This window comes from Pogoniulus pusillus, chromosome 23, assembly GCF_015220805.1.
Source record: "Pogoniulus pusillus isolate bPogPus1 chromosome 23, bPogPus1.pri, whole genome shotgun sequence".
Lineage (NCBI taxonomy): Eukaryota > Metazoa > Chordata > Aves > Piciformes > Lybiidae > Pogoniulus > Pogoniulus pusillus.
In genome coordinates, this window is record NC_087286.1 from 22,081,960 (window position 1) to 22,152,234 (window position 70,275).

The 70,275-nt window shown below is 44.5% G+C and overlaps 3 protein-coding genes across 5 annotated transcripts in view; 1 reads left to right on the plus strand and 2 right to left on the minus strand.

Moving 5' to 3' along the window:
* Positions 1 to 7,621: 7,621 nt before the first annotated feature.
* On the plus strand, positions 7,622 to 30,898 carry WDR48 (WD repeat domain 48). Of its 2 annotated transcripts, none has more exons than XM_064162888.1 (19): positions 7,622 to 7,692; positions 14,448 to 14,588; positions 14,916 to 14,994; positions 15,256 to 15,350; positions 15,457 to 15,586; positions 18,725 to 18,813; positions 19,807 to 19,908; positions 20,263 to 20,487; positions 21,762 to 21,836; positions 22,157 to 22,259; positions 22,522 to 22,619; positions 23,181 to 23,288; positions 23,686 to 23,782; positions 24,294 to 24,389; positions 25,732 to 25,837; positions 26,249 to 26,336; positions 26,883 to 26,959; positions 27,784 to 27,976; positions 28,961 to 30,898. In XM_064162888.1, the coding sequence occupies exons 1-19, from the start codon at positions 7,645 to 7,647 to the stop codon at positions 29,054 to 29,056; spliced, it is 2,046 nt and encodes a 681-aa protein (XP_064018958.1). In that variant the 5' UTR covers positions 7,622 to 7,644; the 3' UTR covers positions 29,057 to 30,898. The 2 variants fall into 2 exon arrangements, with proteins under 2 accessions (XP_064018958.1, XP_064018959.1); XM_064162889.1 differs by having other exon boundaries at positions 15,256 to 15,338.
* A 3,336-nt stretch (positions 30,899 to 34,234) lies between these two features.
* GORASP1 (golgi reassembly stacking protein 1) lies at positions 34,235 to 40,690 on the minus strand. Its single transcript, XM_064162890.1, has 9 exons — positions 40,513 to 40,690; positions 38,687 to 38,767; positions 37,803 to 38,006; positions 37,400 to 37,486; positions 36,805 to 36,935; positions 36,160 to 36,301; positions 35,718 to 35,862; positions 35,235 to 35,390; positions 34,235 to 34,666 (listed from the first exon to the last, which is right to left on the minus strand). The coding sequence occupies exons 1-9, from the start codon at positions 40,573 to 40,575 to the stop codon at positions 34,383 to 34,385; spliced, it is 1,293 nt and encodes a 430-aa protein (XP_064018960.1). The 5' UTR covers positions 40,576 to 40,690; the 3' UTR covers positions 34,235 to 34,382.
* A 20,128-nt stretch (positions 40,691 to 60,818) lies between these two features.
* CSRNP1 (cysteine and serine rich nuclear protein 1) overlaps positions 60,819 to 70,275 on the minus strand; it is a 15,835-nt gene continuing 6,378 nt past the window's right edge. For both annotated transcript variants that reach the window (XM_064162884.1, XM_064162885.1), the window contains 4 exons: positions 69,498 to 69,693; positions 66,922 to 67,181; positions 66,318 to 66,614; positions 60,819 to 64,640 (listed from right to left, as the gene is read on the minus strand). In XM_064162884.1, coding sequence (XP_064018954.1) covers positions 63,657 to 64,640; positions 66,318 to 66,614; positions 66,922 to 67,181; positions 69,498 to 69,669 — 1,713 coding nt within the window. In that variant the 5' untranslated portion in view covers positions 69,670 to 69,693 and the 3' untranslated portion in view covers positions 60,819 to 63,656. The remainder of the gene's footprint in view (positions 64,641 to 66,317; positions 66,615 to 66,921; positions 67,182 to 69,497; positions 69,694 to 70,275) is intronic.

Below are 70,275 nucleotides of genomic sequence, written 5' to 3' on the forward strand. Positions count from 1 at the left end.
GAAATTCATTACATAGCACTTGTTTTCATTCCTTAATTTCTACTTTTCCTATTTCCAGGCTATGATGTATGTTCATGATGCCTTAAAAAGGGAATTTCTCAAAGTCAAACATAGTATCCTTCAGATGCGAGGTCAGGGACCAATATATAGTCAGCATCACATTGTGCTTTAACTTCTGTTAAAATATGCAAACCTTGTTTGAGCAAATAAAAAATACAACATCTATCCTTGTACCTGAATCTTATATTTATTTATATGCAACAGCTACTAAGTTAATATTGTATTGTTAAATATAGTGCTAAATATATTATTCTATTTAAATTAAGATAGATACAAGATGTCTGGTGCCTTATATTTAAATGAAAGTTATGTAAAGTGCCTAGTAGCTACAGGTACTGGATAACAACAAGCACACGCTAATGCTAAGCCAAGTACACCTATTTCTCTTAGATACATTAAGAGAACACATTACTGTGCTTTTTGTTTTACTTTTCATTGAGTACATTCTAAACCCTTCCTATTGTTTTTCTGGGGCTGTGAGAGTTACTATGGGTTTTGCTGGAAGAATTCTCCTAGAGGGGCATGACGTGGTCCTTAAAAGCCAGGCAGGCCTAATGCAAGCAAAGAGAAAAACAATTGTGACCCAACACTTTGCATGATAGGTATAATCAGCAAAGGAAACACAACTAAAGATGGTTTTAAAGAAATAAAATGCTAAGTGTTCCATGCTGCAGGCAACAATCAGCCACTTTAAGCTCCAGTGTAAGTTATTTTGCCAGAAAGCAATAGCATATTCTTGAGGTAAGTACAATTAAGAGAGCAGAACTGTAAACAGCAGTAAAGTATCATTCTGTAATGGCACCGTATCTGCTACCGTCAAAAGCAGGCACACTTTCACAATGCTATACCAGAGAGTATTACTGCATGCAAAAAAGATCCTTACCTGGATGCATTTTTTTCCCTTCTATACCTACTTCATCAATCCAGCTCTGAAAAATGGGGCACAAGGAATAAATAGAGAGAAGAGTGAAAGGAGTTGCACTCCTCCATCCTTTTGTCACACTGTAAATCTATAATCAAAAAAGAGGGAAATGTAGAGCACAACACTTTTGTCTGTAACTGCTGAAAAAAATACAAAGCCTTAGAGCTTGCAGCAAAACATTCAAAGAAGTAGCTTTGCTTGTGTTATTATGTAAGATTTACTTTCTCCCATTAGAAAGAGAGTCTCTTAAAGGTGAGGTCAGAGGCAGAAAACTAGCTTCAGCATCAGGACATTGTTTCATTCAGAGTTTCATTCACTATTCTCCAGTATAACAAAAAACACAACAAAAGAAAATAAAGCCCCAAACAAAACAATAAAAAGGCCAAAGTTGAATGGCAGAAAGATAATGTTCATCATAGAAACAAGTGACTCTTAATTAGTCACCATGTTCCTGGATCTGTCATGGACCCGTCTCTTCCATTAACGGTGAAGTTCAGCACTCTTCCTTTTTACTGACAGAGTATAAAAAACAGTTTTTCTTGGTAGCATTAGCACATCACCATTAGCCTAATGACTAAGAGTCTGCAGATGTCAAGAGCTGAAACCCCAGATTTTTGCGTAATTAAATGTATCTTGTGGCTGTGGCATAATTCTAAATAGTAGATGCTGCTTTAAATTGCTATTCAGGTAAACACATACATTAGAGGCAGCAAGGCACCTGACAGGTCATGTGCACTGCATGACCCTGTTATCCTCCACTCCTATGCCCCCCTGTTGTCTACTAGTGTCTAACTACTGAGAAACACTCTGGGCTATAATCCTGGAAACCTGTGTCTCCTATGTTTAGCAGGGCAACAGACACACAATGTGTGCCCCTGTCTTAGAGGGAGCAAAAAAAGGTTTCTCTTCATAAAAGGTTCCTCTTCCTAATTATTCATTTAATTTTTTAGGAATGCTATTTCCCGAAAATTCAGCACCATTTCCCTCCTTTTCCTATCTGATTGGGAACTTTCCTCAACAGCTCACTGGTGAGGAACCCCTTAGTACCTGTAAGAAGTCTGAAATCCAGATCACTGATAACCTAATCCTTCTCACTACATCCCCCTTTAAGATACACCTGCATCCTTCTCTATAATTGGGCAGAATTATAAGACGGACGCAAGACGTGGGAAGGAGCAGGCTTTTATAACACGTCTGGAGCAGTATCACAGTTATGAACTCTGATGCTTCCAGTTCACTAATGATGCTTCTTACTAGTCTATGTAATGAAGGCAGTTCATGGCATTTCATGTTCCTTGCTAATTCCAGCATCAGATACACTTGCAATGAAAATTATTTGGGGAAAAAAAAATCTGTTTTCTATAGCTGTAACTTCACAGAATCTGTAACCTGATCTGGCAGACAGGGAGAGAGGCATGAAACCCCATAACCCCTGACAGGTCACGTTAGGGCCTGTCTCCAAATAATGCACAAAATATATTACAGTGTAAACTCAAATGTACCCTTCACAGGCTGAACAAATCCAGCTGCTGGCCAGAAGCTTCAGGATTCTCCTTGATTTCAAGAACTAGATGAGATTCCAGGAATGTCTCCATATAAAGCACCATATCCCTGGACCTAGAGTAGTATGAGTGAGCATGCACAAACAAATGTATTGGGGAAATACATCTTCTTTCTTATACCTGGAATGAAGAATAACTAAATATTACACATAGAATAGAACCAACGTGCACACACAGAGAAACTACTATGTTATACAAAATATCTGAAGGTATGCATTTGTCATAGAAAGAAAATGAGAGGTCTGGCTAATAAGTGTCTCGGAGAAAAATGAAAGGTATGCCCCAATCCCTCACAGAAAAGAGTCTTACAGTTTAAAGTACATGAGGTATTTATCAAGATAATCATTTATATGACTGCCATTTCCACTTTTTTTCATGCTGCCCAATGAAATAAGAACATGAAATTTGGTATTTGGTAAATAGCTAATTGGCATTACAGAATAGCAGGAAATAGCTTTTATGGTAAGTACACATTAAATGCACTGTTACACAAAGTAGCTTTCTGCCTAATGATCTAATGTACACCGAGCAAGTCTGAAAATTAGCTCAGTGTCTGAAGTTCAAGTTGCTCCATCTGTTTCTTCTTAGTCTCTGAAAAACAGCCTTAGTATTTTTAAAGCACTTTGTATTTCTCTAAAGCAGGATGCTAAAAGCACACAAAGTGTTGCTACTACAATCTCTGGAAGGTGTCCAGCACTTCTGATGCAATCTTGCTAACACAGTTTATTCCTGAAGTCTCACCTTTTATGGCATGGCTCTAAACACAGCCATGAAATGCTGGATGCAGAAGAACTAGCAACATCTAAACTTCACATGTCAAGAGTGGAACTCATATAAACACTGTAGTATCAAACAGTGCAGTATTTAGTAGATTCGTGCAAGAAAGTGAATTTAAAACAAGAATAATGCTGGATAGAAACTTATCTCCTTTCTCCAAAGCCTCCTGGACTTCAGGTCTGTCTGTCTCTTCTTTCTTGCTAGCTGGACTACCTGATTTACCAAATTGGCTTGCAGTTTGTTTTTTTTCCCGTTGCTTCCAATCCCATCCACAATAATTGGCAGTCATTAGGAATCACAGAATTGTTTTTGTTGAAAAAGGCCTTTAAGTTCATCAAGTCCAACCATTACCTAACTCTATGAAGTCTGATGCTAAACCACCACATCTCTGCTTTTTCTAAACACCTTAGGATGGCAATTCAAACACATCCCTAGGAAGCCTGTTCCAACGTTTGAGAACCATTTCAGTGAAGAAGTTTCCTCCTTCCCTGCTGCAACTCGAGGCCATTTCCTTTCCCCCTAACACTTGTTGCTAGGGAGAAAAGCCTGACACCCACCTCACTGCAACCTCCTCTCAGGAAGCTGAATGTCTGTGCAGTCACCGTGCTGCTATCATACCTGCAGAGCCCTTTGCTCATACACAGCCCAGCCATGTACACACTCGGACATGCCAACTGCCTTAGTGACTGCCCTGTGTCAGTGGAGAAACCAACGGCTCATCCACCAGTCAAAACCAGCGCAACTACAAACTCACCTGCAGTATTCCTCATTAGATTTCTACAAATACTCTCTCCCTGAAAATGGATAAACCAAACAGACAAACAAACAAAAACCTACCCAACCAAAAAACCCGGAAAGTCTGGGATTCTGTCTGTCATCTAAAATCACTGCTTTATTCCAAATGATATTATGTGACTTTCCCAGGCTTAACCCAGAAGCATAAGGCAGTTACAGAGAGTCCAGTTCCAGAGAGCCACAAGGAAGACTGCTCACTGTGCATTGTTCTGTGAATGTGTTTTTGTGGCTGTTACAGCAGATGTTGGACATGAAAGAGTCTAAAACAGCAGGCTCTATTACTTGAATGTCTCACTCATGCAGACATGTAGAATATGATATGCCAGGAGAATTTATCCACATAACAATATTTGATAGGATTTAAGAGCACCAAGTTTCACATCCCGTAAAATACAGACCAAATACAGTCATTTCAGGCAGTTGTGACTGAGTCATGTCCATAAATTATATATAAGCTGCAATACTTTTGGATTTGAGCTCTGTAGACCCTACCAAGTCCTTTGGGATCTTTTTAGAAATGCTTAACTGGTTTTAAAGTGCATGTCTTCTTCATATCTTGAATTTATATAGCTCTTATTCCAACTACAGAACCTATTACAGCTTTTCCTGGAAGACTAAAGAGGCCTTTGTTTATGAAAAAACATTTTCTGCTTGTAGTTGTACAACTTTTTTTCTTTTTAAATGGGGTTGGGAATAGTGTCCTAAAACTAACTAGTTCACACTTCAGCTCCAAGCAGCATCAACTCTACTGGTGTAATTTCTGGAGATAATTTGAGTAGTCTCTTGTTACAACAGATGGTGCTTCCAAAATCTTCATATGCAACATATTCTACTGCTTCACTATTCTCACTGCCAAGAAAAGGTTTTTCTTCTTCTGTGCTTCATCTCAGTTTCCTGAACTGCAAACACAGCTTGTTATTTATTTCATTTCATTTATCACATGATGAGATTAAGCCACGTTTCTTCTTATTTATTTGGAAACTGCTGTTGTGTTTCCTTTCATCTTCTCTTCTGTAGGAAAAATCCATCTGAATTTTATATTGTAATTCATACTTCTCAGGCTCCAAGTCATCCTTAACAGTTCTTTTTCTAAAATCTCTTAACATTGCCTCTGAAAGCTGTGACTGTAAAACAGGGAAGGGAGAAGCAGACAGAAGAACGTGGGAAATTCTCTAGCATTCTTGAGCCTACTATTATTAAGGAAGTATCTCACACTCTTTACACTCTTGCTTATTACAGTAACTATTCGCCTAACACTTACATTCTGGGCATTTCCATCCTCACTTCTCTCTCTCTAACATCCTGGTTTCACTCCTGAGACATGTTTGGTTCCCCAGCATTTCCTTTTTGGCTCAAGAGCAATTTGTTTACTCTAATGTTCTCAGAAATTCACACTCTGGCCAAAGATGATCAGATTTCATGGAAACCGAAAAAGAACCTCTAGACTCACATGCATGCCATAATTCTTCTCTTCCAAAACCAAAAGCAAACTGCTCACATCATAAACTAGATCATCTCAGCAGCTGTCCAAAAATGACAAATGTGATGAATAAGTTTTACCTAGCTTTTTTTTTTCTTGATAAGATTGTCTTTAATGCAGGTTTGATAAACATACACGGAAAGCCTAAAAAACTATTGCTGTTAGAATATCTCTATTTTGAGAGGCCCTCAGTGAATACGACCTTTGATAGACTAGGTGATCTCCAGAGATGTCTTTCAACCTCAATGTTTATGTGACACAAAGAGGCCGCTCTTCTTTATCTCTCCCTAATGAGTTCTTGATTTGCAAGGTTCAAGAAATACTGAATTGTATATGATAAATAGCAGTGACCATCCACAAAACTCTCTCTGATGCACAAAGGAGGAAAAGCGGCTTTTAAAATGTGTAATAATGTAAAAAGTGAAGGTTCTCTGTTCAGAAACAAACTCAGTTGTAAATTAAATGTCTAAAAGATGATGCCTGCCCTTGAAGACACAGTATTCACATTCACTAAATGAATAATCTATTGGTGATTATGGCTAATGAAACGATGATTAGGGTTTATGAATGACATTATTATTTCATGTTATCAAAGAGCGACACAAAAATAATGTAAGAATTTCAGGATCTTTAAGAGAAAACAAGTAATGACTTTAAAGTATGCACGAAAATGGTGGCATTAGGAGAAGAAATCCTCAACCTCTAATGAACTAATGCACTCTGAAATGTAGTAAGGCAATTTACTCGGTACTTACTTACAGAGAAAACTTCACTCTGCCTCATTTGTCACCAGTCCGGAATCCAACAAAATTGCATACTTTATGCGTGACAGCATCTGAAACACTTTGACAGCTGCCATTGGCCTGAAGCCATACACAACCAAACTGGACAAACACGGCTTTGACTTTGGAAACTTATCAACAATAGGCACATTTTACACTTGCCTCGGGAGATGCCTTAGATCATATGCTTCCCATTGCTGTAACAAGATAAACCAGTAGAAATACTGCAGGTAAGGAAGGACTTTGGTCAAGGCAGACCTCATGTAAGAATCCTACTTGCATGGTGAGGACACTATGCATTCAGCAATGCTAGAACATGTGTGCCAACCAAGCAAAGCTCCAAGCAGACATGTGGCCATGACGTCTTCTGCTTAGCACTGCAAATAGCACTGAACAAGAACGTGAATACCTCAGTCCTTTTTGTGTCTTTACACATTTTTTTTCCTCACACAGTATATTTTTCACTAGTTAGTATTGTTACCGTGCAGCACAGTTAAGTCACCAGTGGAACAAAAAGCTTTGCCCTGTGCACAGGGGATCCTCACCCAGAGCATGGTCACTGCTGCAGAACTCTGCATTAAGTGCCAGAGAGGCCTGGGAAGGAAGCACCTCTGGAAAACAGTTCGCCTTTTCACGCCACCGCACTACCGCCTTCAGGAATACTTTGGTCGAACAGCGTGCTAGAACGGAACGCAAGCTTCCCTGCTCCTCTGGGGAAGGGGGGTGAGGTTTTGCTGGTCCGCTCAGTGGGGCAGCCTCAAGTACTTCAAAGACACGATCTTTCTTTTAAACATTTGACTCCCACCACAGACCTTTAAAAAGAGGGTGGACGTGGGCACTAAAAGGGTACCTGAACAGCCACCAGCACGTCAAAAGCAGCGCCTGCTCAGGCTGTGAGCTGGGGCACCCAGCGCCAGCCTTGCCTTCAGACACAGAGCACAAACGAGCTTACTCCGCCGGCCTGGCCGCTGGCGGGAAACATGGTCCCCGGGACACCACAAGGACAGGGCCCAGCCCGCAGACAGAAGCACAGAGGCACGCTGAGAGGCGCCCCCGACGCGGAGCGCAGCCGCCGTACAGCAGCCGCCGCACAGCAGCCGCCGCACAGCGCCCGCCAGCAGCGCCCGCCCGACCAACGCCGCCGCACAGCGCCCGCCAGCAGCGCCCGCCCGACCAACGCCGCCATCGGGCGCGGGGAGCGAAGGGGGCGGGACTTCCGGGCGGCTAGGCCTCCTCGGAAATGACGTCAGAGTGTCAACATGCAAGATGGCGGCGCATCACCGGCAGAACACGGCCGGGCGGCGGAAAGTGCAGGTGAGGGCGAGGCAGGGCCCGGCGAGGGCTGTGGCGGGGCGCTTCCCTGGCACGGCCTGGCCGGGGAGAGGAGGACAGCTCCCTGTGGCGAGGCGGATTGCGTCCCGAGAGAGGGGCGGTGGCGGGGGTGGGGTCAGCGGGCTGGGGCGGCGGTGGGGGGCAGGTGGCGGGGAGCGGCGGAAGGGCACCGGACAGGGGAAAGTTGCCTTTGGAAATGCTGTCGCCTGGCCCTGAGGGGCTGCGGCAGCGGCTGGTCTCGGCTGGGGGGAGCAAGGGTTGGCGGTTTCTACGGCAACAAAGTCGCCTCCTTTTCCTGGCGATATCGAGTGGGAGACTGCAGCCAGAGCAGCCCCATGGATGTCAGCTTCCTCTGCTCGCCTGAGAGCCTCGTGGTGAGCTCACCTGTAGTTACGAGTACACAGCTGTAGTCTTGGACTGCAATTACTGAAATGTGTGTAAAAATCAAAACTCTTTAAGAGCAAAGGTCGTGAAGATGACTGTGTTATAGTCCTCAGCTTTTCTTGTTCGTGGTACTACCGGCATTTTAAACGCTCTTGCAGCTTTCACTATGGAAAAGATCTAATGCTTTATCAGTGTGCAAAGCTGCACACCTCTAGAGGCAAGTGCCAAGTTTCAGCTCTGCCCACTGTGATCCAAAGAAATATTGATTAAGACTGAAACAGCATTAGAATTCTTCCAGACAGAAATGGGGTTTGGGTTTGAACAGACCTTCTGTGTTCTATCACACAGAGGAAAGTGTTCATCTTGTGCTTAAAGTAAGCAATCAGTACTGCATAAAGAATTCCCTTACCCTACCAAAAACCAAAACCAACCAACCAAGAACCCCAACAAAACCCACGTCTGACTTTCTTTAAGAGAAATCCACATTATTGAATCCCTTTGTTGACTTCATCACCTGTTCCATGAACAAGTTTCTGCAGGTTTCTCTCCTAAGGAGGGGGATTTTATGATTATTTGGTATTACTTTGATCTAGTCCTGTTTCTTTGTAAAGTGTTCTTTCCCTGACAGCCATATGCATCAAAGAGTTCATTGTTTCCTTTTTTTACTACTACATTCCTTTTTGAGGCATTACTTGGCTCATAAGCTTGCATTTACAAGCAGGTTTGTGCTGGTTTGTGATGTCTTCTTTTCCCCTTTCACTGTTTAGTGGGGAGTTTTTTTTTTCAGTATGCTGATCTGTCACAGGCAGTAAGTACATTGTAAGTCTAGATCTGCAAAGAATAACTTTGGTTATATTACAAGCATAAAGCCTTGAGCAGAAGGTAGGCCTTTTCTTAAGCTCTTATTACTTCACCTAATTGGCTAGAGACAGGATTTTGTTCATGTAATGGAATTCTAAGTGGCTGTTGGATCCATCAGCTGCTGATGGAAAGTTAGAACCACTGATGATTTATTTGACTTCCTAATGGCAGGGAATTTAGGGTGCTGCTACCTCAAGCTTTAGACAGAGTCAGAAGAAGGAGTTTCTCCCAAACCTGTGAGGCACAAGGAAGAAGCTTTTGTAAAAAACTGCCTCTCAGGCACGGAGGAACTTGATTCCTCATGTGGCGGGAGAGATGGTTGAAGTTTCTGGCAGGTAGAACTATTTCTGAGTTGGACACGCCTGCTTTGCTCACAAGCAGAACTGTCCAAAATAACCACTTTAGGGTATTTTTGCATATAGTTATATGTTTCTAAGTGTTTAATCAGAATAGATGCTCTAGGCCTCAAAATAAATTCCATGCCTGAAAAAAGGTAAGCAGCTTAATTATTTAACTGCAAATCAGGCATTTGAAATGTCCAGTGGCAGTCTGTTGGTGTTTCATGTAACAGGTTCCATGAAGAAAACATGTCCTTGGTCCTGTAAGAAATTCACTTGGCTTTGTGTGCTGAAGTGATGACAGTGACTCTACCTTTGGGACGCTTAGACAGTCATTGGAGTAATCAGTCCTGGTCATTTTAGGGTACTGGATCCCATCAATTCTTTATAATGAGGGTACACCACCTTGGTGTGTTTGTGTATTGCTGCAGGGAAAGATTCATATTCATTATGAGAGTTTATAAGAGCTACGGCAATATAAAAGTAGAAGGCCTTGGTCATTATTGAAAGATGTCCTGTCCCACAACTCTGACCCCTTCCAGACCATCATGGCAATAAAATGACTCTGATTTCTGTCACAGTTGTTATTAGCTTTGTGGTTTGCAACTGACTCCAGACTGGGGCATCGAACAAAACAGTAACATGCTCTCAGGCTGCCCTGTTGGCAGTGAATGCAAACAATGGTGGTGGAGTCCTCACTCCCTGGTGAGCTTGGCAGACTGCAGTGCCTTGTCTGGAGTGGTGCAGATGTGCATGCCAAGGGGCCGAGTGCAGTTTTATCAGAGCAGTTTCTTCTCAGGCAAAAGCCTGCTGCCTTAACCTTGCTTAGGTGTATTTGTGTGCACACAAACAGAGTAACTTGTATGGTTACTCTGTTTACTAATAGTTCTAATATTTTAATAGTAACACAAAAAAAACCACTTTTTTTCCCCAAAATAAGAATATAGTGGAGAAACCTGGATTATTGGCGACCTCCCTTTGTTCATCTTAATGAACTTTGCTGAACTGTCCACCACCGTGACGCGAGTGTCAGTTCTTTTAAATCAACTTACTGTCCACAGAGTGGCTTAGGTTGGAAGGGACCTTAGAGATCATCTACTCCAGCCTCCCCGCCATGGGCATGGACACCTGTCAACTAGACTTACTGCTCAAGGCTTGTCCAGCCTGGCCTTAAATGCCCCCAGGGAGGAGGCATCCACAACTTCCCTGATCCATCTTTTCCAGAGTCTTACCACTCTCATACTTAGGAACTTCTTCCTGAGATCCAGTCTAAACCAGCTCTCCCTCAGCTTAAAATCATTCCCCTTTGACCTATTGCTAGACACCCTCATAAAAAGCAACCTCTCCAGCCTTCCTGTAGGATCCTTTCATGTGTTGGAAGGCAGCTGTAAGGTCCCTCTAGAGTCTTCTCTCTCTAGGCTGAACAACTCTGATTTGCTCAGCCTATCCTTGTAGCCCATGGACCATCTTTGGGGCTTCCTCTGGACTCACACCAGCAGTTCTGTGTCCTCCTTAGGATGGGGACACCAGAACTGGATGCAGTAGTCAAGGTAGGGTCTCACAAGAACAGAGTAAAGGGGCAGAGTCACCCCTCGACTTGCTGGCCACACTTCTCGTGATGCAGCCCAGGATATGATTTGCCTGCTGGGCTGCATGAGTGCACTGCCAGCTCACAGGGAGCTTCTCATATATTGATACAACCAAGTCTCTTTCTTCAGAGCTACTTTCAACCTGCTCTGCACTCAGCCTGGATTTGTGTCTGAGATCAGGCTGACCCAGGTGCAGGACCTTGCACTTTGACTTGTTGAACCTCATGCAGTTGACTGACCCACTTCTCAAACTGTTGCTTTTATTGATCCACTTCATGTTCCATGTGTTGAGTTGTTTCAACACCCTTTTAACAGATTTTGTGGAACCATTAATTTGTCCCTCTGTGTTAATATGTAATTAATGTATTTGAGCACAAGCCTGGATTCTTCTGGTGTTACACCTCTTTCTCTAAAGGGTTCCATGTGGTGTGCAGCAGATGTCTTGTGAGGTTATTTTTAGTTTGTTGGCATAATCTGTGTCTCTTGTTCTAGTTCATTTCAGTGTACAAGATAGTTATTTCATTCTGAATGGCTGGTTTGCAAGGGTGGACTATTTAACTTTTTGTTTTGAATTAAAAGACATTTATTAAGTATTTTCAGTGTAAGTAACTGGCAGTTACATGAATGTCTCTAGGCTTATCACGGGAATTGGCGCCTTCACTTTTGTGCCAGTTGTCATTTTCAATTAACATTCTCTCCATGAAAAGTGATTTGTCTTGGCCTTACCTAACTGCTCATTTGAAATGTTGATAAGGTGTCAAATAAACTGGATGACTGCAAAGTAATTTTCTTCTAGCTTTCTCCTTTTAGTACTAGAAATAAAAATAATTTAAGGAGTGCATTCTTGGTTTGGGTTAAAGTCACCTCTGCCCTTGAAGAATGGCAGTCACGAGTTCTCCCCATGACAGGCAGGAGGTGATTGCTGCCTGTTCTTTATACAATGGAGATTGCCTTCTTACCTGTGTACTGTAATGTTTTTAAGCAGTTTATCAGGAAGTGGTAGAATTTTAAGTCAGAGGAGAGATGAAAGTAACTGAATTCTGGGAGCAATAGCAGTCAAAGTGCTGTTGTTGATTTGCCATCTTTTTCTCCATCAAAGATGCTGCATATTTACACCACAAACTGGAACACTAAGAAACAAGATTATTTTTTTTAATTCTGTTGCTACAGCAGTTGCTTTGTCAAGTTTCTCACAGGAAGGAAGAGGGATGATGTTCCATTTAATGCTGATCTGGTACTGAGATTTAGTGTATGGTCTTAGAGCTACCACAGGCTTGTTAACCCTGAAATAAGATAATTTCTGTCTTTGTCTCAGTTGTCTTTAGGTGTGAACAATACATGCCAAGACATGTTTGAATTTGTGGAAGTTATTAAAAGGAATAAAGGTCACATTAAATAATTACACTTGACCTTCATTTGACTGTTTTAATACTGGTGGTACTATCATGTTAAACCTTGACTTTATGGCATTGTTTTGCTCAAGTAGTCACTGTTGGCCTTCTAGAAACGCAGGCACAATATGGTCAGAGCCAGGTGAAGAGTTGCACATAGGTGCACCACAGAAAGCCCTAACAAACTTCAATGGTTTGAAGTGTTCTAACACAACAGTATTACGCGTGGTCGATGGCGTCTTCTCTCAGTAACATCTCTGAAGCTGTGTAGGTGGAGACTTCAGCATGAATTGCAAAAACATTATGGATGAGTGGAGTAGATGAGAGGAACCAAGAATGCTGCAAAATGAGACAGTCTGAAACTGGGAGAAAGAGCAGTGACTCTACAAGGACTATGAGTGGCTAACAAAGACTGTGAGCCAATGTCTTAAGAGCATTGGGACATAACATAATAAATGTAGTAAAGCACTTGTGGAATGGTAATGCAGTGTGTTAAAGCAGAAGGATTCAGGAGGCTCATAATTTTGATTCTCCAGTGTTAGTCTATAGAGCTGTAGTTATAAAATGGAGAATGGGACTGGATGTGTGCATTCCAGAAGCATCAATTCTCTTACTGTACTGCACTGGGATGAAATAAAATCATAGAATGAGTTAGGTTGAAAGGACCTTAAAGAAGACCTCATTCCAACCCTCCTGCCATGGGCAGGGACATTGCCCACTAGACTGGGTTGCTAAAGAGCTCATCCAACCTGACTTTGAACACCTCCAATGAGGGGACATCCACAACCTCCCTAGGCAGCCTGTTCCAGTGTCTCATCATCCTCAGCATGATTAATTTCTTCCTAGTCTTCAGTCTGAATCTGCCCTCCTCAAGCTTCAATCAATTCCCTTTCAATCTAGCACTACAAGCCCTTGTAAGAATTCCTTACCCAGCTTTCTTGTACCCCCTTTCAGTAGTGGAGGGCTGCTCTAAGGTCTCCCTGGAGCCTTCTTCTCTCCAGTCTCTTCAGTTGAGGTGTTGCCCCATCCCCCTGTTCTTCAAATGGGCTTGCCAGTTCTTTTGCTATAAAAACTGAGATGATGTAAAACATCTCTTCAAAGATAAGGATCACTGTACATTTTGTTTAATGTGTTGGGGTTTTTTTTTGTGTGTGTAACTGAAATTTGCTCCGGAAAACACCTTCTTTATACCACTAGGATGCAGATATTGGAGTGAAAAATCGCTTTTAGATTTCTAGCCCCAAACTACTTCTTGAAAATGTTTTCAAAATACTGCTACTAATGTATCCAGGTGATTCCTGCTGTGGGCAGATTGGATTATGCCAAGCCTGAAATGTTCTTTTGTTGTCCTGATGATCTGGGAAGGGGACATAGCTGGCAACTTCTCCTTTTCTCTGAGCATAAGTAGTGCATAAGGCCTGTGTAAACCCTATGGTCAGGAAAAATGCAGCGCAGTGTGAATGGGGTGGCTCTGAAGAAACTGTAGTGACTTGAAATTGTTTTGTAGCCTTTGCAGTATGTCTCCTTAAGTCCTTTTGGTGTATCTGAACAAAACAGCAAAATAACCAATATGCAGGGTGCTGTCATATGCAAAAGGAAACAAACTAAAGCAATAATCTGGCTGGAAAAGCTGTAAATATTTGTTGTTGTTATCATATTAGAAAGTAGGTAGTTTTTTTAAAAACTGGCTTCAGAATAGTAATAGTGACTCCTGAAATAGCTAGAATTTGTATCTCTGGCTTTTCAAGGCTTTATTAGTGACCATGTCCTCTCCCTTGCGAGTCAGCAAATACTGTCAGCCCAGATACAGAAACTATGGACCCTCTTTAAGACTTGTAAACAAACTCAGTGTGTTGTCTGAGATCACCCAGAATATTTGTGCAGAGCAGGGAGTGGAACAAAGGACTCTCTGCATCTCAGTTTCATTTGTAACAATTAAAAAATCCTTTGGGCTCCAGTTCTCTCTCTGCTGCTCCCCTCTCTATGATTCTTCCCCGTTTTCAGCAGGAGGGGGAAAATGACTGAGGTGGTTTTGGTAACTCTCAAACTGGCAGACCTGCTTAATGCTCCTATCGTTTTCTACCCAAGAACCTCCCAAAGGTGAGATTAGATGTTAGGATTTTATGGCCAAGTCAATATCTTAATGCCATAATTGAATTCTTATTTTTCTTAAGGTCTCCTATGTGATTAGAGATGAAGTGGAGAAGTATAACCGAAATGGGGTAAATGCACTTCAGCTGGATCCAGCATTAAATAGGCTCTTCACAGCAGGGCGAGACTCTATTATAAGGATATGGAGCGTCAATCAGCACAAGGTAAGTCGTGAGAGGATTCCTATGTCTAAACCTACTTTTTTTCTAAGTTATGAAACTAGTAAGCTGCCTACAGGTGTATTTCTGATTCTCTTTCTTAACAGCTGCCAATTACTGTGATGGGAAAATCGTTCTGATACTGCTGCTCTGTGTTACATACCTGTGTGGTTCTTTCAGGAAAGCATTCTGGAATAGTGATTTCAGGTGACTGCATTGGGCAACCTTTGCTCTGTTGGAAGGCTGAGGAGAATATCACAAAAGGATCTGATAGTCACAAGCCTTTTCATTTGTCATAAGATCCTATAAACCCTTTTTTTCCTTAATTTGCAGCAAGACCCTTACATAGCATCTATGGAGCATCACACAGATTGGGTGAATGATATTGTGCTCTGCTGCAATGGCAAAACATGTAAGTACTTCAACTGCAATATTGAGAAATTGTGTCTGAAAATATTTCAGCTGCTGCTGCTTTAATTATTTTCTCTTAGCGTGTAAAACTAATTTGCACGTTGTGAATTTGATAAAGATATTGGGAGATTTTCAAATGCAAATGTGAATGGGTAATTAAATGAGTCTCGAGATATTTTTGACAACAAAATGAGTGTGGTGCAAAATGCTTTAAAGTGACACATATGCCATTAAAATTTACTCTTTATTCTTTCCAATGTAGTGATATCTGCTTCTTCAGATACAACTGTGAAAGTGTGGAATGCACATAAGGGATTTTGCATGTCAACACTGCGGACGCACAAGGTGAAGAACATTGTCAGTAAATCCTCTGTCATGTCACTGACAATCTCTTCAGTATTAAGGTGTGGGTTTAAAATAGATAATGGTGTGGATTCAGGCTGTTAAATTTGCTTTATTGCAGGATTATGTGAAAGCCTTGGCATACGCGAAAGATAAGGAACTGGTAGCATCTGCTGGGCTGGACAGACAGATATTCCTCTGGGATGTAAATACTCTAACAGCACTGACTGCCTCAAATAACACTGTAACAAGTAGGTACAAGGGGAGGGAAGGCAAATGCGATGTAGAGTCATCTGTGAGATCAGTTTAAAACTACAGGTGCTTGTTTCTGACTGCATAGATGCACAAGAAATTTTAAGGTGCGGTTAGTATGTACTCAGAGCATTTGTTTTGTTAAATAATAGCAGAAAATCTGGAGCAGCCAACAGTCACAGCATTTAGAATAGAGAACAGGTCTCTTTGAACATTTGCTCCTGAAATATGGTGTGCTGGTAGTCTCTGAAACTCAATAGAGCCTGAGCTTCAGCAGCTTTTTGCCCCTCAACTAACCGATTTTGTATGTTTTCCCTCAGGTTGTTTGTCAGTGCATTTTTGTTGGGCTTTGAGGATTGTATTGTTTATACAGATGCTGCAAAAGGTGCAGTACAGCTTCTAAAGCAGAATTTGATACATTTATCAACTCTTACCTGTACAGAAGTAGTAAGTTACTGGATAAATGTGGAGTAAAAGAGTGTGAAGTACTAGGCACTGATTAAATGTAAGCAGTCGCACACTAGTGAGATCTACCTCACTGCTTAGATATGAGAATGCAGGGGGTAACTGTCTGTACATTCTCAGAGTTAATCCTTAAAGCCATCACTGTCTTTTAAGAAGTAGTCTGTCCTGCTTATTTATCCCAATAAAGACATTATAGTAAATTATGGGATACTTCCCCATAGAACAATTCCTGCATAGCTTTCTAAGAATAGCTGGGATAGAGCTAGTTCAGTTTCTCTTCTGGGAAGTATGAGACCAGTCTTCAAATTCAGTTAGATTTGATTGCTGCAGGGAATAACACAGATCAGGATCATCAACATCTTGGTTTGTATTGGCTATTTAACAATATATTTTATCAGAATGTAGTCCAGTTATGACCACGCTGAATTTTGCTGCTTGTGGGCAGGTTGGAAAAAAGGTGTTTTGAGTGACTGATCTCTTTCATTTAATACTTCCTGTTCGATCCTTGTTTAGACAGTAGCAGTCTCAGATGTATGCATTGGGAAAGAACATGCCATCTTGCTGTGCTGCCACCCTTGAATTTCTATACAAGACTCTCTGTTTCCTAACTCGTAGGTTAGAAATGACTCCAGAAGGATCCCCAGAACTAAGTTTTGGAATTGGCAGAACATACTTTGAAGAAACATTGAGAATTTGTGATTCTGTAAATAACCAGGCAGGCATGTAGCTGTTTTGGTGTGTTTTTTTCAATTAGTGTTATGGCTAATTATGAACAGTGTGTGAATTGGTAGCATCTAAAACCAAAGACTGATCGTCAGGTTTAGATTTGTTTTGTCTCCAGGACTTTTTGTTCACGTATAGCCCTATGCCGGTGTGACTGTGCAGCCTTCATGGCTTCCAGTGATCTGTGCTGCACAGCAGAGTAGTAGTGAGATGGCACATGGCTGCATGTAACTAAGCAGATTCACTTCTTATTCCTCAGAAGTTTTCTTTAACTGAAATTAGAATTACCACCGAATTTTGCCAGTAGTTGTAAGTTGTACTATCTTCTGATCGAACAGGGATTTTTCCAAGGAAGAATCTATTTGCTGGCTTACAGGAGATCTCACCTCTAAGGGGGAAGCAAAAAAGGATTTATTGAGCACTGCAGCAATGATACAGAACCTAAATGATTCAAGTGAATCACATTTGAAGCACAGGGAGTACTGAGGATCTAATGCTTATTTTGAGCACAAGATCAAACAGAAGAGGAGGTGTTACCTCTAATACAACAAAAATGAGTTTGTATTTCTAGAGCTAGAAGAGTAATGCCTCATATGGGGAGGGAAGAAGTAGAGGAATTGTTTTTCTTTCTAGTGCTCCCAGCCAACACCATTCCTGCTGTATGTCCTTAAAGAAGCTAGTTTTTCTCACTGCTTTCAAACAGCATTGAGGTTTTTCTCGGCTTGTTCTTGTGCATTAATTTCCTGTTTGATTACAGGAGAAGCAATGTCACAAGCCAAGCTTTAAAAGGAAGCCTGTTTTTAAAGAGTCTCCAAATCAGTGTGGCCATAATTTAGATTAAGTGGAGAGATTTGGCTTTTGAAATGTAGTCCCTTCCAGAAGGTCTTTACTCCTGGCATGAGTTTTGCTCCTGTACACTTAAGATTCTCTCTTCCATTCCTTGTGATAACTCTGTACATTATCCTGTCATAAATCATTATGATTATTGAACATCAAGAGTCTTCAGTACAGCTTTTTAGCTTTCAGCTGTTGTCTGGGAACAGTGGAAGACTATCACTTTATTTTGGCTGCAAAAATAGATTTAATTTGGAAGTTTACATTTGGCTACCCATAGCTAGTGGTTAAAGGGACCCTTAAGTAAAGCTGCATAATTCTTTCACTGCAACAAAACATTTGTGACATTGTTTATGTTACGGACTACTGTGTTAGAAGCTTATTTCCATAATGTACATAAATCATTATACAAAGTTTCACATCTCTGCTGGCAACAGTTGCTGCTGTTTTCAGCCTTTTTGGCAGACTGATTATATGGTTTTGAGGCCTGACAAAATACTTCATTGGTGCTCTCTGAATAGATGATTTTCATTTGCTGTGTCTGTGCGTTTCCCAGACGAAGGATTGATACTTCAGCTTATCCAGAAGTGGGTTAGATGGTACTGAATTCCTCTGCTCTAACGATAGCTGTGGTGGGAATGAGTTTCCATATGGTTTTCACAAATACAGAGATAGTGTCTATGTTCAAGTAGCACATTTCATCACTGCAGTGTAACTTCAGTAACTCTGCTGAACTGAGAGTGGAGCCTTTAATGTATCATGTGGAATTTCCCTGTTTGGCTTGGGAGAAAAATCTCTGTGCTTCAGTCCACATGCAGAAGTGTCAAGCTCTAATAAAGCAGTTGTGAAGAGCAGGAGTATGTTGGTGGTCCTGCCATTGAATTGTGCTGTCCAAAGGACCATAACTCTGAGGTGTTTGTTTTTATGCAGCAGTAGATTAAGAATTGGGATGGTGTTTCCCTGGCAGTATGTTGTCTGTACTATTTTTTAAAGCAGCTATGTATGTGGAGTGGAGTGGCACTGTATTCATGACCAAAGAGTATTAACATGCTCTAAAATAGCATTTTTGAATTCACAGTATTAAAGTTGAAAATGTAAACTTTATTTTGAAATAGCTTCTTCCTTGAGTGGGAACAAAGACTCTATCTACAGCCTTGCAATGAATCAAATGGGAACAGTTATTGTGTCAGGGTCCACTGAAAAGGTAAGCAAAAATGTGGTAAGGCTCATTCCACTTCAGTTCACAGTTCAGTATAGAGACAACTTTTTAATTTTCAATGTCATATCTGCAGCAGCTTTCTGTGGTTTTAATAGTGAGGGCAGACACTTCAGGGGATTGTCTAAGTGCAGGATACAAATACCTGCCTCAGCCTGAAGATGTTTATGTATCTGTGTGGTGTTAATTCACAGAAGAGACAATAAGATCATCTTGTGTAACCTTCTCACTATCAGAGATGATTACACTTTACCACAAGAGCTCTGATTTTGGGGGTACATTATTCAAATGGTTTAAAATTTGAAGCAGTTGCCTGGAGTAAGGAAGAAGTGCTGTCAGGAATTTAAAAGACCCCTGCAGGAGTTGGGAAGTGAAGTGAGCTGATGAAGTTCAAGTGTTCCCAAGAGACAGCTCATGCTCTTTATTGTAAAGGAAAGGGAAATATCTGAAGCCTCCTGAAAGTTTTTTTGTTACTGTTTGTGTTGTTGGTTTTTTTTATTTGTTTTGTGGGATTTTTGGTTTTGTGTGTGTGTGGTTTTGAGGGGTTTTGGTGGTGGTGGTTTTGTGGTGGCTGTTTGTTTTGTGGGTTTTTTTTGTTGGTGGGTTAATTTGTTTTTCTTTCACCTGATTTGAGCTTGAGAGACTTTTATATCTAGGCCAATTTAAAACTGAGAATAGGATACAGATACATCAGTGAAGCATCTGAGAGAATTCCAGTCACTTCCAATCTTATTTCAAAAGAAGATAGAAAAAGATAGAGCAAATGAAATTAAAACCACGAGAAGAAAATCACATTTGATTATTAGACATGCATAAGATCTAGTTCGGTCTGCCTTGTTCTCATGAAGTATAACTCTGGTGATGGATGTCTGCATTTGGAATTAGTGTCAGTCTATTCAGAATGACTTAATTTTCTGCAGAGAAAATAAATTGCTGGGAAGGAGGATGTTAATGCCAGTTACCCAATGTCTGTTTGCATAGGTTCTAAGGGTGTGGGATCCAAGAACTTGTGCAAAATTAATGAAACTCAAGGGGCACACGGACAATGTAAAAGCTTTGCTGTTGAACAGAGATGGCACCCAGGTACGTGCTGTGACTTCAGACAGGCTTTGTACACCGTGTCGTTAGTCTATTTCAGAATAATTATTTTATGCTATAGATTACAGAAGATAGCTGAACAAGTATTTTAGAGGTGTTTACTCTTCAAAGGAGGGAAAATGCTGGATGAAAGCTCCGCTTTATTACCAGTCCACCTAGTTATGGAGGGGGTGGTTTACATGAAAAAGGCTGGAAATGGTGATAAGAGCTAGTGCTAAGCATAGACTGGCAGTCAACATCTTAATGTAAAACAACCATAAGAATTGTGGAAGCTCTTTGAAGATATGTTTTGGTATAAAGACCTAAGTGCCTGCTTTAAGTATGATTGTTGTTGCTCAGTGTCTTTCAGGCAGCTCTGATGGGACCATCCGCCTGTGGTCCCTTGGGCAGCAGAGATGCATAGCGACATACCGTGTCCACGATGAAGGTGTTTGGGCTCTGCAGGTCAATGAGGCCTTCACTCATGTTTATTCAGGGGGAAGAGACAGGAAGATTTATTGCACAGACTTACGAAATCCTGATATCCGTGTGCTTATCTGTGAAGAAAAGGCACCAGTTCTTAAGGTAAATGGAATTGAGTTCAGACAGTCACAGAACAGTTGAGATTGGAAGTGACTCTGGGAAGTCATCTGGTCCACACCCCTTGCTCAAGCAAGGCACCTAAAGCTGACTCCCTGTGACCATGTCCCAGATGGCTTTTGGCTTTGCAGCTTCTCTGGACAACCTGTGCCAGTGGTCAGGCACCCACATAATATACAAGAACTGTAGTGTTGTATGTCAGCTAATGAAAGAGTGGCTTGAGGTAAGCAGATGGAAGAATGCAATGTGTGTTGGGTAACAAGTACCACATCTCTTCAGTTGCACCTGGAACTTCATTGTCTGAAGAAGGTAAATGCCTGTGGCTACTTGAAATACATAGATTCAAAAAGTTAGTTCTGTGAGACTCCAGCACAGTTTTAGGAGAACAAGCAGGTGCCACTGAGGCTTTAGACAAAAGTGGAAGTTTCTTCACACAGGACTCTCTTAGAATCATACTAGTGGGAAAAAATTGTTTTGTTTTTGTTTTTTTTTCTTGACAACCCAAACATGAGGTTTTCTTAACTGTAGAAAACTACATGAACAAATCTGAGTCTTCTGCAGAGGCTGTTTTCTGGATTATCTATTTTGTTATCTGTGACTCTAGATGACATGTCTCTGGAAGGTGTAGGTGTATAAGGAGCATGTGATTGAAGTGTATACCAGTGTATAAGCAAATCTGTCTTTTCTTCCTTAGCATTTTCAGATAAAATCCTGGATATATTGATGTAGCATTCAAAATTGAGAGTCTGAGCAATTTCAGTCCAGAATGAACAATGAAAGCTACAGTCAGCTGAACAAAGATCAGAAGTGCTCTCCAATAGCCACAATGATTTGTTACTGTCTAGGAAATGTAACAGCAGAGCCAAGTGTATAAAGTTCTGTATTTAAATTAGTACAGAACTTCTTAAGTTCTCTTTAACCATGCCAAGTAATTCAGAAAATGTTGAACTTGCCAAACTATCCATTAGGGAGAATTGCATCTTACTAAAAAGCAACTTGAAGTACAGGGTATTTAGATTCATTACATCTGCCCAGGTCCAGAATTTAAGTGTTGAGTATTTGAAAGAGTTTCTCTGGAGTTTCAAAAGTTGCAACTTGGTTACTTTTATTTAATGTTGCCTTTCTTCATCAAACTGAAAGTTGGGCTGTTTCCAAGACACATCCGAGTATGAAAGCAGGCCTGCACAGAGCAAGTATTAATTGAATAATGGAAAATTAAGTTAAGTGTGCCTGAAAGTGTCTGTGGTTTCATTGTTTAGATGGAACTTGACAGATCAGCTGATCCTCCTCCAGCGATCTGGGTCGCAACGACGAAATCCTCTGTGAATAAATGGGTAAGTGATACATTTTACACTCCGAATGCAATTAAGTAGCCATGCAACTTGCAGTCTTGGTTTGGAAGCTGTTGAACTGTTGCTTGCAATGTGGCTGTGCCTTGCTGTGATCACTAAGCTTTCTTTACAGGGATCAAAAGGCGTTAAGCTTTGAAGTGCTTTCTTTGCCTGTCACTTTATGCTGCTTTTAGAAGTAAATTATCTCAGTCAGAACTGGACTGTTAACATCTAAGTAGCAGCATGAACTGGCAGTTGTTACTCATAGATAAAAGCAAAGTTTTTAGATTATTATGAATGAGTCATTTTGTTTCTTTCTTTAGACTTTGAAGGGAATTCATAATTTCAGAGCATCTGGAGATTATGATAATGATTGTACCAATCCTATACCACCCCTGTGTACACAGCCTGACCAAGTTATAAAAGGTAAACAGCTGTTTTCCACAGCACCTTCAACAGTCTGTTGCCTCTAGCAGAAATGGTGGATCTTTAAGACTAGCTCAAATTTTTACATACTTGATAATATGATTTCCACCAACAATGTGCTTAGCCTCTGTCTGGAGTGAGAATAGCATTTGAACATTCTTGCATAAAGCAGTGACACAAAAGAACAGTCACATGTTGTGTTCTAGAGTTTAATGTATTATTAGAAGAAAAACAATCACCTTAATTCTTGTTTGTTTGACAGGGGGTGCTAGTATCATTCAGTGCCACATTCTTAATGACAAGAGACACATATTAACCAAAGACACAAATAATAACGTGGCATACTGGGATGTCTTGAAGGTAAGTATGAAAATTTGGATTGAGCATCTGCTGTTGGATGATGAATTATTTTGTGCTTTCTGATATTTATTTTAGTGTGTGAAATTCCTACAGTAGAAAATGGATCAGCTTTCTGTCTCAAAATATAACACAAAGATTGCCTTTTGACAGGGGAGGGGACATTTCTGAGCTTTTCTGCATCTTTGCCTGAAATGAGGCTGACTTCTTGTTTCACCTGAGTTCAGTGAAGTATTGATGTCTTCATTTACCTCAGACTGTACTGAAGTACTGATACTGGGGGGGAGAAGAAGGACAAAGGATGCTAGAAGACAGTTATTTACTCAGTGCTAGGGAAAATTGTTTTCTGTTAGTATAAAGCAATACTTCCACATAAACTGTTGTTCCGTTTTCTTAAGAAAAACATTAAACCTTTAACTTCTGTGTTTCTGGATTCCAGTACTCACAGAGAAACCACCATTTGTAATCGTTTCAAGCGTGTATGTCAGTGAAGTAAACCACTGAGGTTTTAATATGGCTTAATACTCAGAGTTCAAAAACTTGTGTATTTCTTATGGTGTGCAGGCGTGTAAAGTTGAAGACCTTGGGAAAGTAGATTTTGAGGAAGAAATTAAGAAGAGATTTAAAATGGTGTATGTGCCAAACTGGTTCTCAGTAGATTTGAAAACGGGGGTAAGTTACAGCTCCTTAATCTGTTGGTCTGATATCACATTTCCTGTATCTACTGTTTATGCACAAAGGTTTTAGTGTGTTCCAGCCTTTGAAGACCCATCAGCACTTATCTGAAGGGTTACATTTATTTTGAAGCAAAATACCAATTTTTACATCAGTTACTAATAGTTTTAATAACAATTTTTAATAGTTTTCTGCTTTTCTTTTGTTCTGTTATGTTCAGTTTAAATGCACCAGTGCCAGTCTTTCATTAATACAGTAAATGAAGTGTTCTGTCATGCATTTGGAAATTCCTGGCTTTGTCTTTCCAGCCAAATATGGACAAAATTAATTTATAGACTTAGTTGAATACAAGACAGCTGTTGCATTCTGCTTCCTGGTGGCCTTTTTCCTACAGATGTTGACAATTACTTTGGATGAAAGTGACTGTTTTGCAGCCTGGGTGTCAGCAAAGGATGCTGGATTTAGCAGTCCAGATGGTTCTGATCCAAAATGTAAGTTTTAACTAATATTAGTGCTTTATTGAGACACAAAGGTAAAATAAATGCCAATATTTTGGCATTTATTTTCAGTTTCAGAATATTCCAGTCCACGTGCATCAGTAACTGGTTGAATTTTAAGGCTTACTGCAGAGCGTTCTGCGGTGAGAGTGTTGGGAGGTTTGTTCTGGAACGTTTCAGTCGTGTCCAGGTTTTGTATTTAACTTGGTTTTAAACTAAAATTAAGAAATATTTCTATGCTTGGGACTGTTACTTAGTCCTGAGAATGGGATTGCAAGTGAGTGATCCAACCACAGTGATTCTAAAATCAGCTTTTTCTGAAAGATAGTAGCAAGTAGCTCTGAGAGGGTGATAAGCAGATTTCTGTGCCCATCACAGAAATAGCTCATTTTGGGAGCAGAGATACTCAGGCTTTTGGGACTGTTCAGCTGTGGGTGAAATGCAGAATATTGTGATGCCAGAAGTTTTTGTCTAACTTAAGTTCTATTTCACTGTGTGTTGACAGTAAACCTTGGAGGGCTTCTGCTACAGGCACTTCTGGAGTATTGGCCTAGGACACATATCAATCCAATGGATGAAGAAGAAAATGAAATAAATCATGGTTAGTATTTAAATATTTCCCTTATCTGAGGTTTGTTCATACATTCTGGCTTTTTACATTTCTTTTTCTTTGAAGATACAACTCTCTGTCTTTTGCCTATCATGGTATTTATTATAGACTGATGCATTCCTGTGCAGACTACTCTAGGTTATCCTGCTTTGGCAGGGGAGTTGGCCTCGATGATCGCTGGAGGTCCCTTCCAACCTCTAAAGTTCTGTGATCCTGTGATCTGCTGAGTCGATCACCAGTCTGTGAAAAAAAAAAAACACCAGTCTGTAAAAAAAAAAGAGGTGACCAGATAGTTACAGAAACATGATGCCTTAATGGAAAACAATCACTGGGGAAAGTAAGGCTCGACTGGGAAAGAATCAGCCTGGGTTGTGACAGCTAAGAGCAATAGTTCAGTTATTCACTGTTGGCCGATACACTCTTGACAGGATTCCAGTTCGTTTCTAGGAATTATGAACAACATACAATAAAAGACACATTTGTTGGGGGAAAAGGTATTCTGGGGGGTAGGTCTGTATAAAACCAACTTGGAGTGGTGGTTTCAGGTAATAGTGCTAAGGCTAATTGGGCATGAGATAAAAAGCATGGCTATGAAAAAATGTAAGAATGGTTGAATTTGGTCAAGGCACAGAGACTGTATAACTCCTAAGTTTGTGGAGCACTTGGAAATTAATTCAACCCAGATGAGAGTTGACTTGGAAGTCTTGTCTGTAGCAGTGAAGAAATTTCTTTCTACAGATAATCTAATTAAGCAGAATGTAAGTTCAACAATGCCATGCTATTTTGTGACAAAGACTGTGCCAAGAGTTAGTTAATTTCTTCTTTCAAAAATGATTCACTGTAGGTTGCAGCACTTGGCAGGTTTTCCTGGAGAGCATTGCTGATTCTCATACTTCTGTGTGTTGGCAGTCTGCAAAATGAGAGCCAGACAATATGTAAGAAATTCAGAGATCTCAGGCTTGTGTATTGTTGTAACACTAATGGTGTGGTACTTAAGTCTGCAATATTTAGAGCAGTCACTACATTATCAGCCTTCAGTTTCCTGTTTACAAGGAACAAGAAACTGGAGAAAACCAGTAATCAGATTTTGGCACATGTGCTCTGTTGCCTTTTTCTCCAAGGCGTTTTAAATAGGCCTTCCAAAAACCTGTATTGGTTCTAGTTAGTCTCATTGTGTTCATTTTTATGTACTTAGTATGTGTTGGAACTTGGGGGGGTTTAAGAGGTGTGCAGTTTTATTAGCCGTAGGTGGAAAAGACTTTCTGGCCTGTGTGTGCCCAGACTTAAGGCCTGGTGCAGTCTCATTATTTTGTTGTTTTGTTTTTTTCCATAGTGAATGGTGAGCAGGAGAACAGAGTCCAGAAAGGAAATGGATATTTCCAAGTGCCGCCACATACACCAGTTATTTTTGGTGAGGCTGGAGGACGCACTTTGTTCAGGTACACAAGAGCACACAAGAGCACTAATGCAGTGCCCATGAACAGCCACCTCCTTCATGCAGGCAGAAGTGTTTGCAAAATGCCATACATGTCCTGAGCATTCAAATCGTGCCCTTAACAGCCAAAATGAGCAGCTGTTCATGAAAATTTTGCACTGTCCAACTGCCTAGGTGAGTTTGAACACCAACAGCTGTGGTATGTTGCTGCTAGTTGTATGTCATAGCTTTGAGATCTTTTGGGCCACCCTCTTCCTGCAAATGGATTAATTCAACTTCATTGTAGAATGAAATTTTGCTGCTAACCAGGTTGAAGCTCTCTGCCCATTAAAAGGGCAGGTCCTCTCCTGAAAGCCTTTTAATGCACATTACAATAATTGTTTTCATTCACAAAGATTATTTCTCTGTGCCTTAGGTTATTATGTCGGGATTCAGGTGGTGAAACTGAGTCTATGCTTCTTAACGAAACTGTGCCACAATGGGTCATCGACATCACTGTGGACGTAAGTATCACCTGTGTAGGTGTTCAGATTTTCTTGGGGGTTTTAAGGTGAACTACATTTTTTTAACTGTACAGCATCTGAAATCACAGTTTAAATTTTTGCTCTGCTTGTATTTAAAGCAATGCTCACAAGGTCTATATTGAAGACAGTTTGAGATTCATTATTTCTTGATGTGTCCATTTAAAACGTTTTGATACAGTCTTCAGAAAAGCAATTCCAAGCACTGCATCCCTGGTATCTTTTTTCAGTGTTGGAGCTCAGGAACAGAGAATACTCTTCACATTGCTGCAGTCCTCTGACACTGTCTAACTTCCTTTGCAATACATGGTAATTTATATTCAAAAGCTGGCTCATCTGTGCAGCAGCTAAATTGAAGCATTTTAGCAGCATGAGTAATTTGAAAGTTGGCTGCGGTGGTGATGTTGATTAAGAATCTTCCTTGGTTTTTGATAATTAGAAGCTGAATATACTTCACATACCAGCTGGTGGAAGGAGCTGAGAAGAGTTTACCCTGAATTAACACTTTGCAAATTTGTTTCCTCCTAGAAAAATATGCCCAAGTTCAATAAGATTCCCTTCTACCTCCAACCTCATTCATCATCAGGGGCAAAAACTCTGAAAAAGTAAGTACTGCATGTGTGACTGTCAGACCTGCAGGAGGAGAGCTGCGAGCCCAGAAAGCCCCAACCCCACAACTCTCCCAGGGAATCGCGTTGTGCTTGAACAATTGGCCAAGTCTGAGTTGTTTAAGCAGCGCCGCTTAGAAGCATTGAATTATACCAGAATATAATAGGCAATTGCTTGAGTTTATGCTAACAAATGTCCAAGAACTAACTACTGACATTAAAACTTTCTGTCTGCCTGCTACGTTAGCTGTGGCTGGGAGCTGCAGAGCTTACAAATCAGCGCAAGCCCTCCGATAGAAAGTCAGGGTCATAGAGGCTATGCCTGCTGCTTATGTGCAGCAGTATTTGGTCTTTCCCACAAATGTCTCATTCCTCTTTTAAGTCTCACTGAGTTCTTCTATCAGAGGCACGTGGTGAAGGAGAAGCTTCCCAGGCTGCTTTTTGTGCTTTGTGGGCAAAGTGCTGCTGGCTTTTACTTTAGAGTTCTGTTAATGTAGCAGAGCAAAGAGCATATTCTGACTTCTTTTATTACTCCATACCCTCTGTCCTCTGAACAATCCCTTTTCTATTGAAGGAATGAGGATTGTGCACAGTACTCTTCATCTAAAGTCTGATTTTTCTCATTCAGTCTGCTGAGTATCTTGCCAATTTCCCGAGTCCCTGCTGTGTGTATCTTTGGATAAACAGCTGTTGCCATGTTGTTCTGGATGACCCTGACCATGTGCTATTAAGGTTATCTGTGTACTCGGCTACAGATGAAGATATCTGACGACAAATACAGTGCCTTAAGCGTCTGCCAAACTTTGCTTACCTTTATATAGAGATCGATTGTCAGCAAGCGACATGCTTCAGGTGAGGAAAGTGATGGAGCATGTGTACGAGAAGATCATTAACTTGGATACTGAGTCTCAGACAACAAGCTCCTCCAACAATGAAAAAGCAGGAGAGCAAGAGAAAGAGGAGGACATCGCTGTGCTAGCGGAGGAGAAGATTGAACTTCTGTGCCAGGACCAGGTAAGTTACGTGGGTGGTTTAGACTGCAAACACAGCAGTGTCTAGCAGTGCCTAGCCCGACATTGTTCTATATACCTATGAATCCTCTGTTACCTTTAAAAGGAAGTCAGTGTTCTGACATCATGTTAACTTATTGCTGACACAAGTTCAGACAGCAGGAGAGACCTGGATCACACTATTTACATAGTGTGGCTGTTGAATTCTGACCAGAAGCCATTCTAGGATTACTTACTCATACTCAATGAACAGGCTTAACACAGTCCCATACCCCAGTGCTCTATTTCTAGCATTTGTGGAGTGTTTTGAACTGTATGTTTCTAACAGAGCTTAAAATGTATCCAAATTTGTGAATTGGCTAGTAAGTACATGAAGATTAAATATTGAAGGGGATGGTAGCAATGTGAATCGCAGAATATTAGGGGCTGGAAGGGAACCCCAAAGCTCATCCAGTCCAACCTCCCTGCCAGAGCAGGATCTTCTATACCAGATCACACAGGAACACATCCAGGCAGGTCGTGAGTATCTCCAGAGAGAGACTCCACAACCCCCCTGGGCAGCCTGTTCCAGTGTTCTGCCACCCTCACAGGGAAAAAAAATTCCTCATGTTTTCATGGAACTTCCTGTGTCTCAGCTTCCACCCAGTGCCCCTTGTGCTGTCCCTGGGCACCACTGAGAAGAGCCTGACTCCATCTTCTTGGCACTTACCCTTACATATTTAGAAGCATTAATGAGGTCACCCCTCAGCCTCTTCCTCTCCAAAGTAAAGAGCTTCCTCAGTCTCTCCTTGTAAGAGGTGAAGTTCTGTGTTATGTTGCTAGAATTTTTCAGTAATGCACCAGATACATTTGCTAGTTGAAAAATCAGAGCCTTTTCGTGGCTCATCTTTGCTGCCAGTTCACCCATACACACAAGCCAGAGTGTTCTACCTCTGAATGTGTCAATGTAGCAGATTAGTGGAATAAAAAGTGAATTTCTCCTGTTTAGATTTTGGATCCCAATATGGACCTTCGAACTGTAAAGCACTTCATTTGGAAGAGTGGTGGTGATCTGACACTTCATTATCGCCAGAAATCAACGTGAAGACAGTGGTGGACCCAAATGGTTGCTTATTGACTTGACCATACTGTACTGGTTCCAAGAGTAGTACTATAGAAGCCCACTGAACCCCTAAGGTAGATGAGACCTCTAATGACTCAGTATGGACGGCAAGTATACATTTAACTGAAGTGACTAATAGCTCTGTAATATAGAGGAAAAGAATCTATATGACTTCAACTATAGTCTCCACTAGTCTCAGCCAGTGAGCTGGGAAGTCCCTGAGTGGTTCGTGTCGTGTGAGGTGTACAGAGAACAGATGATAACCCAGTGCAGACTTTTGCTTCCTCCTTTTTGCTTTTGTTTTCCTCACCTGCTCACGCTTGGTATGAAGCTGTTTTGGCCACATTAACCGTTGCATTCACAATGCCATTCAGAACCGCACTCAAGGTGCTTTTAGTACATTCCATTCATAAAGTTCCTGCAGTGGTTTCTCACAGGTTGTTTGAACATTTCTGCCACAGAAAGGAATGTGGAGAAGAAACCCAACAGCAAATAAGACATTGTGAATGAATCGCCCATGTAGTTGCACGTGAAGGGTCAGCATTAGAGTCCTGTTAACATGCAAAAAGAACACTAGAGGAGTATTGTAACGGGGTCAGTCCAGTGATGCTGTGCATCGTAACAGAGTGACAATGCTTGGCAGCAGTCACAGAGGGTTTCTGGTTGGTTGGTTTTAGACACGTGTGACTACTTCCTGCACTGTGCACTTAAACTAGTGTGTGGCCAGAACACCTAGTTTTGGTAGCTGTGCTCAAAAGTGATGGGACATTATGGTAAAACTTCAGAGCATTCTGAAATAACTTCATATGTTTTCATGTTAAACTTAAGAAACTTCTCAGCAGATTTCATATTCATGATACAAAAATACTTATTCCTTCTTTCTCCACAGTTTTCTATGCAGTTATTCTTTTGTTATAGATGGATGTGGATCTTCTTTTCACTGCTATTTCTAAAGCTCTGTGACTGTCGTAGACTCATGATAGTCTTTTATAGAGTTTAACTTATTATTGGGGGGGAGAGGGTAAAGGCATTTTGGCTTTTCATGGAATTATGTGGGGCTGTCCCAGAAACCCATTTGTAGCCAGAATAAATAGCAAACAGCTCACAATGAAGTGGTGTACAAACAGCTCTTGTCTGAAGCAGAAGCACAAGTGCCTTCCAAGGGCAGTGTATTACTTGAGTTTCTTCAGGAGACATAGGCTTTTGCCCTTCCTCTATCTTAGGTTGGGGCCTAAAGGAATTCCCAATAAATTGTATTACTGGGATTGTATTGGTCAAACAAAAAGTACAGCGTTTTTCATCCTATTGTATTTAAGAAGAAAACAGTCAGATGGTTCCCTTCTGCACTCTTTAACCCAGCTGAACAAGCTGATGGCTTAAACAGCAGGTGTGGTTCACGACTAAGCTAGCCTGTCTTCTGAGTCACTTTCAGTTTCTGATGCCCATTCCTGTGTGCTCAGTTGGACACACCTGTGCCACAACTGCACATTTGTAGTGGTATTTCTGAATTGAATAGTTAAACAGAACTGTAGCTTTCACTGGTAAATTGTTCTGAGTTGTATTTATTTACAGCAAGGGTCTACACTTGTGCCAGTAGGCACTGTTTGTGGGTTGGTTTGGGGTTTTTCTGGCTGTCCTGCTGTCCCATTGCTCCCAGTATCTTTGTTTGAAATCAGTCAAGGTTGTAATTCTTCTTTTTCTTTTTTTCCCCTTTCTAACCATCCCAATACACAGTTTCAGGAAAGTTATACAAAAGAGTCTGCAATGCCAGAGGGATAAATGATGTTTCACAGTTGTATAGAATAAAAGGCTTTAGTTACAACATTTTCCAGTTGTTTTGTGTATTGGATCATTGATGCCATTTTAGAGCTTGGACCCTTGGTTGTTGTCAAAGGACTTCTAAGTCCTTTGCAGCCTCAAATAGCAGAATAGCTGAAACAGTGGCAGTGCCTTAACAAAATCCCTTAAAGGTGATCTTATTACATGGTTAGATGTAAAACTGAGCAGGGATTCAGGCCTTCAAATAGAAGCTCTGGGATACTGCTGAGGTGGAGGAGGCAGCAGGGCTGTGCTGTTTGCATGGGCAGCAGCAGCTTTTGTACGATGAATTATTTCGTGCTAACAGCCACGTGGCACATAAGGCAGCCCTGCTATAGCTGGCTTGTGCCAGCTGGCACTCAGCTTTCTGGATGTGGCAGGGTTATCTGTGTGTAAGACACAGATGAAAAGCCACGACTGGATTTCCTGATGTTGAAAAGGCCAGTTCAGGATACTCAGAGCAGCTGGGCTGCTCTTGGAGAGGACACTGAATTGTGCTCCCAGTGACTCCGGGCACCCATCTTGGGTGGATTGTCAGGCATGAGGAAGTTTTTTGCTACTCTTCTTTAATTTGTCACCTTTTCTGGAGTTGTGATGTCTGTGATTCCTGAAGGGAAGAGGAGAGGCCCTTGCACAGCATTCAGGAGCTCATTTTTAAGTCACAGCTCATGGGGACATTGTGAGCAGAGTTCCATTCTGCCAGAACCAGAGGAAAGGCTGCTGGTTTGTAGAAGCTGGGTGGGAGGGTTTATTTCACAATGGAAAGGAGTTGTAAACCTATCGTTTGGTAGAGTAACTTCTCCCCAGAATAGGCATTTAATGCCTGTGACAGGCATTCTTTTTTCTCTTCAGTGCCAGGGGAGGGGAGGGAAGGGGTCCCAAGCAGAGCCAGGTAGGTAACAGAACTGTTAACCTGCACACTTAATTATCAAGAAAGCGATTACCTAAGTAGTTTCCTGTACTATGGTCCAAACGTTTTTCTGAGGCAGCTGCAAAAACATCATGTAGCCCAGAGGTAGAGACTGGGTGGGACATGCCCAATCTCTCTCCAAGGGTATTGTGAAACTCTCCTAGACCTCTTTTTCGTGGGACTGAGAATGCTAAATGACTTTTTGTAGCTTGAAATGTAATTTAAACTAAACAATTGCTTTGAAATTGCCCTTACAGCAGAAGCAATGCAAAGTGGTGTTTGCTTAAGGCAAAAGCATAGGAGGGTGTGTGGACATTAGTGGCTGTGCCCAGGAAACAGCAGATTAACACCGTCAAATCAACTGCAGCAAGTAGCTTTTAGCTGCTTTTTAGGTTTGGTTTTGAAAGTAATCAATTCAAAACAGCTTTCTTACTTCTGTAGCTATGAGTAAAAGTGGTTTCTGCTTCATGTTCTATCAGGGTTAGAGTAACTTCAGGCATCTCAAAAGTTAGAAAACCTCCAGGATTTCAAGAGCAAAAGAACTCAATGAGGAGGTTAAAATCAGCATTTAAATGGCAAGTGTGGTTAAGTGATGTTAGGAGAATGTAACACACTACTGCTACAGCTTTACCTCCCACTTGGGTTTTCTAAAGGGGTGTGTTAGGCCACTCTTTGGCTGGGGGCTATGAAAAAGAATCAAGTCTTCAGAAACCAACTCCCCACTTTCCAAGACCACTCTGAGGAAGTAGCTGGACACAGCTGTGTAAGTGTTAACTCATTTATTACTGCGACATTCGCAATGCGGTGTGAGTTTTGACAGTCCCTGTGCCCTTTTAGGCTCCAGCATCACTCGCATGAGCTTAAAAACAGTTCTGATGAAGCTTAGGAATGGTTTTAAATAAAAGCAAACCAAAAAAATTAACAGATCACTCAAGTGTCTCAAGTCATCAAGCTCTGAGGCCAAACTTACCACTAGCTTAAGTTCCTGTTTGGCTGTCCACCCTGCAGCAAGCAGGTGAAGGAAGAGCAAAAACTTATTTTAGCAATATAGGGAAAAAGAAAATCCATTCCCTACTGACAGACCAAAAGAGTTCTGAAATCTGGCCTGCTGAATGCACTCCCTGCATTCTTCTTTAAAGCCAAAGAGACTTCTCCCATCCTGTTCAAAGCTACTGTATTTTATCTGAGAACATCTGAAACTAGCAGCAGTGGCGAAGGAATGTGAAGGGGTTTATGTAATATGTAATTTTATGTAAGGGTTTACTCTTCTGAAGACCTCTCTGCTGTTGTAATTTCACCTCTACCTTTTTTGCTGAAGCTGAGCTGTCAAGGGCACAGCTATGTGCTCCAGACTCCTCCTGCATTGTGACTGGATTTCAGCCTCATCAGTCACTTCACTTGCCGATGTCCGTAGAAAGCAGGTCAGGACACAGCAGAGCAGGGGGAGTTTGTCAGTATTGTGCTAAACAGGTATACTGTTCATAGCTTAAACACACAGCCTTGTTCCTCATTCTCTTCAGTTATGAAGGATTCTCACCACACCAACTGTCCTAGCTATAGTAAAGCTAGAGTAGCTTTAAAATTCCATGATAAGTCACTGCCCTGAGACATAAAAATACCTATATCTTTGTCAAGTTAAATTCATGTTCCCTATTGCATTCAGAACCTATGTGAAAACAAATGCAAACAAAACAGAAAGCAGTAACATTGCTGCACAAACCTGCTCCATGCCCATGTCTTACAGTGGTTTTTATAAAACCAGACATGGGTAAATAGAAAAGCACAACTAATTAAAAGCTATTTCTCTGTCACTACAGAAGCCAAGATTTCTTCAGCTCCACTGAAAAGGTTAATCACCCTGAGGACGCAGGGGCCTGCGATCAGTTTGGTTTAAACGACCACCATCATTCCATCCTCCCTCTTGGGGGCTTTTAAACTGTGAAACCACCACATGAACATGAGCCATTGAAGAGCTAAGCTGAATGACAGGACCCACCAACGTGATTCATCTCTATGCTACAGCTTCAAAACATATGGTACTTCACTTCCTGCAGAAGTAGCTGTAGAGAAGATAGATGAATAACTCTGACAGGGAAGGTACTCTGGAACAGTAACAACAGTTTGCAGAGTAATAGGTAGAAGTAAAGATTGCTTAGGGTAGGGAAAACCTTAAAAAAGTCACAAGAACCAACTGAGCTGTACCATTAAAAAGCTTTCTAGCAAGCCAAAACTATAAATACTTTTTTCAATGCCATCAATCACTGAGAAAATCATCACTAAGTGTCACTGTTTGGGCAGGTTCCCTTGATTAATACATTCAGGAACATTCACAGATGTGAATTCAAGAACCTGACACTTTGTCCAACTTGTTTCTGCATTAATGTGAATTTGCACAGCCTTCAAAATCTGAACCCAGATCAATCCAGCATTGATTGGAAATGCCAGCAAGATTTGTATTTCTCTTATAATATTGTCTGTGCTAACAAAATAGAGGAACTGTAATTCTTTCAAGATCAGAAAAATATTCCAAGCTGTAGTCTCACAGCATCTGGCAGTCTATAAACAAAAGCAGCATCCATTTCACTCTTGCTCTTGTGCAGCTGCTGCTTCTTTCTGTTCACATGCTGCTTCAGCATCTGCTTTCACTGGAGTTGTGGTTAACGAGCTCTCAATACTGTTTGAGAGCAGCTTTGCTTCTGGGTTCTCAGGATCAGTTCCCAGTGTTGGATTTGAAGAAATTTCGTTAGGAAGAGTAAAAGAAGGTAAAGGTGGAACTGAAGACAGGAGGTGCTCCAGCTCAGGCTGTTTGCCCGAGCCTGCAGAACTCATGGTTACATCTTCAGGGTCCAAGGCCATGGCATTTTCTGGGAAATGAAAATAGTGTCAGGCAGACAGGGCCAGCCACCACCTGTCTGCAAGAGGCAGCTGGCTGAGACACCTCCTGCAGGCCGCAGCCAGGCATGCCGGTGTCAAACGTGGGCTGCGTCTGCTCCGGGAAAAAGCTGATGGTGCAAGCAGGCTTTCCGGAGACCGCAAACCATTTGTGCTGCTGTGCTGCTATGCTTTATTTCATCCTGCGACTCTTAGTCAGCCCCCTCTTAAGAGGGAAAGGCAGCCATAATGTGAAGGTTGCTGGATTTTTATGAATAGAAGTGTCACGATTAAGGTGACTGCAATTTTGTTTCCACCAGTGACGCCAAGGCTGTGCTGCACTGATTTCAGGAATGCCTGCTTCTAAGGTCACTTTGATTTGGACCATCAACATTTCAATTCACAGAAAAGTAGCATTAAAAAAGCATATTATGTTTTGTACACTTCTACACCTGATTTCTACTACCAATCTCCAAAAAGCACAGTCCTGTTGCCAGGCAGGAGCTGGTGCCATTCCAGAAATCAGGTCAGAGGCCTAAAGGAAATCTTGAGCACACTCACCAAAATAAAAAGAAGCTTCACTGTTCATCATTAACATCTCAGTGCTTTCGGACGCATCTGCTGCTGGCACGGTGGAGGAGGCAGCTGAAGACAAGTTGGGCACTTCAGCTAAGTCAGTGAGGTCAGGAAGTGACATACCAGACATATCTCCAAATCCTGGAGGAGAAGACAAGTATTACAGTGCTGGGTTAGATATAACATAAAATACCCAGACTGAAGTCAGTGAAGTTCCTTCCCCACTAAATCCAAATGACTTTAACTTAAACGTTAGCCAATGCCAGTGGAAAGACCTCTGCAGAACCTTAACCTCAGTCAGGCTCACAGTAAGTACCCAAATTCTGCAGCTCTGCAATCCAGTGAAGTCAACAGCTTGCAAGGAAAACTCCTAATTCCTCATTTAAGTCTCAAACTTGTTGAAGACATTATTAGTTTACTTAGATGTCCTGTAAAGAACTGTTGAAAATAGCACCTAAGAACAGATACCTGGATCCATAACTCTCTGGAGAGGGGGAGGAGGGGAAAGTGAGCTTTCTGGTGAATAACCACGCATTTCTTGATCTGTGGAATGATCCAAGTCCATAACTGTTCCTGAGCTGTCACTCTGAGAAGTAGGTGCCAATAATGGAGTCTGGAATAACAACGGTAAGAAGAAAAAGCATCTTTTTACAATGAAAGCTTCACCTGAAGATGACCTTCTTATGAAAGCATTCTGCCTCAGCCTCCCTAGTACAGCAACACAGAGACCCTACAGTGCAGAAACTGACAGACAAGCCAGCCAGGGGGACTCCACAGAACGTACCTGTGGTGGTTTGGTTGTTACCCCCACACACACACTTTATAAATCATCCAAATTCTTCTCACCAAAACATTCCAGCTAGCTTCAAACTAGCACAATACCAGAGAGGGGAGTTTATCTCTTGTGTACCTCTGTGTAGCCATTAGTAGAAGGTAGAGGAGTTCCAGCTTCTGCTGCAGGTGAAGGTGGTTTGCTTTCTGGCTTTTTCTTCGATGTTGCAGTCTGTGTTGGAATTCTGTGCAAATAGCCATAGCCAATGCCACATCCTAAGCTGTGCAAGAAGAGCCAAGCAAGACTTAGGAAAGGTTTTCTTAACAAAGGTAGTGAATGATTGACATTTTTCCTCTTTAGGATGAGAGGAGTGTAAGTCTATTCTGTAGACTTACCTGCCTGCATTTCACCTGGAGTGCTGAAGGAGCACTCAAACAGAGCTTAGCTTTCACTTGCTTATTTTTGCATCTTTATGAAATATAAAAATGACAAAATCCAGATCAGATTAACTGAAAGCTTAACTGTGAGAATTTAGCTAGTGAATCTGCTACCAATGCAGGTGGTACCACTGGTTTCCACTCAAATAGGATTAGATCCAGAACGTGCATAACTCCTAGTTCTGAGCTACCTTTTTTATGGAAGGCTGAGCAGTTTTGTGTGACAAGTGTAAGGAAACAAGGGTAACAGCAAGCTGTAGTCAACAGCAATAATACTCTTAACAAGAGCTCACATCCAGTGAATGTATGACCTGTCAGCAGCCAGTGACCGTCTGGAGATCAGTACCTTCCTTCTCCACCCCAAGCGCCATTGGGAGTCACAACTACCTCTCGAATGGAATCTGCTTCAGTGTTATAAACCATCAGCTTCAGTGGCTTCCCCTCATGGGATTCAATCAGTGAAAAGAAATCCTCTGACTGAAAAAAGATAGAGAGTAGTTATTAAACTCAAATGTGCAAGACAAGGAGCAGAGAGCATTTCACCTAGTTGCTTGCTTTGATGTGAGGTGCTAAAAACCCAGGCACAGAACTAACACTTTGGTAGAGCAGACTTGGTCTCTAGGGGCAAGTTTGTTTTTTATTGCCACGTTACAAAAAGATAATGAAACCCTGGAGGTGTTCAGGGCCAGGTTGGATGAGCCACCTGTTCTACTGGGGGGTGTCCCTGCATATGGTAGGGGGTTGGAACTGGATGAGTTTTGAGGACCCTTCCAGCCTAAACCATTCTATGATTCCATAATATTTACCTCAATGGTAAAGCATCTGTCATGACCATCAACCCCCCAAACACTATCCCCATTGACTTATAATGAAGCCAAATCCTGCAGCATACACTTGGAAGGCAGGAAGACAATCGCTGCTTTAAGGAACATGCACTCTACCTCCTGAAGAATCTGGTCCGATCCAACAATGTAGTCTGTGTTTGGCTGGAGACCAGCGAGAGCTGCAGGAGATGCAGGCTCAACATCCTGTGAAAGAATGAGAACAATCTTAAAATAACTTTTTGGTGTTTTATGTGACATTAAAGTTTATGCCACACAGAGTCACCAACAAGGGCAGAATCTTTCTGCTTTTGCCACTGATTCTTTAACGTAATACCAGAAAACCTTCTCTCCATCACACACTGTTTGGTCTGGTTGGGACAGAGTTATTTTTCATAGTGATAGATAACAGTAACAGTGACTGCTTGCTCAAGCTCAAGTAGCTCAGACAAATCCTCAAGGCTGCATCACCTTCTTCTGTGTGCTGTATGAACACTAACAAGAGATGGAGGAATTCTCTTACCAAAACATGCCACACATGTTCATTGGCTCCCTGGAAGCTGCAGAACCTCACACTGGCTCCAAGAAGGCCTTGTCCTCCCCACATGTTACTGGGAATCACCTCCACCTCTCTTATTTTCATTGTTTTGATGTTATACACCTCCAGCTTCACTGCTTTTTCAGCATTTGCCTTCAGCAGATCTTTCAACATATTGTTTTCTTTATTCTGTAAAGCACAGGAAAAGATACATGATTATTTCTAGTTGCTCCCATATGTCACACCTGTGGCTGAACTGAATGCAAAGTATCAAAACTGGCAAAGGTTAGGCTTAAATCTTTTATGATCAGTCCCAGCAGTCCTGCTTATTTTATTAGAAAGAAGTCAGTGCTGTCAGTTCGTGTCCCCTGGCATGTTACTGTTGCTGTTTCATTCCTCCCTGTTCTTCCTGCCTGCTATGGAGTAACACCAGCAATGTTAGGTCTCAACCATGCAGTCTAGCAATAAGCAGCAACATTTTACCTCATGCTTCTGATCTCGGTCCTTCTTTTTCATGTTTTATCAATTGTTGAAACAAGTTGGTTTAAAGAAATGTTGAGTGTTTACCATTGACTCACCAGTTCAGTATTCACCTTGTGGCAGAAAATATGTGTACATGAGTAATACCATAAGCACTGTGTCAATCTGTGACAAAGTTAAGGTGGCTGAAGGCATAAGGCTCTTTCCTCAAAGCTGGATCCAGCCATAGAGGAAACTGTGGACGCCACCAAGTTTCACTTTACCTTTCTAATGCCACATGCAATGTTCATTAAGAAAATCTTTTCTTATTGTGACCACTTTGACTTCTACTTTTGTCATTACAGCAGCCACATTTAATGCCAAAGAGAACAAAATCCTTTGAGGCTTACAAGCCTTGTGTGTCCGATGGCAATGATGAAATCAAAGAAAGGCTCCAGCCCTCCTTGTTGCGCAGGGGAGTTTTCTTGAACCTGCAAAACAAACATTTTGGGGGTTTATACACCGACCGTGGCACGAAGTGACAGTGTTAATCTCTACACCTGATTCAATATTTACTTTAGAGTTGAACCACAGATAAGCTATCACGTGGCAGACCTCGGGAAGCAGTTTGCAACTGCAAACTTATTTTTCTGAAGCTATGAACAGCAGCTGTCCAAGTTAAGCTGCAAAAATCAGGCTCTGAACCCCACACAGGACACAAGTACTGTTATTCAGAGTGCACAGCATGGAGTTACTAAATACTGAAGACTGCTGCTACAGGATTTTCTTCCATGCTAACAGCCTGAGCACACTGAGAGTTCCTCATTACATCACAGCCATTTTTTCCACATAAAACCAATCTGTAGTCAGGTTCCCACAATTTCCAGCCCACTAGAACAGGAACTCTTGAACAAGTGTGCTACCACGAGTTCTGCTCAAGAAGACTGCCATCACTTGAAAAAGATTCACAGGAGTTGCATCATTTCAATTTAATGATTCACACCAGGATAAGACCCACCAAAAGTTACACAAAACTTGGTATACGCAGAGTACACGAGGGTGTAGCCACTTCAACATCTACTGACAAGCAGCATGGAGAGCAGCCACTGCAAACGTGCTCCCAGCTTGTATTTTTCCTTAGCAGTACAGCTAAACGACACAAAGTGATCACAGCTCATCACATTGTTTTTCAGATGCCTCGAGGACATACAGAGTCCCATATGAAGCTGTAAGTTGCAAAAACCCTGCCAGGTTTGGTTTTCGAAATGACAGCATATCAAAAGCTGTGGGAATTCCCAGGAGAAAAGTGACTTTTTCTTGTCTCCTGCAGACTCTCAGTCACCACAATCATCCTCCGGTAGGGAACACTGAGCTGTGTCCCGCACCCAGCATAAAAGAAGGGGGCAGTTCACCACCAGCTGTTATTTCTGATGGAGAACTCCGTTAAGGAGACTGACAAAAGCAGCTTACATCACAACACTGGTGCCCTGCACACATCTTTTGATGCTGAGAAACACAAACTGCTGCTGAAGTGGAAAGCAGCGTGCGGCAACGGCTCCACTGGCTTCAGGGAGGCAGACCACCGGCTAATGAAGCGTTAACTGCGGCAGGAACCGTCAGCAGCGATACCGCTGCCTGCCGTGATGCTCCGAGGTGTGCGGTTAGACCGCTGCGTGTGCAGGCGACCAGCCAGAGAGAGCAGTTATAGCAGATCTGGATCCAGGTACAGCACCGTGAAACTCAGCTCCTCGGGACAAGGCTGGAGCCGGAATTAACGCTGGGGCCAGGCGCTCCTACGGCCCGCTGAGACACCTGCCACATCCTCAAGTCAGGGGGCTTTGGCTGCGAGAAGGGAGGGAGGGAGGGCTACACTGCTCTTAAACTATTCCAGATCCCTCGATCGTCCGGCGACCAGGACATAGAAGGTCGAGGCTCCGAGCCCGGCGAAACCACCGGGACGGGTGTGAGGCCGCGCCGGGCGAGCACCCCGCGCCTACCGGGAGGGCTGCTCCTCCCCTGCCGCCGTGGCAGTTCCCTGGACGGAACCGACCGGTGAAGGACCAGAGAGTCTACAGCCCCGCAGCACCGAGCCCTCCGCCGTCCATGTGCCAAGCTGGGGACTGGCCGGGCAGGAGGGGAGAAGCAGGACCCCCCTGCCCCGCAGGACGCCGCCTCAGCCCGCCGCCCCTCTCGGCCCTCCCTCACTGTCCCCACGCTGCGGGCGCGGCCGCCTCACCCCGTGTACGTGGAAACCCTCTGCGCCGCCGTCGGGAACCTCCGAGCTGGAACCCAGCCCCATGCCCACACGGCGGGACGGGACCGGAGGCTCAGGCGGCAGCGGCGGAGGCGACAGCCGCCAGCACCGCGCTCTCGCCACTCCCTCCGCTGAGCGCCACGCAGGCCTGAGCAAGGGAGCGCCGAGAGCAGCGCCCGCACACGGCGGAGCGGGCCGGATCTGCGCTCCGCTGCTCCGCCTGCCGCCGCGGAGCGCCACGCGTGGCTGCCAGCGCTGCTGCCTGCGGACGCAGCCAGGGCACTGCGCGGCCAGGGCATGGGGCTGCTGCGGGGTGAAAAGCTGGACATGAGTGGGCAACCTGCGATCGCAGTCCTGCAGACCAACAGCATCCCGAGCTGCATCCCCAGCAGCGTGGGCAGCTCCGCTGAGCTCCCACCTGCAGCGCTGTGCCTAGCCGCAGTCCTCAACACTGGAGGGACAGGGACAGCGGAGACCACAGTGATCAGCGGAGTGGAGCATCTGTGCTACGAAGAAATGATGAGAGTAGGGGTTGTTCAGTCTGGAGAAGAGATGGCTCCGCAGACACCTCCCTGCCGCTTCTCGGCACTTAAAGAGGCCTGTAAGAAAGGCAGGGAGCGCCTCTGTAGCAAGGCCTGTCGCGACAGGACCAGGAGCCATGGGTTTGAACTAAAACAGGAGAGCTTTAGACTAGACAGAAGAAATGTTTTACAGAAAAAGTGGCGAAACACTGGCACCGGTTACTCGGAGAGGGAGTAGATGCTTCACCCTAGAAATCTTCCAGGTCAGGGTGGATGGGGCACTGAGCAGCCTGCTCTGCCCTCATGCTGCCTGTGTGCTTGGACTGCCCTGAGCTGCCTCCCCTTGGTGCGAGGCTCAGGATGCTGCCTGCTAAACACCCGCACGCAGCCGAGGGCACTTTGGGTCTCAGAGCCTTTTTTCCACATCTGTTTCTCCAGATCTGTGGAAACGGGAAAAGAACAAAGAAATTTCTCCTCCTAAGAGCCTTTTAAAAGTGGTGCTCCTGTTAGTAAAATCCAGACAGAGGTTACTGTTTTCAGCAGTAGCTACTCTGCACCTTTGAGAAGAGCAAGTGTTTCTGCCTCCTGCCGCCCTGTGGACGCGAATTGCGAATGGTGTTCAAGAGAATCACCTCCACCAGCTGAGACAGTTCACAGTGTTAGAGCTGGGGAAGCAAATTAATGGCTCAGTGCTGCTGTTTTTTCTTGGCAGAGGTAGCCTTGTGCATAGGTAATGACTCAGAAATGGTGATAGTTCCTTTCCCCTGAAATTGCCTATCTGCTCCACTCTGTTTTACTCTGGGGCAAATTCTCTTGATTTCTAAATGGAAGAGTTCTGAAGGTTTTCAAAGGAGCAGTAATAATTTGCAGTACTCTTAATAAAGTGCCTGATTTCTTTCTTGTGTGAGTAATTCCAGTATAAAAGCATCCATTTAAATTAAACTCCTTGGTAATTACTGCTCTCACCTTTGAGTTTTTTCTCCGTGGTTCAAGAGTAATGAATAAAGACAGAAAAGAAAGGGGCCCGGGTGGGGGGGGAATCTGCTTTGTCCATTCTCTGCCTTTGTTGCCAAGTAAAACACTTTTAAGTTCAGACTAGAGAAAACTAAGAGGGGATCCTCCCAATGCTTTTCAGTATTTAAAGGCTGAGAGGCAAAAGGATGAGGTCAGAGCCTTTCCAGTGGTGCCCAGTGACAGGACAAGGGGCAGTAGACACAAACTGGAACCCAGGAGGTTCCATGAAGAGAAGCTTCAGAGTAAGGGCTTTTCCCCACTCTGCTTCTCCACATTACTTGTTACAAGTTGCAACAGTCAGAGACAGGCCAATGTTTCTTTCCCTCAGCCAGTTTAAATTAGGAGCTGTAGAAATCTGGTGGTTATTTGATAGAAGAATGTAGGTATGATTTCAGTAACACTTTGTTAAACAAAATAGTACCAATATCAGCGTGGCTGTGACTAGAACTAACTGGAGAAGGAATAATCTGCCCAGGACAACTCTTCTGCTATGCATTTTTGGTTGTTTAGGAAAGTTCTTTGGCTCGTGTTTGTTCTACACTTAAACAGCATTTCCACATTCCAGTTTTCAAGTCACACAAAGGCTTGAATAAATTATTAAACACAGCAGTAGAATTCGTAGTGCCCCCTCAGAGTATTCTCACGAAGGAAAAAACCAAGTTTTATTTTCGTGTAGCTACCTTGAAGATGATTCCGTGCTGCACTGAAGATTTCTTTTGACAAGTCATGTGGCTGCTCCTGGAATATCAGCACAAGCGTACTTCAGAGAGCAGAGAACGCTAGCAGCTGTTTCTCCTGTTAGAGCTAAACGACCTCAGGAATACCAAGGTCCTGAGGGGACACAACGCTTGCAGCTCACACAGGGTGGCAGCAGTTGAGGCTGAGCTGCAGTCCCAGCTAAGGCAATGGGGAGTGTGCACTCCCTGCCGGGGGGCATGGTGTGTTATTGTGCACTGTGCCCTTCTGCACAAAGAGGTCACTGCTGAAGGTGGCATTTCTAAAGAAGGAAAGCTTACTCCCTTTCCTATCTGGCAAATACTGAGCCGTTCTGATTTCGGCAGCACGACTTGAGAAGCTGCTTGCCTGCGTTTGTCAAAGATTAGGAAGCTTGTTTCATTTGGCTGGTTTTGCCATTACACAGCTTCTCAAAACTTAACACATTAAGTACATTTGGGATGGAATGTTTGGTTTGAGCCGAGAAACAAAAGAAACAGGAGAAATGCAGTGACTAACAAATTATGTTATGCGGCAATGTTTTTATGCCCAATGGATAAAAGTGATGAAGGGCTTGGCAGAATGCTGGAAACGTTTCCTGGGTCTGGAAAGGTAGTGCAAAGGGTATTTCACCCAGGACAAGACAGAAGCTGTCACTGTTTAAAAAGTAAAATGAGAGATCTGACTTCTAGCCAAATAGAAGAAAACATAGAGCATACTCTACCTGAGGTTGTTATTAGATAGGTTACATTTAATGCTTACTATACAAATATGAGTAAATCAATAGTTTGTTATCCTTTTTACGTGCCTATGTCTGCATTAATGCAAACAAATGTTCTGTTTTGAGCAAAAATGTCCCTTTTTTTCTACAGTGCAAGAATAAAATGATGCTTGGGAGTAAAACTGTTTCACCTGGTCTGCTTTGGTTGCGACTTTGGAATTCCTTTGATCTCACTGTATGCCAGAGGCAGGGAGACTGGGTTTAAGAGACTTTCTCAACAGGTCTTACAGCCTACTCCACTAAGAGGCAAATCCTGACCTAGTGAGAAAAAGGCAGAAGGTGTTTGTGAGGAATTGCAAGCCTGTTCTCACTTCTTTTTGGGGTGCTTCTTTCCTCTTCTTTGTGTTTACAGGAAACAGTCTGCACTATGAACACTTCCCAACAATACACAAAGAGCACAGTTGCCTCCCCCACAGCTTTAAGAGAGCATTTTCATGTCTACGTCATGCATAAGAGATGTAAATTATCCTTGCCTCGTTGGCAGTATCACCTCTTGACAACTTGTAAAGAATTTAATCTTGCAGCCCTGGAGAAGCATAAATGAAGATATTTCAACACTTCAGAGTTGCCAGGCAGAGCAGGAAGGGCTCAGCTGCACCCAGTTTTGTGGATTCTATTGTACTAGTGAGTTTCAAGCTCCCTCTTGTGCATTTCTGTTTAATATCAATAACACATTGATGTCCACTGGTAAAGAAAGCTGTGGTGTTTCCGAAGCTCCAGGGTGCAACTAACTTTGGTATAGCTGCATAGCATAACCTGTGCTTAAAAGTCTTAGTTTTCTTCTTGCTGAGACAGCTGCTGGAGCTGGCAGGTGAAAACAGCTCCTGTGCAGAGCTCTCGGGAATGTGCCAGTGCCTGAGCTGCGCGGGCGGGCGAAGGAGCAGGCTAACTGCTGGCAGCAGCCAAGCAATCCTGCAGACACCAGCAAACCGAAGGAGCTTCAGCAGTGCTTGAATCATGCCACCTCAGCTTCAGAAGTGAAGGGGTCTTCCACGGAGTCACAGAAGGTTGGAGGGGACGTCTGGAGAACATCTTGTCCTGATCACAGTGCTCAAGCAGGGTCTCTTAGAGCTGACTGCCCGGGACCAAGCCTAGCCGTAGGCCCCGTGGCAGACTACTGGCCCAGTGAGACGCAGCTATGAGGCACTTAAAACGGCTGTACAAGCCTGTGTGGCGGTGACTGAGTTGCTCCCAAGAGAATTCAGACAGGGAGAGCTGATAAGTCTTTAGGCTTCAGCCCCCTTATCATCTTTGTAGCCCCTTTCTGGGCTTGCTCCAGTACAAGAAGGTTTTTCTTGCATAGGCAAGCACAGAAGTGGGCGCAGCAGTGCAGGGATGCAGTCTAACACTGTGGAATAGGGCAGGAGAATTGCATCCCCTGTGCTGCTGCTTGCACTGCCTAACTCGGCCCAGCACATGCTAGATTTTAGTTGCTGCATAGGCTCTCTGGTGACTGCTGTTCAGTTTGTTGTTCACCAGGACTCCCAGGTGCTTTCCTGCAGAGCTGCTCTCCAGCTGGTTCTCCTCCAGCCTGCAGAGTCGCGTGTTGTTTTTTCCATCCCAGAGACAGGGCTTTGCATTGGCCTTTGTTGAACTTCAGGAGATTTCAGCCGTCTACATCTGTCTCCTCCAACATATCAACCACTGCCCTGGTTGCATAGTACCTGAAGTGTAATGGGAGAGCACTCCAGCTCCACTGCTCTGAAGAACTGCCAGAAATTGTTGCAGCTGTTATTTCATTTTCATGGATCTCTCCAACACTGTCCATCAGAGCTACAGGCTTTTCAAATGCAACAGGGAACACTGAAACGTGTCCCTTTGGAGCAGCCTGGATTAATGTCTTGTGAGAAGAAGGCAGCAGTACTGATTCTTGTCCAGCACTGAGTCACAAGCACTACATGCAAGCTACTGAAAGCTATAAAAAAGCACTAACCTGTACTCCAGGAGGTCATGACTGATTGAACAAGAGGAATTGGAACAGGCTGCCCAGGAGGTTGTGGAGTCCTCCTCCCTGGAGATGTTCAGAACCCACCTGGATGCATTCCTGTGTGATCTGCTCTAGGTAATCCTGCTCTGGCAGGTGGGTTGGACTGGATGAGCTTTCCAAGTCCCTTCCAGCCCCTGGCATTCTGTGATTCTGTGAGTAGCCTGAAGCTGCAACTGGGTGGATTTAGACTGGAATGTGAAATTCAGGTGACACCACACACAACACGGCTCATGTATGGGCTCCTGCCCACAGTAAAAGGTAGCTCTTAAAGCCTGTGAAGTGCTGGTTTGGAAAATCTCCCATTTGCATTTGGGAGTGCTAATTCTCAGGGCCATTAGCTGGCAGAAGATAGCACTGAGCTAGATAGGAGTTCCAAATACGCCTTCACTGAGAACTAATGATATGCAACTCGTTGCAGGCTCTGATGTCTGTCGAGCACCGGCAGCTTCATTTGAACAGAGCTGCTGTTAACATTCTCCAGGCTCACACTGATTTTTGAAGAGTGTCCATCGTAGCATTACTACTCCTATGTGAGTTCCTCCATGTTTCCTTGAGTTGTTTATTCACAACAGAAATAATGTCAGCCCTGTCACTTCAGGTAATTAGTGATGCACAAGAAAAATCAGCCAAGAATATCCTTTGCTGATTATTCATAATTAGGTGGGTACTGCAGTGGTCATGCTAATGGGGAAATCTATCTTTGATTTAATTATAAAAGGAGATTGAAACTGCATTGGAAAAAATGATCTGCTCTGTTTCTGTCTTCTGTGGTAGAAGTCACTGAGAGACAATTAGAAGCTCTTGAGACTTATTATAATTCTTATCTAAATACTTCATTTTTAATTACTTCTTATTTTCTCAGATAATTCTGAAGTTGGCTTATTTCAATTTGGGTGATTGATTGTCAAGACCCAATAACTGTTTTCTCAGTCCACACAGCAGCACATTGTTTTTACATCAGAGCACTAATGTTAAATTGCTGGCATGATAGGTTGGTATCAGTCTTGTTTTCCAGATAAAGTCTTAGAGAAGGAGTGAAGTAATACTGCAAAAGGCACCCTTGTCTGGGGGGTCTGAAACCATTTTCTATACATTTATGTTATACCCCTATATTCTACCCTGGGGACATTGAAGGTCATGCTTGATGGGGCTCTGAGCAACCTGATCTAGGTGGGTATGTCCCTGCTGCTGCAGGGAAGTTGGACTAGGTGACTTTCAAAGGTCCCTTTCAACCCAGTGCCCTTTATGATTCTCTCCTATTCTAGTCTATGCTACAAATGTGGAGCTTTACTGATTTTCCAGTTGTATTTGCCAGTTGTCTGGGTAGCACTTAGTCCACGTTTCAGCTTTAGATACTTTTGGCATTAGGGTTTCACACCTAATAGATATATCTGCAAATGATACAGCAAAATACAATTTAAGAAAGCAAACTTGAACTGGATAATCAAATAGTGACAAGTTCTCCTTCCCTTTTACCACATAATGCAGAAAACAGAAGCCCAAACTGTTTGTAACTGGAATCTCTTCAACTTAGGTCTTTAGTGATTTCGTTATGACTTGACTGCTCAGAGTAGGTCTCTCCAGGCATGAGTGAGGCATGTGAAATATGTGAAGACACAACGGAGAGGACATGGCATGGCTCCTTCAGCCTGCACTGGACTGCCCTTGCAGCACTGAAGGAAAAGCTGAATAGAATGTTCATTATGTGCCTGTGCAAAATTGTCACGTCTGAGCACTGATGGCTGACTACCTTCTATAAATTCCAGATCCTTAAGTACTTGCTGTGCTAAAGTCCTGCCTTGCTTCTTGCCACGTGGCTAGCCTCCTTTCTTGCCAGGCTCTGAAAACCAACCACTTCTGTACTTGCCTGGTCCAGCTTTCTAACATGACAGAGAAATAACTGTAAAACTATGAATATATATATTTTTTTCCCCTCAGTTAGTGAATCAAATCATCTTACCATGTGAGAGGAAAAGTTCCAGAGCTCAAGGCAAGCAAGGATCTTGTTGCCAGGAGTAGAGTGATAACAAGGCTCTTTTATTTTTGTAGCACCAAGCTGTTAGAGCAGCTCAGCCACACGTATAACATTACTCTTGGCGCAGCTCGTGGAGCTTGTCCCAGGATCAGTTTGGGGCAGTGTAAGTGCCTGTAACTGGAACGCACCTGAGCCAATACCCTAACACTGAATGCTCCTCTAATAAATTCTCCAGTTGCTCGAAGGGATTCCTTCCAGACCACAGCTGTAAGAGGAAATGCTGTTCTTTGTCAGTGCTGCTCTTCACTATTTTATTTGTCATCCTCACCACAGCCCAGGTGTATCTTTGTGAGCTGCATTAAACAGCTGAGGTAACATCTGGCTTGCTTCCTGGGTCACAAGGCAAATTCCATAGAGCTCATGGGTTTGCTAAGATTTCAGGGCAGAGGGAGAGCACCAGCTTTGACATTTACTATAGAATTTTGGGGCATCCATGTCCCAGAGAGAGATTTGGACTGGCAGGTTTCTAGCAACTCAGACCACTGACATGAGTTTAAATGAATTCAGTACCTAAACAGGAGCACTTCATTAATTGCAGAAATATGTTTTGTCAAAGCAGAAAGTAGGCACTGAAGCATTCATGATTCAATACAAGGGCTGTGGTAGTTGGGGAAAACTAATCAAACTCATTCTCCTTGGCTGACTTCCTCCTTCTTTGGCAGAGTTTATCTGGCTGGTGCCTGAGTTGTCTCTTTTTTAAAAGGTTGGTTTTGTGCATTAATCTGTGCACTGCAACTGGCAAGCTCCTGCTCTGTAAAACTGTGAAACTCTAAATGAAGGGATGGCACAGGGGTGAGAAAATATGTACATCCATCTGTATGGTATGAAATAAGCTACACATCTAGCTGCAGAATTTCATACACTCACTGTCTGGATGTTGTCCGTATACACGTGTGCTTGCTGCGAGCATTTCAGCATTTGCTTATTCTAAAACCACTTCTTTTTCGTGGTGCCTTGGAGAGGTCCCTGGGGGAACTTGACACAGAGAAGGCTGCTTGGCCTCTGCTCCTTTCAGATGGGCAGATGGGGCAGACTAATCAAGCGCTGAGACAATTTAACAAGGTTTGGAAGGACAGAGGCTGGGGCAGAGAGCTGCCAGCGTTACGATTCAGATTTGTCTGAATCCCCTTGGACTTTGGCTCTTCATGTGCTACCAGACCACAGCTTTTATGACAGACTGTTTATAACTATGGGAGTAATTTTTTCTGCTCTGGTGAACTTAGCCATCCTACCATTTTTTGGGTTAAGACTACATTCCTGAGCAATGCTCTGTCTTTATCCACTCCAAGACTTCTAATTGTAAGGATGTCTGTAAGGTAGGGTGGCTGCTGCCTGGACTTTTTGTGGTGCATTTCCATTTAATTATCAAATACAGCACTCTTTTGTACAGCCCTTTTTGAACCAAGTTCCTGCACTCTTGATTTGAATCACCAGTCATCCTGTTACTCACCAGGAAAGAGTACTGTTGCCACTGTTGTCCCAACTACTTTAAAGCTCACAGTGTTCTCTTACCCCTCAGTCAGCACAAGCTCTTGAAGAACAGTGTGAACCTATTAGAAGCCGGCAGTACTGAGAGTAGCACTGTGCTTTGTGCTTGAGGCCCTTGGGCCTTTAGCACTAAACAAGCACCAAGAGCTCTTGCTCAAGATGTGGAAGCCAAAGACTCTTTCCCTTCTATTCCCATCTCTCTGCATCGGCACGTGCTCACTGGAGAGCTGCCAGCTCTGATACTGCAGACAAGGAGGTGTTTAGCATCACATCATGAAGTTGCACAGCTCGATCTGGGCCTCTGTTCTGCTGCAGCCCTTTTCTTTGAGTTGCTCAGGGCAGGAATGAGATTCCACTTAGAACATGCTTTTGCTGCAGGTGAACATCTCACCTGGAAATGCCAAAACTCGCCTGGAAGAAGTGCTAGAGCAAGGCTCCCAATGGCTATTTGCTAGTACCAAAGAACAGAGGAGTTAAGGAACTTGATTAGTGCTCAGAAATTGAGCCGAGTTTGTCACTGGTAATCCTCACTAGGAGGACAGGCTTACTGCCTTTCTGCCTCGGTCTGGCTGAGCTCTATCTCTTTACCATGGCTCAGAACCATCTTCAGCAGAGAGCTCTCTTGCTCAATTGCTTTGCAGTCTCCAGATTAAATAAAAAGAAAAGATTAATTGCTTCACCTTCCACCAGCAGCAGGCTTACAAAGGAAGCATCTGGACAGTTTCAGATGACAACAACAAAAAAAGTCCATTCTGAATCTATTAGTAAATCAAATGGGTGGAACTCATTCTTTATTCCTGTGTCCAACTGGCAAGAAACATCCCACGTCCTTGTGATTAAACTCTTTCATCTTTAAACCAGTGTGTGCAACCCCATTGCCCATTGGAATCATCTGTGGCCCGTCTTATGCATGAAAATGTGACCAAGTATTGTCTGAGGCTGTAGTGGGTGACATGGGGCAAAACCACAGCAGCAATTGTGCAAACAGTTTCACAATGCAGACATCTGGTGCAGTTTAGTTCTTGGTGTAGACAGAGTTCTGGGTCTGAAGCTGAATGTAGAAGAGCTCCAGTTGAGCCAACTAAACCTCTGGAGTTCAGGCTTTGACTTGGGTTTGGTGATATTAAAGACATTAAAGACAGAGAACGTGGAGTTGGTCAGTTTACCAACTCTCCTGGCTGCTTCATCAGCATGAATATATCACTTGGGCAGAAAGTTCAGAGCTTTCTTTATCAGTGGCAGACATACAGAAGAGACATATCGAAATGCCTTCCAGATGATCTTCACTACCCTGGTTAATAGTCATAGTTGCCTCCTTGCCTGGTTGGAAGGTTCATCCCACTGACCTGAAAGCTCAGTTTGTCATGCTTGTGGGATATCCCAAAGCCTTACCTGATGATTCATTAACTACACATAGCAACAAGTAGTATCACTGACATAATTCAGTCTTCTTCAACCTGCATGCATTTAACATCAAGTTTATTGCTGAATGTCTTACCTGTTAGGGGCTTCACACCTCCTAGTGAAAGGGCTAACTTAAAGCTGATGACCATGAAATGGAGAGTGAGGAAAGAAGGGATGGAGAATTGTATCCTAAGCAATGTGGCTTGAGTGAGGACCAGCAACAAGGGCCTGAGCAGCAGGCCCAATGGGTACAGCCTCAGGTGAGATGTCTCAGCTTTTGCCCTTTCCCTCATTCAGCATGACTTTCTCAGGAGTTACCGTTTCCACAGAAGCAGTCCAGGGTCACAGTTCCACTGTTTCAGAGTTGACCCTGAACAGAGGCAGCTGAACGCCTGGGGCTCTGAGGACAGGGGTGCAGCACCTGCTGGTGCACTCAGGATACTTGCCAAATGGGGTTTGCCAGTAGAGGTTCAGCTGATGGTAGTCCGGCCAAGGACCTCTGTTTGAGTGTATCTGACAAGCCCAAGAGCACTGTCCTTCCTTCCAGATCTTCTTGTACTTGTTTCAGACCAGACTTGCCATGTCAGGCTCTGCTGTCCTAGTCTAATGGTGCTGCTGTTGGTTTTCCTTCCGGGAGACAGCAGACCTGCAGCTTCTTAGCAAGAGAAGTTCTGATCTTTGGCCAAAAATTGCTTTTCTGTGTGCCCAAGCACACATGTTCTTCGACTGCTCGAATGCTCAGATGCTTTTGTCAGTTTGGCTGAAATACCAGGCACTGCAAACATGCTTAACTGAATCTAAACTAGACAGGCATCTCCACCAGCCAGTTGTAGGCTATTTATCTTGCTCCTTTTCCACTTTTCTGAAGGCCAGAGAGAACTTTTCCAGTAAACACACTGGGTGAGATTCTGATGTCATTAACAGCAAGCTTTTCCATTCTCTTCTGGGGAGCTAGGAGTGCCAGTATTTGCAAAGCTTCATGGCCTGGTTTTCTGAAGCACACACTTTATTTTCTTGTAGAAAGTCATACCCAGAACTCTTTCAGAGGTATGAAATCTGTGGATTTCAATAAACTGCTTTCTAGCACAACAGCTACTTAACTGAAAGAAGAGACTGAATTAGGTGCCAAGTTCTACAGAGATCAAGCTACTCTGCTGCTGAAAGTAATTGAAGAGGAGAGGATTTTGCAAGACCTACCCTTACAGTTCTATGTTGTGCATAAATAATTTGAACTGTTGATGTTTTGCTCCTTTCCTAAGACTCTCAATATGGTCAAATAAATATTGAGAAAGTGCAGTGTGAAGCTGCAACTGCTGAACACTCTGGTCTTGAGCTATCAAAATACTCAACTGCACGCATCTTCTGCACGGATAGTAGGTGTGCTTAATGATTTTAACAGGGCTATATGAATGCTCAAACCCAATCATCAGTCAGTAAACACATGCAAGTGGGCAACACGTTTTGCTACTTAAAGGAGCCGTTTGACTCTGATTTGATTAGCAGTGTTTTGAGTAATTAAGGGTTGAATCATGCAAGTTCTTCAGAGTGCACCGAGGAAACGCTGTCAGTTGACAGCACCCAGCTGTACGAGCTTATTCCTGCAAGCTGTGTCTTTGCCTGCAACATGGGAGATGCTTTTCATTTTGAGTCTTCTGTGCTCAGTGTTCAGACAAGCTGCAAAGTTTTGGCAGGTGTTTCAGGTACAAGAGCTTTTGAGTCATATATCCCATCTAGCTTGTCAGTAGCATCTCATCCTAACAGAAAGACTTCTGATAGAAATTCCCCTATATTGTGAGGTGCTGGAAACCTGTCTGTAGGAACTCAGGTGCAAGATAAGAAGACAAATGCAGATATGTGTTCAATTTTTGGAATGCCAAATGAGGCACTTACTATAAAAATGGCAGCACTGTTGAGAGCCTGTTTGGTTTTGCATGAGTGTTTTGTAGCACCAGGGTGTGAGGTAGGAAGCAATCACTCATGTGCAAAGGGAGGCTGCTGTAACTCAGGTGATTTGTGTTTTCTTAGAAGGAAAGCATTCAGATTATTTTGACAATAACCCAAGCTCATGTGATACTAAAAACAGACTGCCAAGATCAGAAGTGAACTAAAAGGATTATCAAAAGCAAACTGGATGCTTATAGATGGTGAAGAGTCACCAAAAAGTGCAGTGTTAGTTGTTTCTACTCATGTGATTAGGATGCTGCCTTGAAAGCCACGTTGTCAAAGTGGCAGAGGAGATTTCTCTCTACTCTGTGTGGATGGAACAAGTCCTGCAGAGTGAAGCCAGCCCCCTGGCTCCTACTGCCCACCCTGGTGAAGACAGCTCCCTGGGAGAAGGAAACACCTTTTGAAGAGCCTGTTCATTCTAGCTTTGATTTGTTGTGTCTGTGGGTTTAGTTTCTGAATGCATCTAATTTCATCCCTTAAAAAAAAAACAAAAGGCAAGAGTGCATTTATTTCTCCATAGAATCATAGAATCAACCAGGTTGGAAGAGACTTGTTACAGGACATGAACAGAGAAACCCTTTGCCTACTGTAAAACCATTCTTGTGGCACCTGTTGTATTCTTCTGTCTTTTACATAACCAACAAAAGACATTTCTCAGCTAAAAGCCTGACCAAAGAAATCTTTACAGTCAGCATGGTGAGGGAAATGCAGTAGCCTGACTACTGAGAGCAGAGCAGAAATGTTTTCAGATGCACTGCTGGAGAGGAGATGTAGGAACAGTGTGATGGGAATAGCTCTAGGCTGCATTTGAAGTGAGGTGTTTTGGGAGTCCTCAGGAGAGTCTGACCTTATTTGTGCTAATTCATTTGCTGTCACATTCAAAACAAGAGGTTTAGAGCAGAACTGTGTTGCCCCCCCCCCGCCCCGCTTTGTTTCGGCTCTGCCTTTCCTCTCCCCGAGCGCCACTAGATGGCGCCAAGGAGCCGAAGCAAGGCGCAGTACCTGTAGCACCGCCCGGGCAAGCACTCTGGGCCGAGAAAGCAGCGGCGGCAGCCTCGCACTCTGTCCTGGCTCTTTGCTCAGACACACCACCGGCTGTGGCACGCAGCAGCCGCCTTTCACTGCTGTTACACAGAGGTCCGACTTGCAAACAGATAAATCTTCCTCACTGCAGCAAGTGCAGCCGAAAACGAAACCAGCATCTTTCAGGCTTCTGGAGAAGTGGACTCCCAGATGTATTTTTAGCTCTCCACTTTATTGGACTGCACTTGGCAGTGTCTCCTGGCTGCTCAGAGTTTGGCAACTCTCCTCTTCTTGCAAGTTAAAACCTCGAGTCTCTTCTGTCCTGTCCCTCAAAATTACCAAATGGCTCTCGCTCCTTTCAAGACAGCATGTGTGATTTCTGCTGCTTTATCAAGTTCAAGCATTCAACTCCTCCTCAACGAGCCTGGATCTGTTAGGCTCAGTGATGGAGTAATGTCCCTTATTTGAAACATGCTGACATCTGAGATCTTGGCCTGGCTACACTGAAGAATTTCCATTTGAGTTTCAGAAGGAATTAAAAAGACACAGATCAAAGGGATTAGGAAATGAGATCTTTTAAACCACTTCCAACATTTGTTCTGATGATGTGAATTAAGTGCTCAGAGTGCCTGCTGGTTTTGCAGTGCCTGATGCCTGGGCTGGGGGAGTCTATCTCTGTGTGCTTATTGCATGGGCCATAGGGGAATTCGAGGATGTCACACAGGGTCCCAAATCCTCTATCCCTGGCCTGGTTTGAGCAAAGCTGGGAACTGTTGAGGGCACTGCTGCTCCCTGGGCCAAAAGCACTCTGGGACTCAGCAATTTACTGAGTATCCATGTGCCTTGCTACAACCCAAAACACTACAGAGACTGTCCCTGCCTTTGCCCACAGCTATGCAACTGCCCCTGGTCTCCACAAGGTAGCTGTGGCCATCAGGTGTTTGAAACCTCTTGTCACAATCTGCTCTGAGGGCCAGACTGGACACTGCTCCTTTAAATTCTTCCTCTGCATGAGCAAGACCTGGACCTGTTCCTGCAACAGCCGGGAGAAGGACCATCAGGCTGCATGACTAGAAGCAGGAGAATCACGTGCTGGAGACATGCAGCTCTAATTCAGGGCCATTATCACATCCCTGGTGCCAAGACAAGTTATTCTTTCCGTATTTTGGTGACAGGAACAGCTTGTGCTGCTCAGCCATGACTTATTGCGTGGGATGAGAGGAAGGTGTCAGCCTGGCAGCACACAGACAGGGTGCATGTGCTTCTCCTGTGCCTCACTAACCTCTCACTGTCCCAGAGCCGTGCTAGAGCCACCTCAGTGCTGCCAGGCAAAGCTGTGATCCCAGGAGCACACCTCGTGAAGCCTGTGAAAAATGCCATGCTTCACACAGGGTTTGCTGTGCGAGGACACTGCTGTCACAGCCACCTAATGGCTGATGAGACTGGGGAAACTCCGCGGGGCACAGCACTCGAGTGCTCATACCTGGTGTCCCTACCCTCTTCCCCAAAGCTAGGTGGGGAGGGTGCAGCTAAATCAGGGAACGAACTAGATTTTGGAAAACTGATTCTTCCTGCATTGCTGAGGGGAGCAGAAAAAGGAGACAGCAACCACAGCAAAAGGAGACCAAGGCTCATCCTACCAAGTGTAGGATGCTCAAGTAAAGTGTAAAGAGTGGCTGCAATATGCTGAGCTATTTAGGGAGATAAGGCTGTAGATGCTGCGAAACACAGCTTGGGAGTTCAGGGATCAAATACAGTGGTCAGTGCTGTTAAGAATTTCTGAGGATATCCCATCCCATTTTGCCATATCAAAGGGGAACACTCTCCTGAGGTTCCTTGTTATCTCCAAGTCCTCATACCCTGGAGCTCCTGAACTGAGCCAAAACTAGGAGCTGGGGAGTTTCAAAGCCACACAGAGATAAGATCAACAATGGAGACTTCAGTCACTCTACAGCTGAACAGAAGGGGTTTGCCTATAGACATTTCATCCAAATCCTACCCTGGGGCTGCCCTCAAAATCTGTAGTTGCAGTTGTACCTTCACCCAGTCATTCACTTGATCACTTGCAGACAAAAATGGTAGGGATTTGGGTCAGGGATTTGGGACTATGACTGAGAACTACAATGGGCTCCCTTGCCTCCTGACAGATAACCAGTTTTCATTACTGGAAACCTCTTTGGGATGCTTTGACTATGAGAAGCACTTAAAGACCATTAAGTTTTCATCCCTAGTGATTCCAAAGTACTAGCCAAGTATTTATTTCCGTGGGATTGCAATAGGTGACAGTTTCCTAGGCAGGTATTTTGCTAGAGGATCATTTTATGTTATTCCTCCTGGTGGCAGGGTTCTCCTGTAATCCTTAACTTTGATGTGTGGCTCATGTGATCTCCAGGCAATTGGATCCCCAGGTCATGTTGAGCCTTTCAGCTACCTTGGCTGTACTAACCTGAAAGTCTTCACAGCCTCCACGCTCATGCCATAGTATTTCAGCTTTACTGGTCACGGATATTTGTGCTTTGGTGGGGTTCATGCACTTCCTGATGCAGTGGAGTCAGAGCATGTCCTGCTACAGGTGCTTTGGTCCCTCACTTAGCTTCCCTGGCCAAAATGCAGGTGTATCTGTGGGTTTTTTTGAGCACTTACCTTCTGACGTTGGTTTCCTCCAGCCGTGGATGTGTGTGCCAGGCCAGCCATGGAAACACATCTAAGTGCCAGGACATCCACACCTCTCCTCTAGACCCTTTTTAAAAAGGATGGCGAGGAGTGGAACTAGACCATCTCTGAGGACCCTCCCAACCCAAATCACTCCACGAGTCTATGATTTAAGCTTTGTTTTGGTTTTTGATATCATAGTGCCCCTGGCGCCGCCCTGGGCAGGAGAGGTGCTGCCCGGAACAGCTTGGCCGCCGCGGAGGCCGGGAGCCGGAGGCAGCTGCCCGGCAGGTGGCAGCCCTGCCCCGGCGCGGCGCAGGCTGGCCGCGGGGGCCAAGGCGCTGCCGGCTCCTCCGGCTTGGCTCTGGCTCATCGCAGCTCGCCGGACGCGTGCTGCCAGCCGGAGCTCTGGCAGAGCAGCGCTTTCTGCTGGAAAAGCGCCGAAGCAGCAACATTTATGTTTCTTCAGTGCGTTTACAGAGTTGTCAGGGCTGGAAGGGACCTCAAGGAGCATCCGGTTCCAGCCCCCCTGCCGTGGGCAGGGGCACCTCACACTAGAGCAGGCTGCCCAGAGCCACATCCAGCCGGGCCTTAAAGACTCCAGCATCCCTGTCTCCAGACGCTAAGGACTCACTGCTCCTGCCGAGACGGTGGCGGCAGAGGGGCCTCGGGTGGGGCAGGAATCAAGCTGCCTTAATTCGTGTGTGACGTGGGTTGATTTGGTGGAGAGGACACTTAGTGAGGGGCCAGTGAAGGTTTCGCTGGCGCTGAGTGCCAGGACAGGCTGCAGTGTTGGGGTTGCCCTGGAGAAGGACGGCTTCAGGCAGCCTGGCAAAGGAGGCCTGCAGGAAAGCTGAGGAGGGACTCTTCATCAGGGAGTGTAGTGATCGGGTGAGGGCTAACCGTTTCAGACTGGAGAGGGATGATTTGGGCTGGATATAGGGAAGAAATTCTTTACTGTGAAGGTGGTTGCCAGAGAGGTTGTGGATTCCCCCTCACTGGAAGTGTTCAGGGCTGACTGGAAGAAGCTTTCAGTGACCTGATCAAGTAGAAGGTGTCCCTGACCATGGCAGAAGGACTGGGACTAGGTAATCTTTAAGGTTCCTTTCAACTCCAACTATTCTGTGATTATCCCAAGGAATAAGAACTGAACTTGTTTCCCTGTCCCACTGACAGACTAAGACTCAGCCAGGCCACAGCAGTGTCAGTCCTGCAGCCAAGCCAATTTCAGGGGCACAGTTAAAACCTCAGCACCTGCAGACTTCTCAATTCCACGGAGATTCCATGTATGCTGTCAGAGAAAGTGCCTGCGACAGAGAGCTTGAAGCCAACAGGGACGCAGAGACATCACCTGGGATACTTCGGTGCTCTTTGCAGAAGCCCAGGGGCAGTTTTACCCCCTGCCGTGCAAACCTGCCTTTTCCTTCTAGCAGCCAGACGAGCCAAGAGCCAAAGCGTTTCCTCCCAGCGCCATGCCCCTGCCTCTGCGGCAGGCGCAGGCTCCCACGCCCGTGGGAACGCCCCTCCGGCTGCACAGCCCACACCTCTGCCCTCACCTTGCTCTGGAGCCGCCAGGTCGGATTTTTCCTCGCTGGAGATAAAGTCCATCCTGTCTATCACTTTATAGCTTTTCCTGCCGAGGAAAGTCCCCGGGTGTCTCGCTGCCGCCCGGCGCCAGGTCTGGAGGAGCCTGGCGTCAGCGCCTGTCCCGCCCGCAGCGGCCGGGGCTTGGCCGCATGAGTCATCCCTTTTCCGGAGCTGCTCCAGCACCTGGGGAAATGCTTTCCAGGCTGCGAGCCGCGCACATGGCTCAGCTCTTGCAGGCGTCTGAAAACGAAACGAGAGCGGGCCGTGAGTAATTCTGTGCCTCTGGGTGTTACAAGCACCGTGCACAGGGTGGCTGTGTGGAAGGAGAAACAGAAAATCAGTGAAGATAAAGAGGGTAATGAAGCCCTAAGCAAGGTGGGGAATGCACAGACGAGTTTAATTTGGGTCAGCGAATCACCAATCCAGGAATGGGAAGGAGCAGCACTGCCTGCTGTCAAACGAGGCAGGAGTCCCAGCTTTGCAGCACCGGAGTGGGACACATCTGTCCAGGTGTCAGCTGGCCTCAGCCCTGCCAGGGCCAGGGACCAGACTCAGCATTGCCTCTGTTTTCACCACTTTAAGATGCAGCCCTCTGAAAATGCAGTGGCCATGCCAGCACCTTGCAGAATGATGATCTCCAAATATCCGGGAAAAACCCTCCAGGGCTCCTCCTGCCTTGCTCTTCAGTGCAAACATGAACTCCTCCTGGCACAGAGAGGCCGTGATAAATTCTGCCCCTGCAGCACTGTGCCCAGCTCTGGGGCCTCCAACATAAGAAAGACACAGCCTTGTTGAAGTGGGTCTGGAGGAGGGCCACAAAGGTGATCAGAGGGCTGGAACATCTCTCTTACTAAGACAGGCTGAGAGAGTTGGGGTTCAGCCTGGAGAAGGCTCCAAGGAGACCTTATAGCAGCCTTACAGTACTTAAAGGGCGCTTACAGGAAAGACAGGAACGGACCTTCTAGCAGGAGACATAGGGATAAGCCAAGAGGTGATGACCTTAGACTGAAAGAGCATAGATTTAGATGAGATATAAAGAAGAAATTCTTTACTGTGAAGGTAGTGAGGCACTGGAACAGGTTGGCCAGAGAAGCTGTGGATGCCCTCTCCCTGGAAATGTTCAAGGCCAGGTTGGGTGGGGCTTTGAGCAACCTGGGCTAGTGGGAGGTGACCCTGCTCGGGGACACTGGAGCTAGATGAACTATGTTATGATGTTTCTGTGGTTCCTCCTGAAGATTCTCATGCCAGAAGCTTGTTTATGGGACACAGCACCTCAGGGCTGCTCCATCACCATTCTTTGTGAGTACTGAGTCTCAAGGACATGATGCAGTTTGTTGGAGAACAGTGCAGAGTCATCACTGTGAGCATAAAAGCCACAAGTGTGATGGCTGGAGCTGTATGTCCCTCCAAGTCAGAAAATATTTCACGTAAAAGGGAACTACTGACATGAGCTCCATAGGAGAAAAAAAACCCTGCATCCAGACACATGCTCCTGGGAGCAGAGGCTGGGGCTGGGCTTCACCACCCTTTGCAGAGCAGCTACAGACAGGCCTCTTTTCAATATTGCTGCTTTTATGGGCGAGCAAATAATTTGTAACAAATAGTTTGTTCAATTAATTGAGCTTTTCTGCTCCAGGGGCAGATGGCAACTGTTAGAAATGGATTCCCAATGGAAGATTAGACAATGGTGTTATTGGACCAATTTCCCTTGCTTTCAGAGCAATGCCAGTGGTTATGATCTATGCCTGCACTATCAGATGCAAGCCCATGGGAAAGGTGTGCATTTCCCCAGCCAGGTTTCTAGAGCTGATTCAGCTTTGTACCATGTACTGGCCCCCATCCTCACCCTCTCCTTATTTCCCTGTTCTGGCCAGGACCAAGTGGTATTTTCTCTGCTTTTCCTCAGAAGAACAGTGTCATGGCAATGCTTTTTGGCTGCATCCTTCAGATCCCAAAGGGGCCATGAGGTGACAGGAAATGCTTTCTAGCCTATGAGGTAAAGAAGTTTCCAGTGATTCCTGGGATTTCTTCTATATGCTCTTCAGCTATGGGGATACTTCCACCATCACTGTCTTCCATCAGCTCATGGAGATGGGCAGCCACCATCCACGGGCAAGTAAGCTGAGGAAGCAGAGAGAGACCCCAGCCTCAGGCACTCAATTTGGTCATTTTTAGTGCGGTAAGAAAAATACAGGTGACACTGGTGGAACAGGAAGCAACTTGAGTTGTTGCACAGGACATTTGTCATGTGCCACCACCTGCTGATGCACCAGGGACATTGCCATAGCACAGCTCAATGGGCAGAGATGCCGTGGGAGCTCCAGTGTTCTCCAGGACATGGGTCTAGTCCTGCAAAGAGGTTGGATCACACTTTTGAGTTCAAATTAATTGAATGAGTTGCCAAAAGGTGCTTGCGAGTCCCAGCCCTGGGATAAACTGCTCTTAAATGGCCAATATGTGCTCATTTAGCTTAGAATTTGAAAGCACAGCTCAGCACTGGGTGCCTCTGGGAGGAAGTCCATCTTCAGGTAACTTTAAGGGTAGCCCTTATGTATTCTCCCACTGCTCCATGAGCTTCACCCATGCAGCCTCCCAGGGCTTTCTTAGTGTTGCCACATTTTGGTGTCAAAGTTACACTGGTGCTGTGATCAAACTGGAGACACCTTGGAGGCGCCCTCTTGTCTTTGTGTACCCAGCTGCTACGTATGGAAGAGGGCTCTGCAGGGATGGATGAGCTGCTTCAGCTTTGTGTCTTTTCAAGGAAAGATGTCCCATTCACTCTAGGGCCTGACCCTTACAGCTAGTTTCTCACTAGGGGACTGGCCTCATGTTGGTGCTTATTTCCCCAAGCTCACACACACCCCTCCCCCCCTTTTCTTTTGTTCTTCCCTGGGCTGCTTTTGGGAGACTGAGAAGAGGAACAGGGGTCGCCAAGCTCAGGAGAAGCCTCTTGGAGGACACGAGTCTAGCAGAAGGGCTGCTGCCGCCCTTGTAGCATGCTCCCACCTTGGTATTTATTGTGGAAAGACCAGGGCACCGATCGGCTTCAAAAAGAGACTAAAAAAGCTAAAAACAAGCAAAAAAGAAACAACTGTGACAAAGTGCAGTGTACACACCCACATTTCTGAGCCAAAGTAAAGAACAGAAGCAGCAAAGGTGCTGCCATATTCAAACAAAATTCTTTTATTGAAAGGGTAATGGAAATTTCTTCATATTGCTTTGATGAAATGAGAGACAGCAGCTGTAGACAAATATGCTTTTTTATAAACAAATGCAAATGAATAAGGTAAAAATAAAGCTTTTTTAAAAAACCTGTACCTTCAAGCAACATAATCACAATATATACACAAAGAGAGCTAAAATAAAGCTATGTTGAAACCAAAGCATTTCAATCAATACATTAGATAATTACAGATTGTGTCAATAAATACCCAGTTCTTAAACTGTTTAACAGGCAGCTTTTTACACAGATATCGAGAAGAAAAAAAATATATATATTTACAAGTCAGTGCCCTTGGGGGAGGGAGGAGGAAAAAGAGAAAACAAAATGTGGCACCAACACAAATAAAAAGAATAAATTATTAAAAAAAAAAATCCACAAAGGCAGGAGTCCATCCCCGGCGTTCCTGAAAAACAAGTGTCTCTCTCTAAAATCCATGTCCATATTCTGTATCTATAACTAGCTATATGCAGAGAAACCTAGGAATGTTACAGAACGGATTAGTGCCAATAAACACAGAACAGTACCAGACTTCCAACTGTCAGTATTGGTGATGCAGTCTGAAGGACAGAAACTACCACCTAGCAGATAACTGAAGGGGACTTTTTTAGTCTAAAGAAACAATGACGACGACAACAACAACAACAAAATAATAATAATAATATATATGTATTCCTCCAGGAAATCCTCCATCTGCCAGTAGTATTCCTACAGTTGCCCTCCTGCCCAGTGGGGAGGTCCCCAGAGGCAATGCTTTATGGGAGGATGTAATGGTGAGCATGGGGTGAGCACCCGCTCACGACCACAGTGGGTCAAGCTCTGCTTCCCAGTTGACCAGTACCAGAGTAGATGTATGATTAAATAATAATAATGATTTAAACCCCCCCCAAAAAAAAAAACCCAGCCTTTGTCATACTTGTATGCCAGATGTTGCTTAAATTGCTGGCAGGTTTGCAGGGGGCACCTGCAAAGCAGCAGGTGCCCAAAAGCACCACCCCTGTCACTGGGGATATAAACAGTTCAGCCAGTGGAAAAATACTCAGATGATTTTTTTGAACTTTTCATGCTCATTTGCAGCCAAGGAGCTCCCCCCAGCACCTTGCTCCCAGAGCAGTGGGGCTGGCACCATTCCTGGCACCAGTAATGCCAGCAATCACTCCCATCACCACATCACACATTTTCCAAACACAGGTTTAAAGCTGTTGGGGTTTGTTTACATACTGCCGGCACAGGCACTTAGTGTACCACTGACATACAGATTTCATGTCCAGTTACATCTTGTGGCCAAATAGTGTCACGTTCTCAGACTGATTTCAACAGCAAAAGGCCAAGAGGGCCTCTACTGTCCTTTCTAAACACGACAATTTCCTCTTGTCTTAAAAAAACAAAGCCTCCAAGTTTTTCAGCTTTATCTGGAGGCATTGATTTTTCCTTCCCTCTAAAACCACACTCAAGGGATAAATAATCCAATAACCTCCCTATCCATCTATTTTAGTTGATTTGCCTGTAGAAAAAAAATCATATAAACAGTCTGACCCACTAGATTTTGGAGCTGTAGTACTCAACAGTGGAGGATCCCAAGGAGCACTTGCTGAGAAGCAGGGGCAAAGTGTTGTTGTTGTTGGCTTTGCTCTCTGACACCCCCCCCCATTAATGGTTCCTCTGCACATTCAGGCACCATAATTGATCAGGAAAGATCTCATGGCCAAATCCTCAGCAAACTTAATAAATTATAAAATAACTTAGGAGAAAGGGCTGGTGTGGTTTTGTGCTCAAAGAGCCAGCTCGTGTTTCTTCCTGAACAGCTGAAGGTTCTGTTTGTGCTGCTCTCCACAGCAATAGTGCAGAGCTCAGACACCATCATCATGTCTACTCATGGGCTGACAGAAATCAAGAGACACTGCATGAATGTTTCCCCTGTCCCTCTTTTCCTACCCTGAACCATTAGAAATGTAAAGCGAAGACCAAACAGCCAACATCTTTCAGACTCAGAACAAACAGGGTCATCTTTAGGACAGGTGCTGCTGAAGATCTTATTGCCCTTCCAGGTCACTGATAAACCACAGTGCTATTCACGTACTACAGGTAGAAAATAAATAAATACAGATATATTATGCAAAAAAAAAGCAATGATTGTACACATAATACATCTGAGGTATCACCAATTTAAATAAGGTTTCCATGCTAGCTCAAGCTTCGGTGGCTCCTTAAATTCTGGAACTTGTAATAAATAGATGAAGAATGATTATGTATAAAGTGTAGGGATCTCGTCTGTAAACCTTGTCTGACTTCAGCATAAGAGCACGTTGGGCCAACTCCTACCAAACCACACATTTTCACAATAAATACACTTGCAAAAAGCTGTCCTAAAAAGTTCCCGCAACACCGAAACGTTTCTAGAAGGGGCTGCGCGTACGACTGGCAACGTCAGCGAGGAGCATGTCTCACCGGGGCTTTTCATACCAAACACAAGGAAATTCATAGGCAAAGTCTCTTCCCCTCCCTCCCTCCCCAGCCTGTCACGAAAGTTTAGAAAGCTCTGCACCAAGGGCGAGAGAACCGATTGTAGCTGCAGTATGCCAAAACGTCCGAGTTCTAGAAAGACCAAACCCAGTTTGTTTCCTTAGAAAGTCCCGCGTTGGTGCTGGTTAGTACTTCTGAGCAGCCTACCATCCTTTCAGTGGAGTTTGCCCAACCAGTTGTTCTGCTTTCCCTTCCACACAAGTCTTTGCCACCCGAGCCACGGGGGCATTTCACACTTTCACCGTCTCCATCAGTGATGACTTGATGGCATCCTCCAAAAGCTGATTGTCTGTGAAAGGGGCTGGGGTTTCGGGGACAGATTCGGACAAACCAATGAGGGACTCCAAGAAACAAGAGCCCTGATCTCCAGCTTGCGGGAAGCCAGGGAAATTAGGCAACTGAAACTGTAATGCTGAGAAGTTATCAAGGTTCTCATACTCCTTTAAGGAGTTGTAAAGGGGTCCCAAGTTATAGTCTGAGAAGGACTGGAAGAAATCCAAGGAGTCAGAAGAAAGGCTGAGGTCGGCATAGCTCTTGGAGCAGGGCTCTGCTGGGGATGAGGTGCAGCAGGACAGCCCATCACACCGTGCGTGGGCAGCATCCTCCAGCAAACCCCCGCTGTCCTGGTTAGCGTTCTCGTCCAGGCACTCAGAGAGGTGGGACAAGTGGCCAGGGACAGGCTTGGCCTCGCTGCTGTGGTCCTCAATGAAAAAGTCAGCAGGGTGGAAGCAGCTCAGGTCATCCTGGCCATTGCCACCCTCGTCCTCAGCATCCGAGTCATTGAAGTGGAGGATGCGTGCCAAGCCGTCGTCGTCCACATCTGACTGGGATTTGTCAGAAGGGAGGCTCTCGTAAGGCTCTTCCAGGTCCTCGCTGGGGTGGGAGGAGATGGAGGAGTCTGTCATGTCACTGCTGCAGCTATTCTCTCCCAGGGCCTCCAGGTCAGGGCTGAACTGGAAGGCAGGAGCCAGTGGCACCGCACGTTCTTCCAAGGAGCTCTTGCCTGCTGCACATCCCAAAGGCAAGAGCCGCTCCCGAAAAGGAGGCTCGGCCTCCACCACCCTCTCATTGCTCTGCTGCTGCTTCTCTAGCTCCAGCTTCATGATGGTGTGGATAAAGTGAGTCTGCACGCGGGCTTGGTTGAATTCGATCCTGCCCTCAGTGTTGCCACAGCCATCCTTGGTGCAGCCACAGGGGAAGGAGGTGTGATCCATCTGGCACAGGGAGAAACAGGGGCAGAAGGTTAGGACCAAACCTGGCAGCACTAAATTGAAACTGCTTACAACTCACCCACCCTAAGAAACCAAGTACCAGCTGAAGGGTTTAAAAGCAGACTAAAACTATAATAATCATGACATACTTTAAAAAGTTGGATTTCAGTACAATCAAAAAAAGTTAACAGGTTCTAAAAGTCAGGCGAGTATGAAGCCAGCAGTGTGCCCAGCTGGCAAAGAAGGCCAACAGCATTCTGGCCTGTATCAGGAATAGTGCAGCCAGCAGGACCACAGAAGTGATTGTCCCCTTATACTCAGCACTGGGGAAGCCAACCTTAAATACTGTGTTCAGTTTTAGGGCTCTTGCCACGAGATGGGCATTGAGGTGCTGGAGTGTGCCCAAAGAAAGGTAACAAAGTTTGTGAAGCACAAGTCCTACGAGGAGCAGCTGAAGGAACTGGACTCGTTTACTGGAGAAAGGGAGGCTCAGGGGAGACCTTATCGCTCCCTACAACTACCTGAAAGGAAGTTGTAGTGAGGTTAAGGCCACTCTCTTCTCCCTAGTAACAAGTGACAGAATAAGAGGAAATGTCCTCAAATTGCACTAGGGAAGGTCTAGGCTGGATATCAGGGAAAGTTTCTTCAGCAAAACCGTCAAGCCTTGTGAACAGCCTCCCCACACAAGTCACCATCCCTAGAGATTTAAAACATGTGTAGATGTGGCACTCAGGGACATGGGTCAGTGGTGGGCTGGGGCGTGCTAGGTTAATGGCTGGGCTTCATAACCTTAAAGGTCTTCTGCAACCTAAAAAAACTCTGTAATTCCAAAAGGAAGTTCCCCAAAGGGGAAAAATATGAGTTTTTATATATATGATATTTAATACCTTGTCTATATCATCAGCTTCTGCCCCTCACCGAGCCAAGGACAAATAGCTCAACAGGCAACTGCGGCACTTTTATGTCCCTGTTAGCAGCAGCCACTAGAGGGGGGTTGCGACACACACGTGGAGCCCTTGCCTGCCTGGGTGCACCCACCCTACGCAGCTCCCAGCCTGCAGATAGCACATGGAGCGTGCCAGAACAGGGACTATGGCTCCCCAAGCACATCTTGGGCAGGCACTCGTAAAAAGATAAAATGAAAAACATGGTAAATTAATGGGATATAGAGAGATTATCCCACTTTGCAGGTGGTCTGCACAGCTAGCTGGGACTGATGACACTCCCACGTTCAGCTGAGTGTGCTGGGAGTTGTGACACACAGCAAGAAAAAAAAGAGGAGGAGAAATCGCAGCAAGAAGCACCTGTTTGCAAAGACATTCCCATGGGGCCCACCTCCAACCATAGACCAAGCAGATACAGGGCTCCTGGGGATGGACAGACAACACAGGTGCTTTCAGGCTGCAAGCTCAGGCACATGCTCACAGCTGCAGCGGCAGTGCAGGGATGGCTCCATGTGTGAGACTTGGGGAGCAGGCACTTTTGAGCAGTGTCTGCTCTGCAGCCTGGGGAGCATCTCCAAGAGCTTTTCTTGCCTGCTTTGCTTTGAGTGCAGGTGGGAACAGATGCATTTCACAGACTGCCCTAACTCTGACCTGCTTGCTCAAAACCCTGCTGCTTTAACATAAACATCAGCTGGAGCTGCAACTTTTCCCCTGTGCCCAAAGGCAAGGGCAGTACCTGACATTTGATGCCTGCCAAGCTGCAGCTGCAGGTCTCCGGGTCGCAGACCTCCCGGCAGTCACAGCCACAGTCCTCCCGGGATAGGCGGATGTTGTGCAGCTCCCGCTTCTCCTCCTTGTCAATTTTCTTCACCCCCATGGCTTTCAGCAATGCACGTCTCTTCTTGGCAGGGTAAGGCTGAAGGAAAAAGCCATCCTCTAGGTCCATGCTGCTGACGTCGATGTCGTCATCAGAGATGTCTTCAATGGTGAGCTGGTTAGCCTCCTCCGATTCTTTTGTGCCATTCATGGTTAGCTAAGGGCAAAACAAATGGGCAAAGCATTATGGACCTGTTGGGAGGTGAGGAGAAACAAGAAAGTATCTGCGCTCCATGGTGGTTGATCCCAGGACTAATATGTGTCAGAGCCCCCAGAGACCTAACAGTCACCTGACATGTGGAGTTCAGTCACTTCTCAAAGGAGGAGATGAGAATCCCACACTGGAGTCTGTGTGGGTTAAGGACTAATGCCCTCAGGTCTGAGAGAGACTTCTACTGAAAACGGGCCATTTACTAATGATACCCACCAGCTCTACACCAACCCAACCCCATGTTCCTACTCACTTTCCATTTCAATGCTTCCAACTTCTCCTCTTTTAATTTCTCTTCGAGTTTCTCCCGACGAACATTCTCCTGCTCCTTTGAAAACTCGGCTAGGGTGAACTGCCGGGAGGAGCTGTGTTTGCTCACCATCCCCAGGGTACAGCCCCCGCGACTAGGCACGCTCGTGAACCCCTGGCAGCGTGGGAAGTAAAACACAGTGACCCGGTCAAACTCCACATTGTTCTTCTTCAGGCGTTTGGATTTCTTCAGGATAGACGTGGCTGAAAATGGGGGAAGAAGGAAAGAAGCACAGTCAGTACTGGCATCTTGCAGGCAGGATAGAAATACTATCACCAGACTGTAAGCATCACAAACAGGCAGGATCTGCAATGACTTTCTCAACAGGGACATGGTGGGACAAGGTTACAACATTGCTTGATGGCTTGTGGCATTTTAGGATCTAACACTTCAAAGGTAAGGTGAAGATGGAGGAAACCTAGTCAGGGCCTGATGCAGTGGAGTGACTGATCAGATTCCCCCTAAGAAACAGCTGCTGCTTCTCCTTCTCGCTTGACTTCCTCCAGGAAACATACATTTGCTTATTCTTCACATGCAGCAGAGCATAACGAACAAGCAACAAACCATCCTGCATGCCTGTCTTGCTCCAAACCCAAGCATCCTGCCCCACATTCAGGAGTTCACAGTCTGCTCCCAGGATGCCAGAGCACCAAGACTGCAGCACTCTCTGGCTCCAGCTTTTGTGGCAGGGCAGAAAATAGTCAAAACAACTGTTTTCTGGTACTTCCTTTCACCATCCAGTGGAGGAACTGTGAATCTATAGCTCATTCTCCAGAGACTCATTTGAGAGCAGCTGCAGAAAGATTAATCTCCATGCAGGTGATCTCAGGCTAAACATGGCAATACATGACTCTGGTTCATCTTAAAACTGCTGAAACACCATTTAAAGCAGAGACTCTCTAGAGTTACCTGGTTCTGCACATTTGCACATGCAAACATAGCAGACGAAGGTGGACTAATGAGTCAGGGCAGCTTCAGAGTCAATGAGCTCCCACGCATGTGGCTGCCCGTGGAAAGCAAAGCAAAAGGCAGTGCCACTGGGATACAGAGCTGCTTCTGCGGCTCGGTGAGCGTCGCAGGAACGAGAGGCAGCTACGCACAAATTCGGGGGGGGGGGGTTTAGTTCCATTCTATGCTGGCGCATGGATGTCTTGGGTGCCACCATGGAAAACATGGGGAAAATATAACTTGGAAAAGCTCTTTGGATGGCAGAGTCATAGGCAGCCCTACTGTGGGGAGGCAGCCAAAAACCCAAGTGGGCTTTGGCTGGGCCCAAAGGCTGGGAAAGTGCAAGATGGGACAGTCAGCTGCACCCACGTTTCACAAGTCTCATTTGCCAAGAGACAGCATCTCAGTTTCACATTGAAAAAAAAGAAAAGGGGGGAAAAGGCAGAAGGTGTTCAGCCAGCTGCATCAGCAGCTTCTGCTAAGTAGCTGAGGGCTTCACACTGGGCTCTGCAGTGCCTCTGATGATATCTTTGCACTGCGCGTTGCATTTTCATAATAACCTTGACTCAGTCTTCTACAACATTAGCTCTTTATCAAGAGGCACGTTAACCACCACGATCATCTATCAGCTGAGCTGCTGCACTTTGGCATTTGCTCTTCTCTCCCTGCTCCCCTCCTCCAAAATGGTTTTCCCACTCCTGACCCTTTTCCAATCGAGGCACAGAACACAACAAGCTCATTGTTATGTCACAAAACCTGGGAAGACAAGCAAGAATGAGACTCTTTATTATTACAAGACTGCTAAAGCCTTTTCAGACCACTGTCTGTTTGTATATGTCTGCTAAGTGGACCTTAACTGCTATATACAGTGGGTGTTCAGTCTAATTTACTGGGCTGGACCATTTCTCCTCTGTGAAGATGTTCCCCTGTTGTATGTTTTACTTTTCCCTTCACATGGCAGATAAAGAATTTTACAACCTTGCCTCTGTGTGTCTCCCTAAAAGCTCTCACAACTGATATTGCTGGGAAAACAAAATAGCATTTATCTGTACTAGCAGCGGGGGCAATGTCAAACATGTCATGTTCTTTGGCAAAGTACCCAACTTACGGAGGAAACAAGTTCTGAAATGGTAATTACACTACTGGTTAATCATTTTTTAACTCAGCCTTATGGGTCTTTGCTGTCTGTTTAGTTTTTGCCTAAAGGAATAACTTGACAGGGAATTGAAGGATGGTGGGACTGTCCTACAGCACTGGCTTGAGGGCACCTGCACCCCTCTGCACACCCAGGTCCTTGGGTTTCTATTCCTGGACACTTGGACCTCAGTTAAAAAAAAACAAACTACTTAAAGTAACAACAAAAGCTGGGAGGAAGGGTAGAAGAAGACTACCCCAAAGATTTTGGCTGATTATATAAACAAGATGCTTTGGTGTAAGGACAGGGAGCTGGCACTGTGGCTGCTTCCACCTGTAAAGATGTGCTCCAAGGGAGCCTCTGCATGGCAATGATCCACCACCATGCCGCAAGAAGTGTGCCTGATCCCAGGAAGGGTGCTGATAGGGGTACTCACGGGTGAAGCTTGGTGTTAAGGCAGAGCTGAGCTTGGGCTCTCCATGGGAGCTCTCCTCATCTGACTCCCATCCTGAGGATGCTGAGGAGGAGAGAGGGGAGCAGGAGGAAGAGGAGCAGTAGGTACTGTCATCCCCCAGCTCTTCGTACTTCCTTTTCAATACTCCGCTCATGGTGATGCCGTCTTTTTCATATAACTGCAAAACAAAGGAGAAAAGCAAATAGAGCAAGGGAAATAATACCGGTTTCTGGAGACAAGCAGGATGGCTTTAACCCCCAGCAAGGCTTCTCCACCACATCCACCTGGCCATGCAGGTGTGATGCCCAAAAAATGTTCTGCTCCCCCCAAAACCCACTCCTTCCCACCTTGCTGTGCACACCTGCTGATCTCTCTCTCATTTAACGATACTGCAGAAAAAACAAGCACCACAGACAACAAACTGTCCATAAACCAATTCAATCAACATAAATGTTATCAAAGAACAAGTATTACATTTTGCTTACTAATTCTTTTATGTTAACTCCTCCCCCAGATCGCTTTCTATGCAGTTACAGCTCTAACGTCTTGCTAATTACAAAAATAAGCCAGTTTGCAGAGAACAATCTGTTGGCATGATTTACTTGCTACAGCCCCCTGGGGAAACAGACTTATTAAATGAAGCACTGAAATACAAATACATCAGCTGTGAAGAACAGCCCTTCTCCTCACGGTGCCTTTCATAGTCAGTCCCTCCATTCAATAAGCTATTCTTGTTTAGGCTGGGTTATGTACCAAGCAT

Bases quoted from the DNA above. Each gene is read 5' to 3' on its own strand.
- WDR48 (XM_064162888.1), top strand. From the start codon at position 7,645: ATGGCGGCGCATCACCGGCAGAACACGGCCGGGCGGCGGAAAGTGCAG. The intron at 18,814-19,806 runs GTAAGCAAAAAT...CTGTTTGCATAG, and splicing joins TGTCAGGGTCCACTGAAAAG to GTTCTAAGGGTGTGGGATCC. The intron at 26,960-27,783 runs GTAAGTACTGCA...ACCTTTATATAG, and splicing joins GGGGCAAAAACTCTGAAAAA to AGATCGATTGTCAGCAAGCG.
- GORASP1 (XM_064162890.1), bottom strand. From the start codon at position 40,575: ATGGGGCTGGGTTCCAGCTCGGAGGTTCCCGACGGCGGCGCAGAGGGT. The intron at 36,936-37,399 runs GTAGAGTGCATG...ATCTTTTTTCAG, and splicing joins CGGACCAGATTCTTCAGGAG to TCAGAGGATTTCTTTTCACT. The intron at 36,302-36,804 runs GTACTGATCTCC...CTTCTTGCACAG, and splicing joins GCTTGGGGTGGAGAAGGAAG to CTTAGGATGTGGCATTGGCT.